Below are 72,089 nucleotides of genomic sequence, written 5' to 3'. Positions count from 1 at the left end.
ACAACACAAGTTTCATAATTTTTAGCAATGAAGGATTCTATCTCAGAGGCTCCCATAAATAAGACAAATTGTTCTACCTCTTCAAACCCAAAATGAATATAGTTATTCCAATTATAGTTCTTAATTAAAACTTCCTCACTAAAGCCACATTGAAATTTAAGATGTTTAGTATCCTGTTTAGAGCAACAGTTTATATCATGGCGTTTAAGCAAGATTTTAGCAATTGTATTCAGTTTTTCTATCACAGCACTCATAACTTTTCCCGTTCTTGATTCTCTATAATTATTATATAATTCAATAAGCTCCAAATAGGTTGTAGGTTCTTCCATAGCAACAGTTTTTAATTTTTAGGTTTTTCAAATTTTTATGGATTTTCGGGTATATAGGGAAAATAAAACAAAACAAAAACAAACTAGACAAAAGTAAATTAAGCAAAATAATACTAGACAGAAATATACTAAGCACAAATAAACTAGACATAAGTAAACTAAGTAAAACAAAATAAAATAAAACAGAGAGAGAGGTGGAGTGTACTCCCCAGGTGAACTTATGAGTAGAGCTATGCCTCCCCGGCAACGGCGCCAGAAAATAGTCTTGATGACCCACAAGTATAGGGGATCGCAACAGTCTTCGAGGGAAGTAAAACCCAAATTTATTGATTCGACACAAGGGGAGGTAAAGAATACTTATAAGCCTTAACAAATGAGTTGTCAATTCAGCTGCACCTGGAAAAGCACTAGTAACAGGGGTGATGTGAAAGCAGCAGTAATATGAGAGCAAAGAGTAATGAATAACACAAAGAGCGAGCAGTAATATGAGAGCAATTGGACCAGAAAATAGTTGATACTACTTCCAATGTCATGTAGAACGAGTATATGATGATGAGAGATGGACCAGGGTTCCCAGCTATCTACACTAGTGGTAACTCTCCAATAACAAGTGTTAGGTGAAGAAATTACAGTTGGGCAATTGATAGGATTGAAATAGCATTAAGACAGAACATCAAGATTATTAATCATGTAGGCATGTTTCCCATATATAGTCATACGTGCTCGCAATGAGAAACTTGTACAACATCTTTTGTCCTACCAGCCGGTGGCAGCCGGGCCTCTAGGGAATCTACTGGAAATTAAGGCACTCCTTTTAATAGAGCACCGGAGCAAAGCATTAACACTCCGTGAAAACATGTGATCCTCATATCTAAACCTTCCCCTCCAGTTGTCCCAATTGCTGTCACTTTGGGGCCTTCGGTTCCGGACATAGACATGTGCATACAACTTGTAGATACAATCTAAGAAATAAGTATATAGCTTAAATCTAAGATCATGCCACTTGGGCCCTAGTGACAAGCATTAAACACAACAAGATTGCAGCAACAATAACTTCACAAACTTATATTGATAGACTAATCATAATGTAACAATCCATCGGATCCCAACAAACACAACACTGATTACATAAGATGAATCTCAATCATGTAAGGCAGCTCATGAGATCATTATATTGAAGTACATGGGGGAGAGAATACCAACTAGCTACAGCTAGAACCCGTAGTCCATGGGGGAACTACTCACGGAGCATGATGGAGGCAGTGGCGTCGATGGAGATGGCTTCCGGGGGAACTTCCCCGTCCCGGCAGGGTGCCGGAACAGAGACTTCTGTCCCCCGAATTGGAGTTTCATGATGGTGGCGGCGCCCCTGGAGTCTTTCTGGAGTTTCGTCAATCGGTCTCGAGGTTTTAGGTCACCAGGGCTTAAATAGGCGAAGAGTCGGAGTCGGAGGGTGCCTGGGGCCTCCCCCTCATAGGCTGGCGCGCCCAGGCCTGGGGCCGTGCCGCCATGTTGTGTGGTGGCCCCCTGGCACCCCTCTGGTCCCCCTCTGACTTTCTGGAAGGTTCCGGGAAAAATAGGGTTCTGGGCGGTGATTTCGTCGAATTCCGAGAATATTGCCCGAACAGCCTTTCTGGAACCAAAAACAACAGAAAACAGGAACTGGCCCTTCGGCATCTCGTTAATATGTTAGTTCAAAAAATTCATAAAAACATTATAAAGTGCAAGCAAAACATATAAGTATTGTCATAAAACAAGCATGAAACATCATAAATTATAGGTACGTTGGAGACGTATCAGTCATATAAGTGGGCTATAGGGTTTAGAGAATAGATAGTTTACCTTCGGATCCATGTGGATTCGACACTCAAATACTTATTGAATAGTACTACGGTGATCTCTTGCACTTGGAGGTTATCATATGCTAGTTAGAAAAAATATTGTTTTTCTGTTGCGAACCCTGATACGTCCAAAATGTATCTAATTTCCCGAACACTTTTGCTATTGTTTTGCCTCTAATTTGTGTATTTTGGATACAACTAACACGGACTAACGCTGTTTTCAGCAGAATTTCCCTGGTGTTTTATTTTTGTGCAGAAACTCAACTTTTAGGAAAATCCCCGGAAATAATTGCGAAGGGCCTATTTTCCCAGAAGATTCACGGAGCCAGAAGGGCAGGCCAGGGGGAGGCCCACGGCCCCCACACCATAGGCCGGCGCGGCCAAGGAGGGGGGCGCGCCGCCTTATGGTGAGGCCGCCTCGGCCAGCCCCCGACGCTCCCCTCTGGACTACTTAAGGCTTTCGACCTAAAAACGCACGGGGGTTCGACCATATTTCCAGAAGACATCCAGAACTCCGCCACCATCGCGAAACTCCGTCTCGGGACCAGAAACTCCGTTCTGGCACCCTGCCGGGACGGAGAATTGGAGGAGATCATCGCCATCATCACCACCGACGCCTCTCCATCGACCATCCATGCTTCCCCCATCCATGTGTGAGTAATTCCCCCGTTGTAGGCTGAAGGGGATGGTAGGGATTGGATGAGATTGATCATGTAATAGTCATAAGATTGTTAGGGCATAGTGCCTAGTATCCGTTGGTGGTAATTTTATGATATTGTTGCAACTTGTTATGCTTAATGCTTGTCACTAGGGCCCGAGTGCCATGATCTCAGATCTGAACATGTTATTGATTCATGATGATATTCATTGTTTTATGATCTTACATTCAAGTTGTATACACATGTTGCTGTCCGGAACCCGAGGCCCCAAAGTGACAGAAATTGGGACAACCGGAGGGGAAGGCTGTGATATGAGGATCACATGTGTTCACGGAGTGTTAATGCTTTTCTCCGGTACTCTATTAAAAGGAGTACCTTAATTACCAGTAGTTTCCCTAGAGGCCCGGCTGCCACCAGCTGGTAGGACAAAAGATGTTGTGCAAGTTTCTCATTGCGAGCACGTACGACTATATACGGAACACATGCCTATGGTTGTTTAGTACTTGGATACCGTTTTATTATTATCTGCAAATACTCTGCCTTGATTGTTACATGAGTTCTCTTATCCATGCAGCGCCCGTTCATCCATCCATGTGCCTACAGTATTTTAATCCTGCTGTTTACTACAATCACTACTGCTGTCTTTATTACTCCGCTGCTTATATTTCACTACTGCTACTGCTATAAAACTGTTGCTACTGATAAACTCTTGCGAGCAAGTCTGTTTCCAGGTGCAGCTGAATTGACAACTCCGCTGTTAAGGCTTAGAAATATTCTTTGGCTCCCCTTGTGTCGAATCAATAAATTAGGTTTTACTTCCCTCGAAGACTGTTGCGATCCACTATACTTGTGGGTCATCAAGACTATTTTCTGGCGCCGTTGCCGGGGAGCAAAGCTTTATTTGCAAGTTCACCTGGATTGATATTGTTCGCTGCAAATCCTCCATCATGGGTAAACCTCGCGATACTAAAGTCGCCATATTACCATCCACTACAAGAAAAGGTACAACTCTGAGTACCTCTGCTGCTCTTGATTCACCTGAAGGAGATATGCCCAAGAGGCAATAATAAAAGTGGTTATTATATATCTTTATGTTTATGATAAATGTTTATATATCATGCTATAATTGTATTAACCGAAACATTAGTACATGTGTGATATGTAGACAACAAGAAGTCCCTAGTATGCCTCTTACACTAGCTTGTTGATTAATGGATGATTAGTTTCATAATCATGAACATTGGATGTTATTAATAACAAGGTTATATCATTATATGAATGATGTAATGGACACACCCAATTAAGCGTAGCATAAGATCTCGTCATTAAGTTATTTGCTATAAGCTTTTCGATACATAGTTACCTAGTCCTTATAACCATGAGATCATGTAAATCACTTATACCGGAAAGGTACTTTGATTACACCAAACGCCACTGCGTAAATGGGTGGTTATAAAGGTGGGATTAAGTATCTGGAAAGTATGAGTTGAGGCATATGGATCAACAGTGGGATTTGTCCATCCCGTTGACGGATAGATATACTCTGGGCCCTCTCGGTGGAATGTCGTCTAATGTCTTGCAAGCATATGAATGAGTTCATAAGAGACCACATACCACGGTACGAGTAAAGAGTACTTGTCAGGAAACGAGGTTGAACAAGGTATAGAGTGATACCGAAGATCAAACCTCGGACAAGTAAAATATCGCGTGACAAAGGGAATTGGTATCATATGTGAATGTTTCATTCGATCACTAAAGTCATCGTTGAATATGTGGGAGCCATTATGGATCTCCAGATCCCGCTATTGGTTATTGGTCGGAGTGAGTACTCAACCATGTCCGCATAGTTCATGAACCGTAGGGTGACACACTTAAAGTTGGATGTTGAAATGGTAGTACTTGAATATGGAATGGAGTTCGAATATTTGTTCGGAGTCCCGGATGAGATCCCGGACATCACGAGGAGTTCCGGAATGGTCCGGAGAATAAGATTCATATATAGGAAGTCATATTCCAAGTTTGGAAATGATCCGGTGCATTTATGGCAGGTTCTAGAAGGTTCTAGAAAAGTCCGGAAGAAATCACCATGGAAAGTAGAGTCCCGGAGGGAGTCCACCTTGCATGGCCAGCCAACCCTAAAGGGGAGGAGTCCAAGGTGGACTCCCCTAGGGTGGCCGGCCAACCCCCCTCATGGAAGGGGGGAATCCCACCCCAAGTGGGATTCCCACCTTGGGTAGGTTTTCCTACATATGGGACATTTCATTGTTGGGGTCTTATTCGAAGACTTGGATACCAACACTTGGGGATTTCCAGCTATATAATGAGGAGGAGAGGGAGGGGGCTGCCTACACTTGGCCGCACCACCTAGGGCTGCCCTTGGCCGGCACCCTAGCCTCCCCCTCTCTCCCCAAACCCTAGCGGTCTCTCTCCTCCACCACATCCCGCACGCTTAAGCGAAGCTCCGCCGGATTTCTCCACCACCACCGACACCACGCCGTCGTGCTGTCGGATTCAAGAGGAGCTACTACTTCCGCTGCCCGCTGGAACGGGGAGGTGGACGTCGTCTTCATCAACAACCGAACGTGTGACCGAGTACGGAGGTGCTGCCCGTTCGTGGCGCCGGAACCGATCGTGATCAAGATCTTCTACGCGCTTTTGCAAGCGGCAAGTGAACGTCTACCGCAGCAACAAGAGCCTCCTCTTGTAGGCTTTGGAATCTCTTCAAGGGTGAGACTCAATAATCCCCTCGTTGCTACCGTCTTCTAGATTGCATCTTGGCTTGGATTTCGTGTTCGCGGTAGGAAAATTTTTGTTTTCTATGCAACGTTATCCTACAGTGGTATCAGAGCCGTGTCTATGCATAGATGGTTGCACGAGTAGAACACAATGGTTTGTGGGCGTTGATGCTTATGTTATCTTTAGTTTGAGTACTTTGCATCTTTGTGGCATAGTGGGATGAAGCGGCTCGGGCTAACTTTACATGACCGCGTTCATGAGATTTGCTCCACGCTCGACATGCAACTTGTATTGCATAAGTGGCTTTGCGGGTGTCTGTCTCTCCTACTATAGTGAAGATTCAATTTACTCTTCTATTGACAACACTAGTATCACCGTTGTGGTTCATGTTCGTAGGTAGATTAGATCTCTCTCGAAAACCCTAAACCACGTAAAATATGCAAACCAAATTAGAGACGTCTAACTTGTTTTTGCAGGGTTTGGTGATGTGATATGGTCATAATGTGATGATGAATATGTATGAGATGATCATTATTGTATTGTGGCAACCGGCAGGAGCCTTATGGTTGTCTTTAAATTTCATGTTGAGTAGTATTTCAAATTAGTTGTAATAGTTGCTACATGAGGTGAACAACCATGAAGACGGCGCCATGAACCTTGACGCTACGCCGACGATGATGGAGATCATGCCCGTTGATGATGGAGATCATGTCCGTGCTTTGGTGATGAAGATCGAAGGCGCAAAGACTAAAGGGCCATATCATATCACATATGAATTGCATGTGATGTTAATACTTTATGCATCTTATTTTGCTTAGATCGCGACGGTAGCATTATAAGATGACCCCTCACATTAATATCAAGATAATAAAGTGTTCTCCCCTCGTATGCACCGTTGCCAAGGTTCGTCGTTTCGAAGCATCTCGTGATGATCGGATGTGATAGACTCAACGTTCATATACAACGGGTGTAAGCCATGTTGCACACGCAGAATACTTGGGTTTGCTTGACGAGCCTAGCATGTACAGACATGGCCTCGGGACAACGGAAACCGAAAGGTTGAACACGAGTCATATGGATGATATGATCAACATGTTGATGTTCACCATTGAAGCTACATCATCTCACGTGATGATCGGTTTTGGTGTAGTGGATGTGGATCGTGTACCACTTAACAACTATGAGGGATGTTGTATTAAGTGGGAGTTCATTAGTAATTAGATTAAAACATGAACTAATTATCATAAACATAGTCTAAGTAGTATTTTGAATTAATTTTGTAGTATTGGCATCCGTTTTCTACCATGCGCTAGTCTTGTAATTGAGATAGAAATACTGTTAAAATCTGATAAGAAACTTTACGGATTGGTACCGTATTGTTAAAGAATGAAGAAATGATTAAGTCCTATTGCAAACTTTTAGTAAACCTCACATTGTTGATTCAAAGAGCTATGGTTTCAATTAGTACCCAAAGTTATCTTGTCTCCGTGAAACTTGAAGTTCAAATCTGTTTGAAAAGTAAGGAGCTGAAAATTTAGTTTTCAGAAATAATCAAGGTATGAGATATATGTGATATCTAAGACCTTATTGCAAGATGATAGAATATAAATTTGGTGAGACTACATAAACTCATAAGTTTTATGGGAATGTATGAAGGTTGAAGACGCCAGGCGTCACAATCCTCCAACTATTGGGGCACTAATAATATTCGCATATCCATGAAGTGACCATCCTTAATATGCACCGTTGCTAAGACTCGTCGTTTCGAAGCATCACGTGATGATCGGGTGTGATAGATTCTACGTGTGCATACAACGGGTTCGAGCTAGATTTGCACATGCAAATACCAAGGTTAAAACTTTACGAGCCTAGCATGTACAGACATGGTCTCGGAAAAGTCGTCAAGAAATGATGGATAAAATTATGAGTGAAATTGTTCATCATATTACAAAGTTACTAATAGTGAAATCTGAAACACTTTTCATATGATGATCAACTTCAAAAGTAAGAACCTCAAGGTTATTGGTATTTGACCAACAAACCTAGAAGTTATTGAAGGTGAAGTATTTTCTGAATAATGAGGAAAGCTAAAAGAGAAATTACAAAAGATATTTTGGCAGAGAGAAAAGAAAAGACTAGAAAGTCTAGCTCAGGTGTATATAAATGATATACATGTTATGGTTGTATTCCTAGTTAGGTCACACAATGAAATTCTTGGGTATTAGTACTATATTGGTTGGTATGAAGTGTCATACAAAACAACGCAATACAAGAATACAATGGCCTAAGTGACTGACAAGGAATATGATAGGAATGCACGACTAGAACAAAATAAAGTGTTATTATGTTCGTCGTTAGCATTCTATCTAGCCCTTAGAATTTATAATAAAGAACTTAATAATTGTTATTTTGCTCTGGTCAAATGAAAACAATGAGTTGTTCAAATTATGACATTACTCCATATACGATGGATAAGTTATTATAAATCTTAATGGTGAAACACACACACATAATACTGACGCTAAAATGCCATAAGGCAAATGATTTGAATTCCACTTATTTGTGGAACCGCCATTTAGGTCATATTGGAAAGGAACGCATGAAGAAACTCCATGCAAATGGATTATTGGAGTCATTTGATTTTTGAATCATTTGGCGCTTGCAAATCTTTTCAAAAGAGAATGACTAAAATACCGTTCATAGGCCAAGAGTTGAATGGGCAACTAACTTAGTGAAAAACATACATGATGATGTATGTGGTTCACTGGGCATAGTTGTGTGCGGGAGATTCTTCTACTTCATGAAAACTTTCAAACAATGAATTGAGTATATGTCGATATATTCGATAAGGAAGAAGTTTGAAACATTTGAATGGATTCAAATAATTTTCAGCATGAAGTGGAAATCATCGTAATAGAAAAGTCAAATATCTATGATTGGATCATGGTGGAAATATTTGAATTACGAGTTTTAGCGAACATCTAAGAGAGTTATGAAATTGTTCTACAACTCACGTTTCTTGGAGTATCATAGTGATGATGAAGTATCCAAGAGATGTATCCAAACTTTGTTGGATTAATGATGAGATAAAATAAAATAAAGCCATTATATTTTTGTGGATTATGCTTTAGTGACTACCGCTTTTACACTAAATAGAGCATCATCATGATCCGTTGAAATGACACCATACGAGTTATGGCATAGGTAAGAAACCTGATAGTCTTTTCTTAAATTTTGGTATGCATAGCATAAGTAAATAAGTTTACAACCAAAATCGGATGAATGTCTTTGTTGGTTATCCCAGAGATTTGATTGGGAATTCTTCCCACGAGACAAAGACAAAAGTGTTTGTCAATGTTTCTTATTTCCGAGAAATTGTTTCTAGTGAAGTATTTGAGTGGGAGGACAATATAATTTGATAAGGTTTATGAACCTGAGCATAATGATCAGAGTAGCGCAACATCGGAATTGGTTTCGGAAGCGGCCACAACGATCATGGCTCCCATGACTACAAAGTGTATTAGTCATGGAGATCGAAGTACATATTGAACCTTGTAGGTATGGTTTACTTTGTGATCAAATAAATGATTTGTGGACAAAGGATTGATTTTGAACAATGATAAACCAACTACAAACAAAGAAGTTATGATGGGCCCTGACTCCGTTAAAATGGCCATACGCCATGAAATCCATAATAGATGAATACTTTTTGAAAGTAAATGGATCTATAGACTTGGATGAAATATCCTTAAAAGAAGCTCGACTTGTCGAAAAATTGTTTACGACAAAGTTCAAAGAGTTGACTACGATAAGATTAGATCTTCCGTAGTAATGCTTATAGTCTATGTGGATTATTCTAGTAATCACTACATATTTCTTTTATGAGATATGCTAGTAGGATGGCAAAATACATTACTTAACAGAAGTGTGTATTAAAGGTGTATACAAGATACAACCAAGAGTTTTGCTGGTCCGTAGAATACTAGATAGGTATACAAACTTCAATTGGATGAAGTGAGTATCGCGGAGTTGGAATCTTCACCAGATGAAATAGTCAAAGAGTTTTTGATTTCATCAGAGACGATGAAGAGACTTGCATTTGCAAGAAATTAAGTGGGAGCGCTGAGACATTTTTATAATACTTATGTAGATCACATATAGTTGGTTATAAATGATGTAATTATATACTTGATTAAAAGGTTTCATTGAGAAATTAACTTCAATGAAAGGATATAGACAGAAACAAATTTTGTGTTAAGATCTATAAAGATAGATTAAAACACATAATATGTTTAAGTCAAAGTACATAGAATAGATATTGAAATAGTTCAATATAGAAAATATTCTTGTCATGTTAAGTTTTAACAAGACTTGAGTGTATCTGACACTCAATGAGTAAAAACACATGAGTGATTATAGATCACGAATACTATGTACACAATCAGATGTCATTATGAGCATATACCAGAATGATTCATATGATGATCATTGGACGACAGTAAGAGTATCCTTGAGTACTTTAGAAGAAACCAAGGATATATATATAGTTTTGTATGGAGAAATGACAAACAAATCGATGTAAGGTGATTACACCGATATTTGTTTTGTCACATATAAAAATAGAATTTCAATCTCAAATTAGACTAAATGTTGTTTAAAAAGGTAGCACAATGAGCTAGAAGTAGTCTATGCTAGATTTAGAAGAGTTCTAAATATTGTGACGGATTCTACAAAAGAAGGCAGAGTATGTCATTGTTTTGACAATGACAAAGGATGTTAAGTCAAAAGGTTCTTTTAGAACTTGGTGTAGTTCCGACAGAGTCAGAACTTTGAAGCTATATTGTGTGTGACAATATTAGTAACATATTTCAGACCGCGGAATTAATGTTCCACCAGAAGACCAAACATATTTAATGCCGACTCATTTGGAAATGAGTGATGCGTTGAGACGCAAATGAATTACAAAATACATACGTTTCTGAGCATATCAGATCCGTTGACTAAAACCTCTCCCGTGAGCAAAACATGATAAAACACCAGAAGGCCAAGGTGTTATATCTTTACAAATGTAAACTAGATTATTGACTCTAGTGCAAGTGGGAGACTGAAGGAGATATGCCCAAGAGGCAATAATAAAAGTGGTTATTATATATCTTTATGTTTATGATAAATGTTTATATATCATGCTATAATTGTATTAACCGAAACATTAGTACATGTGTGATATGTAGACAACAAGAAGTCCCTAGTATGCCTCTTACACTAGCTTGTTGATTAATGGATGATTAGTTTCATAATCATGAACATTGGATGTTATTAATAACAAGGTTATATCATTATATGAATGATGTAATGGACACACCCAATTAAGCGTAGCATAAGATCTCGTCATTAAGTTATTTGCTATAAGCTTTTCGATACATAGTTACCTAGTCCTTATAACCATGAGATCATGTAAATCACTTATACCGGAAAGGTACTTTGATTACACCAAACGCCACTGCGTAAATGGGTGGTTATAAAGGTGGGATTAAGTATCCGGAAAGTATGAGTTGAGGCATATGGATCAACAGTGGGATTTGTCCATCCCGATGACGGATAGATATACTCTGGGCCCTCTCGGTGGAATGTTGTCTAATGTCTTGCAAGCATATGAATGAGTTCATAAGAGACCACATACCACGGTACGAGTAAAGAGTACTTGTCAGGAAACAAGGTTGAACAAGGTATAGAGTGATACCGAAGATCAAACCTCGGACAAGTAAAATATCGCGTGACAAAGGGAATTGGTATCGTATGTGAATGGTTCATTCGATCACTAAAGTCATCGTTGAATATGTGGGAGCCATTATGGATCTCCAGATCCCGCTATTGGTTATTGGTCGGAGTGAGTACTCAACCATGTCCGCATAGTTCACGAACCGTAGGGTGACACACTTAAAGTTGGATGTTGAAATGGTAGTACTTGAATATGGAATGGAGTTCGAATATTTGTTCAGAGTCCCGGATGAGATCCCGGACATCACGAGGAGTTCCGGAATGGTCCGGAGAATAAGATTCATATATACGAAGTCATATTCCAAGTTTGGAAATGATCCGGTGCATTTATGGCAGGTTCTAAAAGGTTCTAGAAAAGTCCGGAAGAAATCACCATGGAAAGTAGAGTCCCGGAGGGACTCCACCTTGCATGGCCAGCCAACCCTAAAGGGGAGGAGTCCAAGGTGGACTCCCTAGGGTGGCCGGCCAACCCCCCTCATGGAAGGGGGGAATCCCACCCCAAGTGGGATTCCCACCTTGGGTAGGTTTTCCTACATATGGGAGATTTCATTGTTGGGGTCTTATTCGAAGACTTGGATACCAACACTTGGGGATTTCCACCTATATAATGAGGAGGAGAGGGAGGGGGCTGCCTACACTTGGCCGCACCACCTAGGGCTGCCCTTGGCCGGCGCCCTAGCCTCCCCCTCTCTCCCCAAACCCTAGCGGTCTCTCTCCTCCACCACATCCCGCACGCTTAAGCGAAGCTCCGCCGGATTTCTCCACCACCACCGACACCACGCCATCGTGCTGTCGGATTCAAGAGGAGCTACTACTTCCACTGCCCACTGGAACGGGGAGGTGGACGTCGTCTTCATCAACAACCGAACGTGTGACCGAGTACGGAGGTGCTGCCCGTTCGTGGCGCCGGAACCGATCGTGATCAAGATCTTCTACGCGCTTTTGCAAGCGGCAAGTGAACGTCTACCGCAGCAACAAGAGCCTCCTCTTGTAGGCTTTGGAATCTCTTCAAGGGTGAGACTCGATAATCCCCTCGTTGCTACCGTCTTCTAGATTGCATCTTGGCTTGGATTTCGTGTTCGCGGTAGGAAAATTTTTGTTTTCTATGCAACGTTATCCTACATCACCATCTGTGATAAGTCAACTTGTTTCACCACCACAAGCTTCACGTGTTGGTACTTCTGCTGAAACTGAAAATTCCTCTGATAATTTTGATGATGCTTCTACGGTGCTTGATGATAATGGTTCATTAGGTCCTTTTCTAGATGCTACAATTGCTAGGTCTAGACAAATTGAAAATGCTGAAATTCCTAATGAAAATACTGTTACACCTATTAATTCACCTGAGTCTGTTGAACACTCTAGTGATGATCTTGATGAAGATTATGTGGAACTTGATGATGATTTTATTGATAAATGTAATGCTACTATTGATGCAAGTAACATTAAAAAGCTTCTTGCACAACGTGCTGTTAGATATAAACTGTCTCCTGATCCTAAATTTGCCACATCTCCTATAAACATTAAGGATAAGGATTATGATTTTTCTCTTGATTTATCTCATATATCTATTGTTGAGAAAACACCTTTTTGTGGTACTGAAAAAGAAAGTGCTGTAGAGCACATGAATGAGCTTTCTACTTTGAGTAGCTTGTTTTCTGATGATATTAAGAAGCGTACTTATTTTGTTGCTAAAATTTTCCTTTCTCATTAAAGGATGATGCTAAAATTTGGTATAATAGTTTGCCTCCTGATTCTATTGATAGTCCAAAAGGTTTGCTTGATGTTTTCTTTCGGAAATACTTTCCTACTAGTGCTCAACATATTGCCTTGCAGAAAATTTACAGTTTTGACCAGGAAGATGGAGAGAAATTGCCTGAAGCATGGGCAAGGTTTTGCTCTCTTATCAGAGCTCGGCCTTGACATGATTTGGAAAAGCATGACTTACTTGATATATTTTATAGTGGACTAACCATTGAGTCTAGGGCATACCTGGATAGTTGTGCTGGTTGTGTTTTCAGGAAAAGAACTCCAGACGAAGCGGAAGAATTATTGGCTAGAATAGGCCGAAATCATGATGATTGGACTACACCTGAACCAACCCCAACACCAATATTGAAGAAGAGGGGTATGATTAAATTAAATGATGAAGATATGAGGGAAGCCAAGAAATCTCTTAAAGAGAAAGGTATTAAATCTGAAGATGTGAAGAATTTACCTCCCATAGAAGATTTATGTAAGATAACTCCCCCTTCATCCACGATTGAGGTACATTCTCTTCAACGCTTTGATAAAGGAGACATTCCTTACTCAAAACCTCCTGATCAATGTTTAGATGAATTTGATAATTATGTTGTTAAGCAAGATAACTTTAATATGAGTAGAGAATCATCTAATGGAAAACTCTCAAGCTATTAGTAAATTGCATGATATTGTGGAGAGAGCCTCCAATGATGTTAAGATGCTTGTTAAACATTTTCATATGATTCAAACTCAAATTGATCAACTTACTAAAGTGCAAAATGACTTGTTAAAAATACTCATAAAGAAAAACATGCTTATGAAGTAACAACTAGAGGTGGTGTACTCAGGATCCTCTATATCCTGAGGGGCATCCCAAAAGAGTTGAGAAAGATTCTCAACGAACTAAAGAAATTAGTGCTCCTTCTAAGAAAAAGAAGAAGAAACATAAAACTGTTGTAGAATCTTCTGAACCTGTTAATGATCCTAATAGTATTTCTATTTCTGATGCTGAAACTGAAAGTGGTAATGAACATGATAAAGATAATGATAAGAATGATGTTTCTGATAAAGATGAGGTTGAAAATGAACCTGAAAAGCATGCTAAAAATAAAAAGTACACTAAAGAAGATTTTATTGCTAAGAAACATGGTAATGAAAGAGAACCTTGGGTTCAAAAGCAAATGCCTTTTCCTGCTAAGAAACTAAAATCAAAGGAGGAAGAACACTATAATAAATTTTGTGATTGGATGAAACCTTTGTTTTTGCAAATCCCTTTGACTGATGCTATTAAATTGCCTCCTTATTCAAAGTATATGAAAGATATTGTCTCTAACAAAAGGAAAATTCCTAATGAGGAGATTTCCACTATGCTTGCTAATTACTCTTTCAATGGCAAGGTTCCAAAGAAGCTGGGAGACCCAGGTATACCGACTATTCCTTGTTCCATCAAGAATAATTATGTTAGAACTGCTCTATGTGATTTGGGAGCAGGAGTTAGTGTTATGCTTATGCCTTTTTCTCTTTACAAGAGACTTGATCTAGATAAATTGATACCAACTGATATATTTTTGCAAATGGCTGATAAATCTACTGCTGTTCCTGTTGGTATATGTGAGGATGTTCCTGTTCAAGTTGCTCATAATTGCTTAATATTAACTGATTTTGTTGTGTTGGAAATGCCTGAGGATGATAATATGTCTATTATTCTTGGAAGACCTTTTCTTAGCACTGCAGGGGCTGTTATTGATTGCAATAAAGGAAAAGTCACTTTCAATGTTGATGACAAGGAACATACTGTTTATTTTCCCAAGAGGATTGATAAAGTATATGGAGTTAATACAATTCCTAATTTGAGATCTATCAAAGTGGGAGATATTGAGTGTCCAATATATGAGCCTAAAGAAGGATATCAAACTATTGTGATTGGATCCATATCAATACAATATAAGGTAACATGATTGATTTGAGGTTTATTTCTTCTTATGACATGTAAAAATTATTTGGTGGCAAGACTTGATTAACCTTGTTAACAAGTATATTTTATATGCATAGAAGAGCTAAACAACATTTCTTTCTTTCTCCACTTGTTTTACTTGCTGTAGTACTACTTGTTTTGCAAGATGCTTTAGTTGTTTAGAAGTTTGAAAATCTTTTATGCCCTGTAATAGTAATTTTAACACCCAGAAATGTGCGTTTTTCGAAGTTTTCAAAAATTTACAAAAATTATACCGTTGATCCTATTTTTCGAAATGCAACCTGGGAGTGCCTGGGGCTGACCAGTGGGGCACCCCTGAGCTGGCCCCCATGTGCCGGCGCAGCCAAGGAGAGGGGCGCGCCACCCTGTGGTGAGAGCCCCACCTGGCCCCACTCAGTCATCCCTTCCACTCATTCCACTCTCTCTCCCAAAAAAACTCGTACCAGTTCGTTCTCACTCGCGTTTTCGCCCGAGAGCTCGGGATTTTTCGATCTCCTTGCTCAGCCCAGATTTCAGTCTGAAATTTGGCACATTTGCTCTCCGGTATGTGACTCCTCCGATTATCCAAATAGAATTTTGTATGGTTGAGTATATCTTGAATATTTTGCTGCTGTAGGTAACATGTTAAGTGAGCTTGCATGCTTATTCTAAGTTGTAAAAATTAGTTTTGATGCATGTTTAATACTCTGTCAAGTTCCTATAGTAGTTCCCTTCATTTATATGTCTCAAAATCAACTTCTATAATGATTGTTGAAAAATTTCAGAAAATGGAGTGGAATAGACACCAACTCAATCAACATGAATTGGAGGTGCATGAAGTTATGAGAGTCCACCGTGAAGAGGGGGTATTCCCCTCCTACTACCCCTGCACCGATTTCATGAGAAGTGCAGGAATTTTTCAGGATGTTCAAAATCTAATTTCCAATGCAGGGTTAGAAGATTTTGTTGTTGGTGAACCTTACCAATATGCAAAACTAACCATGTCAGTGGTGCATGATTTTGAATTCCATTGGTCCCAACTTAACCCCATGGTTCAATATAAAATCTACAATAAAACTGTCAACTTGCCCTTTGATGATTTTTGTGCAGCTATTAAAGTGCCACAGTGGGGATCGCGTGAGAAGATTAGGGGGCTGCCATCGAAACTCTTGAAACTTTACGAGATGATTTGTCAAGGGAGAAGTTTCTCGGATGAGATTGGTAAAATTCGTAGTATTCAACTCCCATCTATTCGCTATTTTTCTTACTTTATCACCAAGTACGTTCTGGCTAGAAAGAATGCAAGTAAGTTATCTATCCATGACTTGGTTTTCTTAGCTGCTGCATTGCAACATGATAGAACTTATAATTTGGGTGCTTTGATAGCATTTAGACTTGCTACTAACCGTGATAAAGGAGGAATTTGTAAAGGTCTCATTGCTTCTCGTTTGCTAGCTATGCATGGTGTAGAACCTCACCCTCTTGATGTTTAGCTCTCTGTAGAGAAACTTGATATTGTTCCAATGATAAAACATGACTTTGTTTCTAATCAGTCTAACATTAATAACCTGTCCTATAAGATAACCTTTTTCAAGAAAAAGTGGAGAGTAATTAAATCCGAAAGGCTACTTGGATTGCCTGCACCTGCTTTGTTTAACCTTGATTCCAGGAACGGTTGGTCGGTCACAGAAGATGAACTTGATGCATACATAGAGAGTTGCGGCCATCACGCAGGAGACGGCATGGAGGAGGCCGAGGATCCCCTCGACTTGTCGTTCGACGCAGCAAGTTCTTCACAACAGTATTCCGGGCATGTGGAGCCTTCATCCTTTTCTTCGGCACAGGGATCTTATTACGACCACGCCATGTATGATCCACCGGCGTGGAACCCTGACCCTCGCTGGGGTTAATCTCCACTTAGGCCAAAAGCCTAAGCTTGGGGGGAGGTATGCCGGCATCACTCATTCATTGCATATTACAATTGCCGGTCATGTGTATATACTTGTTTCGCTTCTTATTGTTGCCTTTAATATGAGGAAGATGATATTTCTGGAAGTGCTGTCTAAAAACAGATTCTGGACTGATACTAAAAAAATTCCTGTGCGTAGCCAGAACGTTATTTTGAGCTGCAAATTTTTGTGATTGTTCCCCAGGTTATTATCTAACTTTCATTAGTTGAGCACTTTTCGAGTTGAATAGCAGAAGATTTTAGAAAAAAATTATTATTGTACTGCTATCAAGTTTTGGCAGATTTCTGCCACTTTGCTTTTCTGTGACTCTTTTAGTTTTCCTTCTCTTGTTTTTGCTTTGTTTCTTTTCTAAAACACAAAAAGACCAAAAATATTTCTGTTGTTTCTCTTCATTATTTGTTTGTTTGGTTTCTTGTTCCTATTTTGCTTTATTTACTATCGTTGGTTTGCTATGAGAAAACCCAAAAAGATTTTGCTTGTTTCCTCTTGTTCTTGTTTCCAATTCGAAAACACCAAAAATATTTGTTGTTCTTCTTTGGTTTTGTAAAGTTCACTATGGAGTTCAGCGGTCTCGGGTGGTTGGAGCTTGGTTTTCATTTCATATTATTCAAGCTACACAAGTGAAAGGCAATAATGCCGATCTACGACAATTTGACTGTGGTGAGAGGCTGGTATGAACTCTATTTTTTTCATTTTTGTACATATACTCATCCATGTGAGCATGCTTAGTTGGTTCATGTGAGGTATATGTCATTTAATGAAAGTCTAGTAGTTCATGATCTCTCATGTTTAGCTCCAATTTATTAATATGAGTAGCATGTCATAAATATTTGCTTGCATTGTTTTATTCATAGATAGGTATGACATTGTGATATCCTCCTCTGAATAATTCATTTGAATCGACTTGGCACATGCTCACGCATGCATATGACTAAACAAAAAGTCAATTAAGCCTCGATAATTTACTTTGCTTCAGAGTTCTTGTATCACTTTTATGCCTCCGTTAATTTTATTTTGTCGTAAGCATGATTATGACAGTTATTGCTCTCTTAATTGTCGCTTCCCAGTCTATTGCTAGCCTTCACTTGTACTGAGCGGGAATGCTGCTCGGGCTTCCAAACCCCTGAAAACCAAGTTATTCCAAAGTGTCCACCATAAATACCTATGCATGGCATTTCAAACGATTCCAAGTAAGTTCTCATGTGCTACCTTTAAACCTTCAAAGTACTTCTCAATTTGTGTTAATGTTTTATAGCTCATGAGGAAGTATGTGGTGTTTTATCTTTCAGTCTTGTCATTTACTCGTGACGGACTTTCACCAATGGACTAGTGGCACATCCGCTTATCCAATAATTTTGCAAAAAGAGCTGGCAACGGGGTACCCATCCCCAATTAATTAACTTTCATTAATAACTCTCTTCACATGTTTTGCCCTGATTTATCAGTAAGCAACTTAATTTGCAAATAGACACTCCTCCATGGTATGTGAATGTTGGAAGGCACCCGAGGATTCGGTTAGCCATGGCTTGTGTAAGCAAAGGTTGGGGGGAGTGTCATCCATAATGAAACTAAAGTACATGTGTAAACAAAAGAGAAGAGGGATGATCTACCTTGCTGGTAGAGATAACGTCCTTCATGGGAGCCGCTCTTGAAAGTCTGGTTGATAAGGTAGTTGGAGTGCCCACTACCATTCGTTGACAACAACAAACACCTCTCAAAACAATTTTACTTCTGTCTTTAGAAAAATGAAAAGCTCTAGCACATGTTAATCCCTGCTTCCCTCTGCGAAGGGTCAATCTTTTACTTTTATGTTGAGTCACCATCCTTCCTTTGAGCACCTTCTTGAGAGCATAACCGTCATTCTTAGTATAATATGCTTGTCCCAAAATATGATCAGCTGTGGTATAACTTTGATGCTTTTATCTTTGATAATCTTTACTTCTAGTCTTTCCATGAAATTCAGAGGTGCCTGGGCATTTATGTTTTGTTGTACAAATACGGGCAAGCGAGATACCACTTTATCATATCACTTTATGAATATTGCAATCCTGCTGATAGATATGATTCATGATGCTTATTATTAGTTTGTTGGTATCTTTTTCATGATTGACATAACTATTAGATGACTTTATTTGCATGTATCTTATTATGAATTGCCTAAGTACTCGTCCATATCATGAGAATATTTACATCATATGAGCAAATGTGTTCGTGAAAGTTCTTTTATCGCACTCAGTTGTTAACTGAATTGCTTGAGGACAAGCAATAAGCTAAGCTTGGGGGAGTTGATACGTCCAAAACGTATCTACTTTCCCGAACACTTTTGCTATTGTTTTGCCTCTAATTTGTGTATTTTGGATACAACTAACACGGACTAACGCTGTTTTCAGCAGAATTGCCCCGGTGTCTTATTTTTGTGCAGAAACTCAACTTTCAGGAAAATCCCCGAAAATAATTGCGAAGGGCCTATTTTCCCAGAAGATTCACGGAGCCAGAAGGGCAGGCCAGGGGAAGGCCCACGGCCCCCACACCATAGGTCGGCGCGGCCAAGGAGGGGGGCGCGCTGCCTTATGGTGAGGCCGCCTTGGCCAGCCCCCGACGCTCCCCTCTGGACTACTTAAGGCTTTCGACCTAAAAAAGCACGGGGGTTCGACCATATTTCCAGAAGACATCCAGAACTCCACCGCCATCGCGAAACTCCATCTCGGGACCAGAAACTCCGTTCTGGCACCCTGCCGGGACGGGGAATTGGAGGAGATCATCGCCATCATCACCACCGACGCCTCTCCATCGACCATCCATGCTTCCCCCATCCATGTGTGAGTAATTCCCCCGTTGTAGGCTGAAGGGGATGGCCGGTAGGGATTGGATGAGATTGATCATGTAATAGTCATAAGATTGTTAGGGCATAGTGCCTAGTATCCGTTGTTGGTACTTTTATGATATTGTTGCAACTTGTTATGCTTAATGCTTGTCACGAGGGCACGAGTGCCATGATCTCAGATCTGAACATGTTATTGATTCATGATGATATTCATTGTTTTATGATCTTACCTGCAAGTTGTATACACATGTTGCTGTCCGGAACCCGAGGCCCCAAAGTGACAGAAATTGGGACAACCGGAGGGGAAGGCTGTGATATGAGGATCACATGTGTTCACGGAGTGTTAATGATTTGCTCCGGTACTCTATTAAAAGGAGTACCTTAATTACCAGTAGTTTCCCTAGAGGCCCGACTGCCACCGGCTAGTAGGACAAAAGATGTTGTGCAAGTTTCTCATTGTGAGCACGTACGACTATATACGGAACACATGCCTATGGTTGTTAAGTACTTGGATACCGTTTTATTATTATCTGCAAATGCTCTGCCTTGATTGTTACATGAGTTCTCTTATCCATGCAGCGCCCGTTCATCCATCCTTGTGCCTACAGTATTTTAATCCTGCTGTTTACTACAATCACTACTGCTGTCTTTATTACTCTGCTGCTTATATTTCACTACTGCTACTGCTATAAAACTGTTGCTACTGATAAACTCTTGCGAGCAAGTCTGTTTCCAGGTGCAGCTGAATTGACAACTCCACTGTTAAGGCTTACAAATATTCTTTGGCTCCCCTTGTGTCGAATCAATAAATTGGGTTTTACTTCCCTCGAAGACTGTTGCGATTCCCTATACTTGTGGGTCATCAAACCCCTACAACAATGAGATGGACATGGACATATTTTTATGCCGCCACTAAAATCACATTGCGAAATGGATAAAATATCCCCTTTTGGGAGGCCCCGTGGTTGTACGGTGCTAAGCCTAGAGACATTGCTCCATTCACCTACAAAAAATCCACGAGAAGAAAATGGAACATTGAATAATATCCCCTCAATGGGCGATGGATATCAAAGATCAACATGGCCATGGACTTCGCTATGGAGCACATCCTGCAATAAATTTCACTTTAGGTGAAACTTAAGGATGTTAGCCTCCAAGATGGCGTACTAGACGATATCACTTGGAACCTTACCGAAAATGACCAACATTCATTTAAATTTCCTTACAATGCCCAATTCCTCGGGGGAAACTCCTCGCCCATTAGCTCCTTAGTTTGGAAGATCCCTCTCCCAAGTGAAGTTCTCGCTTTGATTTACATTTAAAATAGGCTTTGGATCGCTAATCATTTGGAGAAGAGGTGGTCACAAAATTGTGGTGCTTGCCCTACCTTGCAAACGTGTGACAAAATCGGTGGATCACTTTTTGTCAATTTCCGTTTCACCATAAGGCTTTGGGGCCTTGATACGTCTCAAACGTATCTATAATTTCTTATGTTACATGCTAGTTTTATGACATTACCTACATGTTTTGTTCACACTTTATATCGTTTTGATGCATTTTTCGGAACTAACCTATTAACGAGATGCCGAAGTGCCAGTTCATGTTTTCTGCTGTTTTTGGTTTCAGAAATCCTAGTAAGGAAATATTCTCGGAATCGGACGAAATCAATGTCCAGCATCCTATTTTTCCACGAAGCTTCCAGAACACCCGAGAGCCAGCAGAGGGGGGCCACAGGGCCACCAGATGATAGGGCGGCGCGGCCAGGGCCTGGGCCGCGCCCCCCTATTGTGTCACCGCCTCGTCAGCCCTCCGACTCCGCCTCTTCGCCTATTTAAGCCTCCTCGACCTAAAACCTCGATACGAAAAAAGCCACGGTACGAGAAACCTTCCAGAGCCGCTGCCATCGCGAAGCCAAGATCTGGGGGACAGGAGTCTCTGTTCCGGCACGCCGCCGGGACGGGGAAGTGCCCCCGGAAGGCTTCTCCATCGACACCACCACCATCTTCATCACCACTGCTGTCTCCCATGAGGAGGGAGTAGTTCTCCATCGAGGCTAAGGGCTGTACCGGTAGCTATGTGGTTAATCTCTCTCCTATGTACTTCAATACAATGATCTCATGAGCTGCCTTACATGATTGAGATTCATATGAGTTTTGTATCACTATTAGTCTATGTGCTACTCTTGTGATGTTATTAAAGTAGTCTATTCCTCCTTCACAGTGTAATGGTGATAGTGTGTGCATCGTGTAGTTCTTGGCGTAGGTTATGATCATAATCTCTTGTAGGTTATGGAGTTAATTATTACTATGATAGTATTGATGTGATCTATTCCCCCTTCATAGTGTAAAGGTGACAGTGTGTATGATATGTTAGTACTCAGTTTAAATTGCAAAGATCTATTATGCTCTAAAGGTTACTTAAATATGAATGTCGAATGTTGTGGAGCTTGTTAACTCCGGCATTGAGGTGCTCTTGTAGCCCTACACAACGAATGGTGTTCATTATCAAACAAGAGTATATGTAGCACAAAGGAAGAGAACTTATTTATTATGTGATCAATGTTGAGAGTGTCCACTAGTGAAAGTATGATCCCTAGGCCTTGTTTCCAAATACTGCAATCATCGCTTGTTTACTGTTTTACTGCATCTTTACTTCCTGCAATATTACTACCATCAACTGCACGCCAGCAAGCACTTTTCTGGCGCCGTTACTACTGCTCATATTCACTCATACCACTTGTATTTCACTATCTCTTCGCCGAACTAGTGCACCTATACATTTGACAAGTGTATTAGGTGTGTTGGGGACACAAGAGACTTCTTGTATCGTGATTGCAGGGTTGCTTGAGAGGGATATCTTTGACCTCTTCCTCCCTGAGTTCGATAAACCTTGGGTGATCCACTTAAGGGAAACTTGCTGCTGTTCTAGAAACCTCTGCTCTTGGAGGCCCAACACTGTCTACAGGAATAGAAGCGTGCGTAGACATCAAGCACTTTTCTGGCATCGTTGCCGGGGAGGAAAGGTAAAAGGCACTCATACTCCGGTCCCAGGTAATTAAGTACTTTTCTGTTGCCGTTGTGTGTGTGCTCGAAGCTATTTCCTTTAGATCCTGCAATTGCATCTTTTTGTCTCTTGTTTTACACTAGTAAGGCTTAATGGAAAACAACAACACAATGAGAGATCTTTATGAACTTTATCTTGAATTAGGATATGATGTGTTTGAAGAGAGAATTAAAAAACCCATGGAACTTTATATGCATGCTAATGGGAATGTTATTAGTATGAATTCTTTGAACACCATTGTCGCTAATGCTATGGAAAATTCTAAGCTTGGGGAGGTCGGTTTTGATGAAAATGATCTCTTTAGCCCTCCGGGTATTGAGGAGAAAGTTTATGTTGATTATGATATGCCTCCCATATATGATGATTATAATGATAGTGGTCTTTTGGTGCCGCCTACTATGGAGAGTAAATTTTATTATGATGATACTATACCTCCTATATTTGATGATGAGAATAATAATGATAGCTACTTTGTTGAATTTGCTCCCACTACAACTAATAAAATTGATTATGCTTACGTGGAGAGTAATGATACTTTTATGCATGTGAATAAGAATGCTTTATGTGATACTTATATTGTTGAGTTTGTTCATGATGCCTCTGAAAATTATTATGAGAGAGGAAAATATGGTTGTAGAAATTTTCATGTTACTAAAACATCTCTCTATATGCTGAAATTTTTGAAGTTACACTGGTTTTATCTTCCTATGCTTGTTACTTTGCTCTTCATGAACTTGTTTATTTACAAGATTCCTATGCATAGGAAGCATGTTAGACTTAAATGTGTTTTGAATTTGCTTCTTGATGCTCTCTTTTGCTTCAACTCTTATTTCTTGCGCGAGCATCGTTAAAATTGCTGAGCCCATCTTAATGGCTATAAAGAAAGAACTTCTTGGGAGATAACCCATGTCTTTATTTTGCTACTGTTTTGTTGTGTCTTGGAAGTTGTTACTACTGTAGCAACCTCTCCTTATCTTATTTTATTGCATTGTTGTGCCAAGTAGAGTCTTTGATAGCAAGGTTGATACTAGATTTGGATTACTGCGCAGAAACAGATTTCTGTCTGTCACGAATTTGGGCAGGGTTCTCTGTAGGTAACTCAGAAAAATCTGCCAATTTACGTGCGTGATCCTCAGATATGTACGCAACTTTCATTCAATTTGAGCATTTTCATCTGAGCAAGTTAAGTGCCCCTGGAAAATTCGTCTTTACGGACTGTTCTGTTTTGACAGATTCTGCCTTTTATTTTGCATCGCCTCTTTTGCTGTGTTGGATGGATTTCTTTGTTCCATTAACTTCCAGTAGCTTTGGGCAATGTCCAGAAGTGTTAAGAATGATTGTGTCACCTCTGAACATGTGAATTTTTGATTATGCACTAACCCTCTAATGAGTTTGTTTTAAGTTTGGTGTGGAGGAAGTTTTCAAGGGTCAAGAGAGGAGGATGATATACTATGATCAAGAAGAGTGAAGAGTCTAAGCTTGGGGATGCACCGGTGGTACATCCCTGCATATTTCAAGAAGACTCAAGCATCTAAGCTTGGGGATGCCCAAGGCATCCCCTTCTTCATCAACAACTTATCAGGTTTCTTCTCTTGAAACTATATTTTTATTCGGTCACATCTCATGTACTTTACTTGGAGCGTCTGTTTGTTTTTGTTTTCTTTGAATAAATTCATGCTTGAGTGGGAGAGAGACACGCTCCGCTGTTGCGTATGAACACATGTGTTCTTAGCTTTATCTTTAATGTTCATTGCGAAGGTTGAACTACCTCGTTCATTGATATATGGTTGGAAACAGAAAATGCTCATGTGGTAATTGGTATAATGTCTTGAATAATTTGATACTTGGCAATTGTTGTGCTCATATAGATCATGTTTAAGCTCTTGCATCATGTACTTTGCACCTATTAATGAAGAACTACATAGAGCTTGTTAAAATTTGGTTTGCATGATTGGTCTCTCTAAGTCTAGATATTTTCTGGTTAAGGTGTTTGAACAACAAGGAAGACGATGTAAAGTCTTATAATGCTTACAATATGTTCATATGTGAGTCTTGCTGCACCGTTTTATACTTGAGTTTGCTTCAAACAACCTTGCTAGCCTACCTTTGTATTGAGAGGAATACTTCTCGTGCATCCAAATCCTTGAGCTAAACACTATGCCATTTGTGTCCACCACACCTACCTACTACATGGTATTTCTCTGCCATTCCAAGCAAATACTTCATGTGCTACCTTTAAACAATTCAAAAGCTATTATCTCTTATTTGTGTTAATGTTTTATAGTTCATGAGGAAGTATGTGGTGTTTTATCTTTCGATCTTGTCATTTACTTCGGACAGACTTTCACCAATGGACTAGTGGCTTCATCCGCTTATCCAATAATTTTGCAAAAAGAGCTGGCAATGGGGTTCCCAGCCCCAATTAATTAACTTGCATTAATAATTCTCTTCACATGTTTTGCTCTGATTCATCAGTAAGCAACTTCATTTTGCAAATAGACACTTCTCCATGGTATGTGAAATGTTGGAAGGCACCCGAGGATTCGGTTAGCCATGGCTTGAGAAAGCAAAGGTTGGGAGGAGTGTCATCTAAAAAATAAAAAAATAAAAACTAAACTAAAGTACATGTGTAAACAAAAGAGAAGAGGGATGATCTACCTTGCTGGTAGAGATAACGTCCTTCATGGGAGCCGCTCTTGAAAGTCTGGTTGACGAGGTAGTTAGAGTACCCATTACCATTCGTTGACAACAACAAACACCTCTCAAAACTTTACTTTTATGCTCTCTATATGATTTTAAAACTTAAAAAGCTCTAGCACATGATTTAATCCCTGCTTCCCTCTGCGAAGGGCCTATCTTTTACTTTATTGTTGAGTCAGTTTGCCTATTCTTTCTATCCCAGGAGAAAACACTTGTGTAAACTGTGTGCATTGATTCTTACATGTTTACTTATTGCACTTGTTATATTACTTTATGTTGACAACTATCCATGAGATATACATGTTACAAGTTGAAAGCAATTGTTGAAACTTAATCATCCTTTGTGTTGCTTCAATGCTTTCTACTAAGAATTTATTGCTTATGAGTTAACTCTTATGCAAGACTTATTGATGCTTGTCTTGAAAGTACTATTCATGAAAAGTCTTTGTTATATGGTTCAGTTGTTTAGTCATTATCTTTATTATCACTTCATTCACTTCATATACTTTACAATAATGTTGATCAAGATTATGTTGGTAGCATGTCACTTAAGAAATTATCATTGTTATCGTTTACCTACTCGAGGGCGAGTAGGAACTAAGCTTGGGGATGCTTGATACGTCTCAAACGTATCTATAATTTCTTATGTTCCATGCTAGTTTTATGACATTACCTACATGTTTTGTTCACACTTTATATCATTTTGATGCATTTTCCGGAACTAACCTATTAACGAGATGCCGAAGTGCCAGTTCCTGTTTTCTGCTGTTTTTGGTTTCAGAAATCCTAGTAAGGAAATATTCTCGGAATCGGACGAAATCAATGTCCAGCATCCTATTTTTCCACAAAGCTTCCAGAACACCCGAGAGCCAGCAGAGGGGGGCCACAGGGCCACAAGATGATAGGGCGGCGCGGCCAGGGCCTGGGCCGCACCCCCCTATTGTGTCACCGCCTCGTCAGCCCTCCAACTCCGCCTCTTCGCCTATTTAAGCCTCCTCGACCTAAAACCTCGATACAAAAAAGCCACGGTACGAGAAACCTTCCAGAGCCGCCGCCATCACGAAGCCAAGATCTGGGGGACAGGAGTCTCTGTTCCGGCACGCCGCCGGGACGGGGAAGTGCCCCCGAAAGGCTTCTCCATCGACACCACCACCATCTTCATCACCGTTGTTGTCTCCCATGAGGAGGGAGTAGTTCTCCATCGAGGCTAAGGGCTGTACCGGTAGCTATGTGGTTAATCTCTCTCCTATGTACTTCAATACAATGATCTCATGAGCTGCCTTACATGATTGAGATTCATATGAGCTTTGTATCACTATTAGTCTATGTGCTACTCTTGTGATGTTATTAAAGTAGTCTATTCCTCCTTCACGGTGTAATGGTGACAGTGTGTGCATCGTGTAGTTCTTGGCGTAGGTTATGATCATAATCTCTTGTAGGTTATGGAGTTAATTATTACTATGATAGTATTGATGTGATCTATTCCCCATTCATAGTGTAAAGGTGACAATGTGTATGCTATGTTAGTACTCGGTTTAAATTGCAAAGATCTATTATGCTCTAAAGGTTACTTAAATATGAATGTCGAATATTGTGGAGCTTGTTAACTCCGGCATTGAGGTGCTCTTGTAGCCCTACACAATGAATGGTGTTCATTATCAAACAAGAGTATATGTAGCACAAAGGAAGAGAACTTATTTATTATGTGATCAATGTTGAGAGTGTCCACTAGTGAAAGTATGATCCCTAGGCCTTGTTTCCAAATACTGCAATCATCGCTTGTTTACTGTTTTACTGCATCTTTACTTCCTGCAATATTACTACCATCAACTGCACGCCAGCAAGCACTTTTCTGGCGCCGTTACTACTGCTCATATTCATTCATACCACTTGTATTTCACTATCTCTTCGCCGAACTAGTGCACCTATACATCTGACAAGTGTATTAGGTGTGTTGGGGACACAAGAGACTTCTTGTATCGTGATTGCAGGGTTGCTTGAGAGGGATATCTTTGACCTCTTCCTCCCTGAGTTCGATAAACCTTGGGTGATCCACTTAAGGGAAACTTGCTGCTGTTCTACAAACCTCTGCTCTTGGAGGCCCAACACTGTCTACATGAATAGAAGCGTGCGTAGACATCAGGCCTCACCAACTATTGTCTTGGCCTTCACTTTGTCGACCTACATGCTTGGTCAATTTTGTGAATCCATAATTGCTGGGATATCATGATGAAGCGCAAAGATTTGGACTCCATCACCTCCTAGTGTCATGGAACATTTGGAATGAAAGAAACTCCTGAGTCTTCAAGAACAAGCAAGCTCCACCACCGGTCATTCTACAAAATATAAAACACGAGTCGAAGCTTTAACTTTTAGCGGGCACTAATCGCATGAGTAACTTGATACCGCGGAAGTGGGGTATTTTTGTAATATGGCCAATTTAATTTCTTGTAAAACCCGTACCTTAAATAATATAATAGGGCAAAGCTTTTCCCTCGTTTCAATTTCTTGTAATATGGTTTAGATATTTGAACATCCATTTTTAATTTGCCGGACATGAACACCGGATAATTTGGATTATTCACTAGCAGTTTGGTAGTTCCCACCCCTATGTACAGTGGGTGATGAGACAATCTTTTCTCATTATTCCATATCATTCAGAGGAGACAAAAAAAGCATTATCATTGCTAAAACATTACTGAGAGAAGACAAACTTCTTATTCACATTTCTCTCTTCTAACTCAACAATTATCTTACATAACATTGCTAAAACATTACCATTATACATACCCAGGCGTTCATCTTGTTGGGACGCTCAGCCAATTCATACTTACCAATCGAAAGATGGGAAACCTACAGAATGGAGCCTCTCAATTGAGAGTCTGGAACTCTATCTATGCACTTACCATTAAAAATCTGACTAAGCATTTTTTTTGAGGTAAAATCTGACTAAGTATTGTACTAGTACAACTATGCAGTTTAGAGATTCTCTCTTTGTCCATGGATGGATACATGAGTTTGGGCAAGGTGCAATCAAACTATTTTGATTTGTACCTTTAATATTTGAAAATATAAATAAAAATTAGTAAGATGGAACTATTGTTGTTTGGCTTGTTGTAATGATCAACATAGATATTTTGAAGAACCCCGGAAACGATATGATGTTCCAAGCGAAAAGGGAATGACCCAATGTATAGGAAAAACTAGTTAAAAACCGTACATAAACAGCTATATTTTAAGTGAACGACGGAATCGAAAACCATATGCACATTACTCCCAACCCAAAATCGATGGTGGTGATTATCATCCCCAGCAAAACAGCAAACTAGGACCAGCAACTAGACTATCACCAAAACAGAACATAACACTAGTAGAAAATTGGGCTTCCGTGCAGGCCTTTTGTCCCGGCCCAGTCACGTCGCCCCGAAATCACCGAGAATTTACGGGGCATTTTTTGAGGTTCTTTAAGGCCTTTTGTCCCGGTTGGAACCGGGACAAAAGGGTCTAAGGCCTTTCGAGTCCTGCTGGCAGCCCTTTTGTCCCGGCTGGAGACACGAGCCGGGACATAAGGTCAGACGGTTCGTTCCCGCGTGGAAATCGATCGTCTCGGTATTACTGCACACGGAAACAGAGAGGAAGCAGAACGATCGCCGTACCGGAATTTGCATCACCGCCGGCGCCATGACCGGCCTTTTCACCTCCCTCTGCCCTATATACATGCCTTGTTTTTCCTCAGATTTCCATAGCCACCAAAACTGCACCATTAGCCCCGGCCGGCCCTCATGGAACCCGAAATGGTCAAGCTCGCGCGCGCCCTCGACTTACCTCCATCTAAAGTCTACTACGATGTCATGGAGAAGATGAATTTCAAGGTCACGTACACCCTCCGTGCGAAGAGGGTGGAGAGGTGGATCCGCGCCGTCAAGAGGGATTTCCTCGACGCTGCGGAAATCAAGGTTAGTTTTCCATGGCTTTTATCAAAGATATGTAGCTTAAAATTTAGAGATATCATAAAGCATCCAAAATCCCAATGGCATTTTTTGTGTTTAAAGGTCATGGGCTTGGACTGCGAGTTCACTGTCGTCCTGCAACTCTCCGTCGCGCAACATAATCTGGTCTTCCATATTGTGAATGCCGATGAAGTGCCAGGACTGCTCATCGATTTCCTTGCGGACAAAAATATCAGATTTTGTGGTGCAGCAATCCACAATGATGTGGATATGTTGCAGACCTACGTAATTATTATTCCGTCTGCGATCAACCTGCAGCAGATACTCCCGAACCCCGTCCCAAGAAAGCAGACTCCGAATTTGTATGATTTGGAAAATCATTATATTGGGACGGGTCTCGAGCAGAAGAAGAAGTTTAATTATAAGAAGAATAATCCGCCGAAGACCTCCAAGGAATTAGAAGAAGAGGCAGTGATTTTTGGATGGGGCGATTTTCCCTTGAGCCATAAGCAACTGCAGTATGCCGTTCTCGACGCTCGCCTCGGCTTCGAGCTGGGTAGGAGGCATCTCCGGGCACTTGGCTACAATTTCCATATGGATCGCCTCGGACTTAATATTTATGAGTAGCTGCATGATGGTGTGGTGTGTCTTGTCGTGTGTGCCTTCTATGTATGAATCGTCGTGATCAATATATTAAATCTTTCGATTATACATTATTTAAATTCCTCACATACATAACCAAGCAAATTCAAACTGAGTTCATATATTGCACTTTACTATACTGATACAATGTTAAATATGGAGAAAGAACTATTATTTGATAAGATCTTTCTGAAGTGTTACTTCTTCTTAACACTTGATAATAACGCCATATTATATGAATAATGCATATATTATTTGATAATAATATTAATAAATGAATAAAAATAAAATTATTCCATATTCAAATTCCTCACACTTTCCTAATAGTTATGCATATATTATTTGTCCACTTGCGGTTTACTAGTCAGCCTCACGTGCTTTGCACTTAAAAATCAATCGGAATGATGACATGAACCTCCTAATTTTCAATCAAAATAGCATTACAGAGCATCAAGTTTGAGCACGCCAAAAGAAAAATGAGCACTAAGTTTGAGATAATTATATGTGACTGAAACATTGACCTCACTGACATTGACCATGTATGTGCATTTAGATATAAATTTGTGTACTCCTTTTTTTCTCTGTACAACCTTTTCTGGCCACCTGCAATAGCTGATCTCCTCCCATCCATGCCACCCATAACCATAAGCCATAGGACATGTACGACCGGCACTGGTCCATTCGGCTTCAGTCTTCGGGTAATCGAACTGACAGTGGTAGCAAAAGATGGGCTGAAACTCTAGAAACAATAATGCTGGGTCTACGGACAAATTGTTACGGGAATCGACTTACGGACATACGTGGGCTGCTGCTGTTCTCCCAGGCTGATTTCTCTTGGACCCACAGTGTGACTCTACCCAATTGCACGATGCCACGCCTGATTCCGTAGGTTCATTCCGTAACTTGATTCAGGCCATTTTAATCTCAATGCCCCACGCTGGTTATCTTCTCCTTCTCACAATCGTACCTACAGGCCCAGCCCCACGCCCGCTCTCCCACATCGACATCGAGACTTCCCACTTCGCACCGTCTTCCATAGCCCTAGGCCCTAGCCGCCACTGCTCTCCACCCCAGCAACAACGGTGGTCTGGCAGCCGGCGACCAGCGTGGCGGCGGCGTGGCATCATCCCATCCCTCTCCTAAGCGCCCCTGCTCTCCTTCCTAGTGGTGGTGTTCCGGCTGGCGGGAAACAGCGCAGTGGCGTCGTCCCATGTTCTCCATGACGGCAGCCAGCTTGCGGCCGTGTTCCGGCATCTAAAGGTATAATTGAGGCACCCCCATGGGGCACCTAGGTAAATTAGAATTGACTAGCCATTGATTTTACCTCCAACGAATCTGAGCCGTCCAATTTTTACCGCGGTGGTATAAAAGGTGCATCCAACAGACAGAAACCCTAGCCGCCGTACCCCAATCGCCTCGCAGCTTTGTCTGCCCAATCCCCTTCCTTCCACTCCTCCCCCAATCGCCTTCTTCCTCCTCTGCGAGCCGCCGGCCTCGCCGATGCCTCCTCCCTGCTCACCCCTGCACGGACAAGCCCGAGAAACCGCAGCGCATCGCGAAGGAGCGAGGACCCCGCCCCCGTCGATCTCCTGGCCGTCTCCAGCGATTTCCCATGGCCTGCGGTCTCCCTGTTCTGCTCCTCTGACCAAGACGAGGAGAGGACATCGAGCCTAGGATAATCGATGGCACGACACCGAGACGGCGTGCTCTCTACATCATAGCACGCGTTGGTGGTCTCCATCAATCTCTTCACGGCGCTGCTCTGTGCTTGCATCGTCCTTTGACACCTCCTCGAGGAAATCTGTTTGCTCAACATGGTAAGCTCTTCCATCTATTCCATCTCTCTCTCTCTCTGGGCGCATTTTTTCTGCCCGGCCGTACGGCGTACGCTGCTGCTAATACTCTGCCCTTTCTTATTTCTCTTCCTCCTTGCAAACAGGGGATGTGCATCGATGTGGTGATCCTGCTGACGACCAAGGGAAGAGCTCGCACGTGCTTGTCTACAGCAAGGAACTCTTCTTCATATACCTCCTGCCCCCCATCATCTTGCACAGGGTAAGAACAGAGGTTCATATGACAAGGTTTTCCGGTGGGGATTTTGCCTATGTTTCAATCTTGTTTTCTTCTGGGCCTACTGTCCATCGTATCAAATGATATGTGCCTGTGGGATTCATTCTTTATTCTAGAAATTTATTTATGGTGAAGCATGGATTCTTCGCTCATCCATCTAGCACATCTGGATGGAATCACAAGCAGCAGCAGATGCTTCTGCTGATTGGCTAATTTGATGCTTGATCCTTCAAAGTCATATTGTTACTTTCACATGATATGTTTTTTCTGCACAATAGTTCTTTATTGGGGCTTAGGCTCCTCCTTGGTTCATGGAATTTAATATTTGATGTGTACAGAGTGCTACTCCCATTCCATTAAGGAATTGACTATTTCTAAATGAATCCACCCTACGACAGTCGGAGTTTTTGTTGAACATTCAGATCTATTCTGAATGTCATTTGGTCGCACAACACACTTTTGAAGGTTCTCACAACCATTTCTCATCAGTTTCCAGGTGAAGAAGAAGCAGTTCTTCCGGAATTTCATGACTATCATATTATTTGGTGATGTTGGGACAATGATATCACGATATCTCTTGGTATGCTCCTTTTTTTCGCCAAAATAGTTGTTTGTTGTTGCTTTGGTGATAATTTGTCGAGAGTAGATTAAATAGATTGTTCTCTAATGGGTTATCTTGGGCTTCTCTGATGATGCCCGATTACTTTTTTGAGCTGCCATTGCAATATTCGGCGGCGCAATTTTAGAGTGTTTCATCTGCACTGGAACTTATGCTTTTATAATTCAGAGATTAATTGAGATTGAGTATGAACGAAGAGTTCATGTTATTATGTCATAAATGCCCAATTTACTTGACGTACGATATAACTGCTTGATAAGTTTTCTCTTCTAATATGCCAAGCAAACCAAATATAAGAAAATTGGCTAATTTAGTAGCGGTTTCATCTTGCCTTACCTGAAACTCGAATTTCTGAAGTAAATTATAAGTGGGAACCTTTGTGATTCAAAGGCATGATGCGATAAATAATTTCTGAAGTACTTGTTTTTGTTACAGATACGGTGGTCCTACATGGACAAACCTGGTGGAGTGCCAGTGAGAAGCAACGTCTTAGAAAGAAAAGTTTGAGCAGCATGTGGTTAATCAGAGCAGAGCAATATGTTATGGTTGATCAAAACAGTTTCCTTACTAGCTGAAGTTCCAACCAGGTAGTATAAGACATTGTTATTCCAGAGGTAAATAGCTGTATTCGTCACCGTAATGTTCATCGATGCATACATCCAGAGTTTGGTCAATCGAACATGTAGTTTGGCACTTTATGGTCGCATTATTTTTGTTAGTACATAATTTCTATTCTTCTTGCTCCGCGCTTACGACTCTACCTTTTATCGCAGATACCCTGCAGTTCTAATTAACATAACCAGAGTTCCAAAAATTTCTTTGGTCACTGGCCATTTGGAGCTCCAACCTATTTGTTTTGTGCAAGTCCTATTTATCTATGCATACAAGATGTTCGGCACAAATCCAAGCAGGATGTTCTCATATATAGATGACACTTCTGACTTCTCATTTGCAAAAATATCTTGCTCTTTATCTGAATGGATGACCTTTGGCCGCTTTGTCTTCGATCGGTTTTTATTATCATTACTCAACATTTCACCTGCCTTCTCCTATTAGTGGTGGTGAACCATAGAAAGCATTTAGAACTACACAGAAGTAAAAAAAGGGGAGGGGTTAAAATAGTAAGGATCTGGGCCTGATTATATTGAGATGTCAAGAAATAATCTTTCAGCCTGCACAACAAAGGCTAAAATGTCAATTTACCTGGCTGATTTCTCCCTTCTATTGCAGTACAAAGTAGTACAATTGTGTTACAAACTGTAGATATGAACTGGAACTTATGCTTTTCAATTTGAGATATTTATTGAGACTGAGAATGAACGAATAGTTCACGTTATATCGTTCATGCTTTTCTGAATATAGCTGAACCTATGTGTTCTAACTTGTCTGAACACATGCTTTTCTTCCCATACTCATGACCCATCTTGGAAAATTTGCATTATATCACACCAAGTGTCAGAATTATAAACGAGTACCGTATCTTGGCACAGTTATCTTCTTCATAGCAGTAAAGACCAAAGAAAAAATTTCCATGTCTTCTACATTTTAATTTCAGGCACCACTATAGTTTTGTAGATGATACATTAAGACTACATATATTATATGTTCAGTTTTTTCGAATCTTATTGGGATTTGATGATAGATACTGCCATCACTTTGACTTCTCAAGTGTACAAAATATTTTAAATTATTACTTACACCTGTATAACAGCCTAACAGCCATGATCAGTCTGCTTTAATGTGTACTCTACTATGAAGAAAGAGGAAGTGAATGTGCATTATAGAGTGTTGAAATTATGTATATACGTCAATTTGTACGGTGTGGTCTATTGTCCAATCCTAATTTCCTACAGAAGCTGGCATGTTTGCCTTTTTTTAAACTCCATGGTCGAATACCATATGCTTGGTCTGAACAAGTGACACTCTATTCTTTCTCACATGTAAATATATGAGAGGAGTGATTCTAATCTGACATGATGTTTTGATATGTAGAAACATTAGTGCTGGCTGATTGGGTTTATTAAACCTGTTGTTATTCATGTCCTATTTGCAGCAATGATTGCTGGTATACATAGTAGCATCCTTTGTTTTGATAGGGCTATGGCCTTTAGTAGCAACTTTCCAGATCGTAAACCGCTTGGTGAGACATAAGTAAACAGGAGTCTCAACGTGCAGTCTGCACTTAATTTCTTTAATAAAATATATGCGATGTTACCAATTAGCTTATCCTGAGTAGAACAATGAAACCAGTTTAATTTCTATGATTGCAATGCATTTATCAACAATACAATTTTGTGTTTGAGGTTGCAGCTTCTGAGTTCAACAATTATGTTCGATCTGTTCTCTCCTGTTATTTCTATTTTAACCAGAGCAATTTTTAAGAGGATGGTAGCCAAGAAATATTTCTACATACATGGAAGTATATTTCAACACCGCATCTCAATTTCCACATAAGGTGGTTTCGTTTGTATTCGCTTCATCAGATATATTGTTCCTTGTGTACATGTGTTTCCCTCCGGATCCAAGCTTAAAATTCTGTTCCAGACCCACTTTGTTAAGTAAGAGGGCTGCTATCCTTCTCTCCTTCAGCAGTTATTGGTTTTGCTGTGAAAGGAGTAATGCCATTTGGTTTTCCTCTAGGAATAATCAAATCATTTCCTAAGATATCACCTGAATAGTTGATTCCGATTAACTGTCATCTTAATGCCAACCAACTTTAAACTGCTTCATGGTTTTTCTACTACGAACAGTTATGATGCATTTGGTGTCTGGCGAAAACTTCTTGCATTTGGTGTTTTGGTGAGAAGTGTTCAGTTTAACATAATCAGTACTATTTTCTATATTGTATTTGTCTACCTCTGCTGCAGACATAGATTGTTTTGATGGGTTGCATTGCCTGATCCTTTTTTTCATTCTTTAGCATACAAATAAGGATCGTTATTACCTAATGTTTGTATGGCACCTCAAATCGTCTGATCTGCCTTGGTGTTCTCCTGTCTGGTACTGCTATGTTCTATCCATGGACCTATAGGTTAACTCACTCGTTCATTTTCATTTTCTGGTTAGCCTTCATGGTCTATGACAATCCATGGCGTAGGCCCCTACGGAGGAGATTCGTTTTGAAGCTACTGTCTTTGTTCCTTTTACCTTTCTTCGTTTGCTCTTCACGCAGACGGTACTTAGATCCAGCTTCACGTGACATAAAGGGCTGTGTGCATCTTTTGGATGCAGAGGCCGGGTTTATTCCCCCATTTGGAAAAAAGCTTCACGTGACATATTTTGGGATTCTAAAAATGATTTTTGTTCTGATGCAGAGATGCTAGGTCTGTTAGTGCCTCCTGTGTTGTTTATAAGATTTCACCGGTGGGATATTTGTGCCCTTTACCTGGTCTCCGAGCACTGCCTCATGTGACGCTGTGTTCGTCCCTGGTTCATCAAGGTTAGGAGGATGCTGGCTAGCGGTATAATTTCCAACCTCGTACGCATCTTTTCCTCTGGTTACTTGATTTGTAAATGAGGTACGCCATCTTGCTTCTCTTTTTTGGTTCATGCAAAGTTTGGTACTTTTGTTCCTGGAAGAATCTGTAGATAAGAAATATGGAAAGTATATTGAGAATAGATTAATTTAAGAATCAAAATCATAGAAGTACTCAGAGTCATATTAAGAATAAAAATCATAGAAGTATTCAGAGTCATATTAAGAATCAAAATCATCATATTTGAGTATTTTTGCTTTCAAGTGATCACTAATTTTGAGAATAGATTAATTTGTTGCGCCTCTTTTTTCAGTAGGAACCGGTGCTCACTTGCTATTTGTTCTCTGTACCACCCTTTTCTTGGTGTCATGGGTCTCCTCATTATAGAAGTATTCAGAGTCCTAATGCTATTGTATGGCAATGCTGAAATTATATTGAATCATGGTTACATACCAAAGATTAATAATTGTTTTAAACTGAAGCACGACTCACAGAGCTTACTTTTAAGACTTACTTTTTTGGTGGCTCAAAGTAGACGACAATTCATGACAATTATGGGCCTGCCAATAGAAGCATCATTATGAATAAATTACAACTACATCATCTCCTTCTAATTACAGTCTCTCAATCAGGTAAGATTACACTCCCTTTTTGCCACACAGGCTCAACTAAATGTTGCACTCAGGAACCATTTTTCTGGTTACCTACTTTTAATCAACCAAGGCTTGTAGTAACCAGTAGTAAATGTATCTCTGTACCACAACCCAATTTACACTTGACAACTAATTTTCAAAACATTCCTATAACATATATATTTACGTTTGACAGTTAAACTTGGTTCCATGAAACCTTCAGGCTACTCAGGTTCTGAGCAGTTTTGTAGTAGCAGTGAAGTTTTTAGTGTGGCATCCGAACTAACAAGCCATGTACTGTACTCATACTTGTAGGTCCAGGTTACCAATTCATACCATTTCACATTATTCTTGAACTGTGAGTTTGGAACAGCACCATAATACTTCACTTTGAGCAGTATAACATGTATGACTGGTTTAGCCACATGAGTTAACTAGCAGGTTATTTCTTTGCAAACAGTAGCATTAGCTGAACCAATAGATTAACTCAGGTTTTGTTATCCAATTTTTTATAAAAAAAACTAATCCAAAACGTGAAACCCAAGTTAACCAGAATTCTGCTGAACCTTGTGAACTAAAAATTGTTATTGAACTAAAATAAGATTTGAGTGAGCATCTAATAGCTACAGCAGACTTGAACTAAATCTAAATGCATAAAAATTATTTACTTTCTCAGACTACAAACAAGAAAGCACAAATATTCTTTATGTACGAGGCAAGGCTACCTTTTACCCTTAGCTAATATCATCTCCCGTCCCTCCTTACCAGGTTTAAGCCATGGACGTTGTTGAGATTCTATCCAGGGTCATGATGAAGGCAGATCCCAAAACCATTGTGCAACAGTATACCCACCAAGAGCAAAATGACAATGACATTCTACCCATAATATACATCATTTTGTTGGAGAGAAGTCCCACAGCAGGTCCTTCAAGCAAGCAGTGTATAGGTTGTTGACTATACAGTTATTTTGTTGCAAGACATGTTGTATTAATGAAGATTTCATAGTTTCACCTATCGGATAATTTTTTCATTTGATTTCTACGGATTCTTAACAGAGTGTTTTACAAACTGTTTACCGTGGTCGGAGTCAAGTTAAGCCACAAAATATTCCTCTGTTCCCTGAATGTATATAAACGTGTGCTACTTCGTTTGTGATTTTGTTTTTTTATCCTAATTTCATTCTATCCAGTTTGTTTTGTAAAACCTAAAAAACGTACTGATATTTTCCCACTTGATTTTTATCGTTGTTATATAAAATTTAAACTGGTGCTAATTCCACGGGATCGTGCGCCAAGGCGCACATCAAAATCTAGTGTAACAATTGGCGCCATTTCACCCTCTGCGGGCTGCGGCTCTGCCTCCTTCCACTATCCTCTAGCGTTGATTTCCTTGCCGTAAATTGGTGTTGTTTGGTCCCAACCGGGAATCGAAACGAAATATCGGTGGACGAATGGAGAGTAGGGTAGATGTTTCTGGAATCACGTAGAGAAAGAAAGACGTTACTGTAGCTACGAATCCCAGGGTTCAGGGCCGTTGGATGGTGTCCGATCAACGGCAGAAATTGCATTATGCTGATTGAATTCAAACTTTCAAAATTGGCACACTATATAGGAGTATAGATAAAGATTGAAAGATATTAATTATTTGTCCTTATTATATGAATACTGCATATATTATTTGATAACAATATTAATAAATAAATAAAAATAAAATTATTCCATATTCAAATTCCTCACACTTTTCTAATAGTTATGCATATATTATTTGTCCACTTGCGGTTTAAAGATTGAAAGATATTAATTATTTGGCCATATTATATGAATAATGCATATATTATTTGATAATAATATTAATAAATGAATAAAATTAAAATTATTCCATATTCAAATTCCTCACACTTTTCTAATAGTTATGTATATATTATTTGTCCACTTGCGGTTTAAAGATGGAAAGATATTAATTATTTGGCCATATTATATGAATAATGCATATATTATTTGATAATAATATTAATAAATGAATAAAAATAAAATTATTCAATATTCAAATTCCTCACACTTTTCTAATAGTTATGCATATATTATTTGTCCACTTGCGGTTTAAAGATTGAAAGAAATTTAAATTCCTCACATTGGAATGCTATATTATTATCTTATGGTAGTATTTACAACAAGGAACAACCACATTCGCGGGAGCATGGCAGAAAAGAACATAGAAGTTAAGCATGCTGATGGTGGAGTAGTGTGAGGATGGGTGACCGACCGGTAAGTGACCAAGTCTAGAATTTAAGTATAGATTATGTGTAATTAGTGTTAACAATGGTCCAAGTGAGAGAGTAATGAAAATGAAAAATGAAAAATGAAAAATAAAAATGAAAAATGAAAAATGAAAATGAAAATGAAAAAAGAAAAAAAACCTTTTGTCTCGGGATAAAAGGTTCTCCAGCTCAAACACCTGCATCGCAGCCAGGTGGTGGACTTTATGTCCCGGTTGGGAACCGGGCCGGGACAAAAGGGTTGGCCTTTTATCCCGTCTCCGTTGTCCCGGGTGGCCGGCCGGAACAAAAGCCTCTAACAGCCCGCAACAACAGACCTATTCTACACTAGTGTAACAAAATCAACGTAACAATACCTGATGGCGGTATTAACAACACATGCACAACACTAATGGCCGCGACTACAAGTGCAACCCAGCAACGAGTTTCCCCTTACTGCTATGTCGTTTCTTCACTATGGCCACATTCTCAGCAAGCGCATCGATGGCTTTGATCAATGTCGCCCCAAACGGCCTCTCAAACAACTTGGCAAGTGCGTCTGACGGGTCTCGTCACTGGATAAGGTGACCGCAAGGTCCTCTTGCGCCGCAATGCCTTCGCTTCTCTGCAATGTCTTCTTCAGCTATATCGCTGTCTATTTCTGAAGGGACAGACTACGAACTGCTTTTTTAGTAGCAGCTACGTTGCATTTGCTTCCAGCTAACTTCCGAAGCAGTCGCTTGGATATGAAAAGAAGTGAAGACAAGACAGCTAATCTTTATAGGAATATTCCCTCAACTTTACAAGTAAATCTCCAAATGCAGTGTCTCTTTTTTTCAGTATAACTCTAATGTATCTAGAGTCATCCTGACGGAGTAACGGGGATCGCAGATGCAATCCTGAAGGGACGGCAGAAAAGGCATCTCATACAATGAAGAACATGTATGTATCATCTTAACTCACTATAACAAACTTATTATTCCCATCTCTCTATCTATCTATCTATCTATCTATCTCTCTCTCTCTCTCTCTCTCTCTCTCTCTCTCTCTCTCTCTGCTAATTCAACAATTATCTTACGTATCATTTTGTTAAAATATTACCATTATACATGCCCTGAACACTGACGCCTAAAAAAACTGACTAAGCACTGTACTAGTACTACTGCAATTTAGAGATTCTGTGTTTGTCCATGGGTACGATGAGTTCCGGAAATGTGCATTACTTATAATTGTTAGGCTTAATATTGCATGAGATCGCAAAAGCAGCCACTGGAACACCTAGTTAACATAAGACAGAGAGGTTTAGAGATGCATTAGGGGCATTGACGATCCCATCGACGCCTGCGTGAGGCAGGCTTGGTGTGGCGGTGTTGATGACGAACTTGTGGTCGATGACGATCTGGGGATCCTCCTGATCCCCTCGGGCCGCCACCTGCACTGCCCTGGAACAGAGCGACGAGGTTCCAGCCTTCCCGTTGCTTGTGCGCGGACTGCGATCGGTGCAGAGCCTTAGGAATATCGGGGAGCAGCGAGACTAGGCGACTAACAGATGAGATCGCTAGCCACCGGGGCTCCCCCTTTTATGTGCGCATGCAACAGGGGGCCACGAACCATCAGTTGGTTAGCGACGCCCCCGATCAGGGCGTTTAGAGATAAGTCACGTACAGAAAAGGTCGTCCTGGACGTTGATCCTGTGGGCCCCCTTTTCTTCTTAACGTTAAGTGTTTCTGAAAATATCTCTTTTATCTGTTAACTGAACCTGACAGTATATTAACCTGACAGATCAATCCAACAATAATGTCTATCTATAATATCTGAAAATAAAATATTAAATAATAGTAAGATGGAAATACTGGCTTTTGACTTGATGAATAATATAGATATACTTTTTGAAGAACCACAGAAAGGGCAAGCTGCCAGCAAGCAAAAAAAGGGAAATGATCCAATTTATAAGAAAAACTAGGATGAAACCAGTACATAAACAGTGATACTTTAAGTGAACGATGGAATCGGGAACCATATGCAGATTACTCGCAACCCCAAAAACCAATGCAGCAACAACACAACATCGATGGTGGTGATTTGAACCCAACAAAAACAACAAACTACAACCAGCAACCACGCTATCACCAAAACACAACATAACAAAATTAACACAACAATACCTAATGGCGGCATTAACAACACATAGACAACACTAATGGCGGCAACTACAAGTGCAACTCAGCCACAAGTTTCCCTTTACTGCTATGTCGTTTCTTCACCATGGCCACATTCTTCGCAAGCGCATCAATGGCTTTGATCAATGTCGCCGCAAATGGCCTCTCAAACAACTTGGCAAGTGCATCTGACGGGTCTCGTCACTGGATAAGGAACCCCGCGAGGGCCTCTTGCGCCACAATGCCTTCACTTCTCTGCAATGTCTTCTTCTTCACTTCTGTTATATCGCTATCTATTTCTGAAGGGACATACTACAAACTGCTTCTTACTAGCAGCTACGTTGCATTGTGCTTCCAGCTAACTTCAAAAGCAGTTGCTTGGATACAAAAAGAAGCCAAGACAAGACAGCTTGTCTTTATAGGAATATCCCTCAACTTCGTCCATCTTCTTGACTCTTCTGAAACTTCTATACAAAATAAATCTTCAAACGCGCAGTTTCTCTTTTCTTTCAGCATAATTCCAATGTATCCCGAGTCATCCTGACGGGGATGGCAGATGCAATCGTGAAGGGACGGCAGAGAAGTCGCAGGTTTCTCTGCTAGGATACAACAAACCTATGTCATCGTTGTCTTTTGCACTGGCCTCGACTAATCCTAGGTGGGCCATTAACATGGTACTACAGATACAGAACAATAATCTGCAGATTAACATAACAAGCATTTCATGTCTGAAATTCACAGTTTGGGACCTCGTTATCATGCAGTGCATTACCGCAAAGTCAATTTTGGGCTCGAACTTTCAGGTTAGTTTCAGACTTTTAGACAGCTGACGGCCGCAATTCACCAGCAACCAGTTTTATCTCCACGGGCTCTCACCTGAGACGACTGTCACTTGAAGAGGAACTGAAAAAGAAAAAGAAATCTATGTCCCCCCCTGTGCCAATCAAACAGAGGTTCATCGATCGATCACCGATTCAGCACGCGCGGGCTGCTACGAAGAGCATATCAACGGCGTGTAGGGCCTCCAGCAGATCCGGTCGAGAACGACGACGAGGGCCATGATCACCGCGCAGTCGACGTCCGGCTGCACCACGAGGCTGAACACGTCGTCGCCGAGCGTGAGAGGCGCCTTGCCAGGCCCGGCCTTCTTCCTGGCGATCTTCGCCACCTCCTGGCCGTCGGGGACCCTGCGGATCTTGCAGCTCCTCCTCCGGAAGCAGCCCTCGATCCAGAAGCTGGGGGCCTGGTGGCCGGGAGGAGGAACAGGGTCTGATGCTGGCGACGTGGTGGTGGTGGGGGTGGCGGTGGTGGAGCAGGCTGAAGTCATGTACACTTCTGCTTCGCGGTTGCCCTGCAGGACCGAGCATTTCCTCATGGAGAAGAGCTGCTGCGATCTTGCCCGCTTTGTCTGGCCTTCTTCTGGCACTTTGTAGCAGTTCCATTGGTCGTGCATGCTGATGATCTGTTGCCGACACAAGAAAACAAAACGATGTCAGCTGTCGCTCCAGCTAGTTGTGGTGGATTCATTTTCATTTGTATAAGGAACTCCTGTCTGAAATAAGACAGGGAATGGCCAAATGGGTAGAAACAGACATTCTCATTTCATCGATTTAGCCCCCTTCAATGTTGATAAAATCAGTGCTGTAACACTAGGAACTACCGATGAAAGTGGCAAGAAGGTGCAGGCAGGAGACAAAATTCGATCGTTTCTCCTCATTTTCAGATGTGTTCTCCACAGAGGCAGGTACATCAAACATGTAGTCTAACTGAAGTCGAGACTGAGACGGCATGGATCCTAAACGACTATCCGATGTGCACAGCCTCGTGGAGGCAACCGCACGAACACCTTGTGCGCATTCATCAGAGAGGTGAGGTTCAGTCGATCTAGCCAAACCCCTAGATTTTCAACAGACTAAAACCCCGACCACACGATAGTACTACGTACATGGAATGGATCGGGTACTGACCTGCGGCCTGAGGGATAGGAGCGGCGCGCCGTGGCCGTCCATGAGGGTGAGCTCGCCAGCGAAGATCTTCCTGCGGCGGGAGTAGTTGTCGACACGGAAGGCGAGCGCTCCCCCGGCGTCGTAGACGGAGAAGCCGTCCGTGCCCTGGAACCCCATGCTGGACCGCATCCACACCGTGTAGCACTTCGCCGCCGCGGACGCCGCCGCCGAGTCCGCCGAGGGCGCGGCGCCGCCGTCTCGCAGCAGGAGGCGCCGCCTCGAGGCCTCCGCGTTGGGGTGTATCCGGCTCATGACGATCGGTGGTGGCCGTCCGTCGATGCGATCGAGATGCGGGCCGGCCGCGGGGGTTTATATACGCTATTCGCAAGATCAGCAGGGCGGCGGAACGGAATGGAATGGAGCGATCGGAACGGAATGTGGCTCGGTGTGTCCGACGTTGCCTTGCGGTTGCGTGACGTGGCGCCCCGCCTTTCTGAGTGAGTGTGTTGGGCGCATGCGTCGGAAGATTCTGGAAGCCCCAGTATTTGGTGTAACCCTAGGCTAGGCTAGGCAACTTGGGCAAGAGGGAGAGAACCTTCTAAGAATGTGCCGAGAGTGGCTCTCGATCCACCGTGGATCGCACCTTATCGCCTGTCGGCTGGCTGATCATCTGATGTGGACTACGAAAATGGGGGTACTACGGTACATGCAAGAATTGGATGTTGAGTCCACTTTAAAATATAAATTATTTTATATTAGTGAACAAAGGAAGTACATCCATTAGGCATGTACAATTGTATAAAGGGCACATCTTTCTTAGCCATTCACAACAACTAGAGAAGACAACGGATATAAGAGTTAGTTACATTTTAGTATTCCCTCCGTATAAAAATAGGTGTCTCAGTTTATTCTAGATACGTACGGATGTATCTATAGCTAAAGTGTGTCTGCATACATCTGTATCTAAACAAAATTAGGACACCTATTTTTTAGATGGATGTAGTAAGATATTATATTGCTAAGGGAGATCATAGAATGGAGGAAATAGCCTTCACTTATTATCATTTTTTAAGATCATTTCTTATCTAAGGCATGAAAACCTTCTTTTTTTTTCATTCTCTCTCCGTGAGCTAAACTCAAATCCAACGTGGCAACTCTATGAGAAGACTATCAATGTATGTGCCCTTATGTGATGATATTGAGTCGTTGAGCGAAATACCATGATTGCCAAGTTCCCAATCCGAGCTATACCGGCCTAAGTCGTGGGGTGTTGCATGCTGAGTTGGAAAATCATTGAAGGAAAAACATTTAGAGAAGTAGATGAAAAATTTATTACCATTGCCCCCCCCCCCCCCCCAACCATTCACACTTTCCCTCCCCCCCCCCCCCCCTCTACCCATGGTATGCTCTTCAATTACTCGGTAGATATGTTTACCCTGCAAAAGGGTTTCGGATTGGCACACCATCCCCAACTTTTATGTTGCCCCTGCTCACAACCCAACCAATTGCCCTTGCAAGACTTCGGCCCAAGCTCCGCCGCTGGTTGGGTGGTTAGTCCAACCTAAACCCTATCTGTGTCTCCATTTACCCCAACTCCTCTATCTTGTCCTGTCCTGATCTTTCTATTGATCCGTCTCCTTCCAAAATGGGATGTGAATTTTTTAAACATTACCGAGTTTGACATCATTTCCTTTAAGAATATCGTTCATTTTTTTGACAAATAGTATCGTTCATTATTTAACAACTAGTTTCCAATAACCATGGTTACGGGGAAATCCTAGGCCCCCGTGAAAAAAGAACATATCCAATTAGCAAATCATTGATCTGAAATAGATGTACATGGGCAGCCCAACAGCAATATTGGTTAGCTTGATCAACTCGACCTATTTTCACAGTTTCGTGTAGCCTTGGGCTATTCGACATCAACATTGTGAAGGGGAATTCAGATGTATAAGCACAATGTGGTATACCATTAGACAGCTCATGCTTTAACTCTAGATGGTCAAAGGTCTTAAAGCATCCACCTCTACATGGAAAGAGCTACCACTATAGGAGTGGCTTACCCTAGTAAATATTGGCAAAACCTCTAACAATTATTGTTAAGAATTAGATGATTAGAGTTGAACCCATAGTGTGAACAAAGATGGTCCTCTATAGAGATATGTGGCTAGCTTCGTCCATGCACCTCTGGGTTAGACACGTTTGTATTTTTGCTTAAGATCAGTGCATGCGAGCAGGACCATTTATTTTATTTATGCGATATATATAAATTAACTACCTTTGCCAAGGTTTGTTTGGACGACCGTAAAATAGGAGAGGTGGTACAAAACAAGTTCCAGACAATGACTATGTTGGCTTCATGGCTGTATTTTCCCAAACATGGCCAGAAAAACTGCTACATCATCTTCCATATACCCCCTCCCAAGCTGTACCCGTCGTCCTCTCTCGCTTGCCTGAACCCCTAGAGCATTATATTGGGTAGTCGGGTCCGATATCGGTGCGGGTTCTGAAAGTATGACAACATTGTGCATCACTCCATGCCACTATTTCAAGGCTGCGAGTCTGAAAGTATGACAAAATTATGCTGCAAAAAGAGGTGGAGTAATATATTTTCTCTGTGTCGGGTTGAATTGCATGCCCTTATGCATCTCATCATTTTCCCAAGCATGATTTTTTTCTAGGGACATATATATACTACTAGCTGGTTAATTATCAGTAATCACTGGGAGGAATAATTACCCGTGCAAGCAAGCGTGAAAAGCCCAAGTTGCCGCCAACATAGAATAAAAATCTTGCTTCCTACCTTGGTGGGTGTGGCTGAAGTGGAGTTCCAGTTAGGTCACCACTGTCATCCATGCACGCGTAGCCTCGACGGATCGGTCGAGCTGTTGCATCACAAACAATGGGCGATGAAATTAAGCATGACTAGATCAGCCTCCTATATTTCTCCTACCTTGTACGGAAAAGTACGTCCTGACAATGAACAACTTGTTTTGGATTAATAAGAAAGGTTATTCGGGGATCCTCCGCAACCTGCAGATTCTGACTTGACCACTTGCTAGCTGGGGCTAAACACCCACTTCAATCCACTACATATATGCGACGCACGTAAGCAAAAAAAGGATTTTTCTCTCTTATTCTTCTCCTCGACAACAACCAGTCTACGCTATTTATGCAGCCTACATGGCTACATATGCATGCCATGTACTATATACATTTTATATCAAGAAGCTCTTGTGCAACTTGCATTAAGCTATAATACGGATTAGCAAGAAAATATCGTCCCCGTTTCCCAGTAGTTAACAGGGGAGAAGGAGTTGGAAGCTCCTCGTCTCAGATGTTAAGGACCGCCATATATATGATGTGAATTACTGCATTTTTTACATCGATCAATAATATGTGTAAGAAAGTACATTGTCTGAAATTTGGACCAGCGTATATGATGGTCAAATGGAATGTAGAATCCATGCATGCATGGGTAAGGCAAAGAGAAATACAATTAAGATGGTATCGATTGTGTGAAGACTTAGGTCTAGGTGAGAACAGCATCATCAGCTCGTGATCGCTTTTCCTAAATTAACACCAATTGGTTTCTAATGCCCCCACTGTTTAACTCACATGCAGGAATCAGACGATGGCTAATGGCAAGCAGACAAGGCCCGCTGCGTCACTAATCACCCTGTACAGGAGAAACGACGCCGGGTTTAGCTGACGCTACTGACAAGATTAGGTCGAGGAGGAAGAGGTTAACCAGCTATCTAGCAAGCCTTCTCTGACGAATCAGCTGCACGTCCTCTCGTGAAGTCGTGATGCTGCTGCTTTTGCAATGTGATCCTAATCATCACGTCCTTAAACATGATTAGTTTACTAGCGCGCGGGACAACAATTCATGGTGGGTTTGGTGCTCACCGCCTATGTCTCGGACCGATTAGGGGAGCTAATTAGATAGGTGCTGAAACGAGTGTTAAACTAATCATCTGCAAGTTGCAAATTCCAATTACATCATGTGCTGCCTAGTTAATTGACCACTCCTTTGTGGTGGAGAGAGACAGCATGATTAGTGCGACTGCAATGCACTATATGTCGATTTAGAAATGCAGGCATGCAGTGTACTTGCAGGTTCGTTCGTGACAGCATGATGAGTGGTTTCCCAAATTTTGAACAGAACACAACAGGCCGCGATTGGTCGTTATGTTGGACTTAGTTTCAGTGGGCTAAATTTGATTTGTTTTGCGTATGTGGGCTAAACTTGCTGAGGGACGCGTTCGGTTGAGGCCCGTTATTCTTTGTCAAATGTTCCCACTCGCTGGACTTTTTTTTTTTTGAGCCACCCACTCGCTGGACTTGATTGCAACTGGACTGGCCAATAGCAAGACTCGACTACTTTTTTTTTTTTTTTTTTTTTTTTTGAGAAAAGCATCCGCCCTTTATTTCAAACTATAATCTGTTGTGGGATACAAACGCCATCGGGCGGATTTACTAACCAAACGAACCGACCAGGAGGGTTGGAAAGAACTAGCCTTGCTAGATTGTGAGGCTCCATGTTTGAGGCTCTATTCTCATGCACGAAAGCCACCTCGCCAAAACCCTCCGCCGTCTTCTTTATTTCACGGGTGATAGAACTAAAAACTCCCAGATTGTACTCATGCAACGCTTTGATCACCGTCTGACAATCGCTGGCTACCTTTAGACGCTGCAAATTCAGATCAAGCGCCAAATTAAGCCCTTCCCGTACCGCCATCGCCTCAAGCACTTCCGGATCTGCTGTTCCCATAAACTGGACAGCAGAAGCTCCCATATAAGCTCCATTAGCTGATCTTGCCACTGCCGCAACAGCTCCAGAACAGCCATCCCTTGTGACTCCCGCATCAACATTAATTTTCGCTACTCCCGGCTGTGACGAAATCCACCTGGGATGTTTCTTCGGCGGAGAAGCCACCTTCTTAATCACATGTTTCTCTCCCTGGCTCAAATCTGCAATGAAATTATCAATGAAACAATGTGTACTGAGGGGACTCTGGAACACCCCTTCATGAATTGCTTTACGCCTTGCGTGCCAAATCGCCCATAGCGTAACACATAGCCTTGTTAGTTGCTCGTGCGGCAAGGACTGAAACATCGAGAAAAGCCAACTCCTCGCCTCCCCCTCCTGCATCTGGCACACATGCTCTCCCAGCTCCTCATCAGCAAGAGCCCAGACACATCTCGCCATTGTGCAGTCAATCAAAGAATGCCTCCATGAATCCTCGGCACCACATATCCCGCATAAACTGGACTGCGCAATGTGCCTATGGTGCAACAGATCCCCAGTTGGCAACGAGTGCCTGGCTAACCGCCACAAAAAGGTCTTCACCTTTGCAGGTACCTTAACCTGCCAGAGTCGTGCCCAGCTCTTCTGCAATCCTGCATGATCGGAGGTCGATGCTGTCTCATACAGCCACGCTTCGCGACGCTCCTTTATGCTCGACAACATTCTGTATGCCGATCTTACACTGAAAATACCCTTCTTGTCGTAATGCCAAGCCCAGAAATCGGATTGCACTCTGGTGCTTACTGGAATATTCATAATCACCTGCACATCCACTGGTTGGAAGAAAGTATTCAGCTTCTGTCTATCCCACTGTCTGGTCACCTGATCAATGTAGTCAGCAACCTTCTGAGGGGGAACTGGCGTTCGGGAGGCAAAGGGACGCATAGCCCCGTCTCTTGGCAGCCAATTATCCTCCCATGCATTCGTCTCCATCCCCGTACCGATCCGACGGATAAGTCCTGCCGCTAACACCTCTCTTCCTTCCAATATGGCACGCCAAACCTTGGACGGATGAGAACCCACCTCAGCTTGCATGAAATCACCATTAGGGAAGTAAATCGCCTTTAACATTCTTGCACTCAACGTATCGGGATGTTGCAACAACCGCCACCCCTGCCGAGCCAACAATGCCAAGTTAAAGAGCTCCAGATCACGGAAACCTAGACCGCCAAGAAACTTCGGCTTGGTCATGTCTTCCCATGCCACCCAACTAGCCCTTCGCTTGCCGTCCTTTGAGCCCCACCAGAAATTTCTTATCAAGCCGTTGATATGCTCACATAAGCCTCGAGGCAACTTAAAGCAAGCCATGGAGAAGATGGGAATAGCCTGTACCACAGCCTTTATGAGAACATCTTTCCCTCCCGCCGACAGGCATTGCTCCATCCAGCCCTGGATCCTCTTCCATATCCGGTCCTTCAAATATTTAAAGGCACCATTCATAGATCTTCCAACATCAGAAGGCATCCCCAGGTATTTTTCATTGAGAGACTCATTTTGAACATTAAGAATGAGTTTAAGATCCTGCTTAATTGTTACCGGACAGCGTTTACTAAAGAAAATAGATGATTTATCCAAATTAATCCGCTGACCTGAGGCACGACAATAAGCATCCAAAGTGTCTCGAGCATCTCGAGCGCTCTCCCCATTTGCCTTGATAAACAGCAGGCTATCATCCGCGAAGAGGAGGTGGTTAACTGCCGGAGCAGTGGAGGCCACCTTTAATCCTTGTAAGGTTGATGATTCACTTCTGGTTTTTAAGAGGCACGACATGCCCTCTGCTGCTAACAAGAACAAATACGGCGATATTGGATCACCCTGACGAATACCCCGGGAAGGCGTGAACTCCTCCAGCCTCTCCCCATTAAAAAGAACCGAAAACGTCACAGATGTGACCATCCTCATCACCATGCGTACCCATGATTCATGAAAACCGATCTTTAGCATAATTGCCTCCAGATAGCCCCATTCCACACGATCATAGGCCTTCCGCATGTCCAACTTGAGTGCACAGAACCTGTGCTTCGCTGCTTTATTCCGCTTCATGAAGTGCAAACACTCATATGCTGTAATAATATTATCCGTAATTAAACGGCCAGGCACAAAGGCAGACTGCTCATCTGAAATAATGTCAGGTAAAACCCGCTTCAACCTGTTTGCAAGAACCTTGGATGCGATTTTGTAAAGAACATTGCACAGGCTTATAGGCCGGAACTGACCCAGGTCCTCCGGTGCTGCAACCTTTGGGATTAAAACAATGAAGGTCTTGTTGCAAGCTACTGGATCATCCTCTCCACGCAAAATCCGCAACACGATACTAGTAATCTCCTCCCCACACAGATCCCAGTGGCGCTGGAAGAAATGAGCAGGGAACCCGTCTGGCCCCGGTGCCTTGGTGGGAAACATCTGAAAGAGAGCTTCCTTAACCTCGCTGCCCGCAATTGTGGCTATTAGCATCTCATTCATCCTCTCGTCGACACGAACAGGCACACTATCAAGCACCACCTGCATGTCTTCCGTACCCTCCGAAGTATATAAGTGACGATAAAAATCAGTCGTTGCTTCCGCCAACTCATTCGGATCCTCCATCATCGTACCATCTGCTCTACGCAGTTTTGCTATTTTGTTTTTCCTTCTCCGCTGGCTCGCCCTAAGGTGGAAGAATCTTGTATTTTTGTCGCCCTCGGCCAGCCATTGCACACGAGATCGTTGGCGCCACATTACTTCCTCTCTATGATCAATCTCCACCAGGCGATCAACTATCTTTAATTCCGCATGGGTTGGATCCATGCGTACAGGGTCTTCTCGCATCTCCTTCAGCTTTGCACGTAAGCTTCTGCTTTCCTTCAGAACACACCCAAAGGTATTGGAACCCCAGCTCCTCAGCGAGCTAGTCACAGATTTGATCTTGTCTTGTAATTCTTCAAGCGATGAAGCTCTCCCATGTTCCTGCCATGCATGCGATAGCGTTGGTTTAAAATCAGCATGGCTTTCCCACATCAATTCATAGCGGAAAATTTTTTCCTCCTCCCTACGGCTGGGAAAACGGGGACTCTCCTTCCACTTCAGAAGGATCGGGCAGTGGTCGGTTGAAGCTGCTGTTAGATGTTGCACTACCGCATGGGGGTAACGGCTGCACCAATCTGACGTTGCAAGTGCCCTGTCCAACCTCACACGACAATAAGACCCACCAGTAACTTTTTTCTCATATGTCCAACTATTCCCCTGGTAGCCCAGGTCCTGCAATCCGCACACGTCAACTACCTCACGGAAACCTGCCATCTGAGCCTGGCTTCTCTCTTGCATCCCAACATGCTCATGGCGATGCAGCACTTCATTAAAATCCCCTAGACAAACCCAGGGTAGCGGAGAGGAGGATCGAATAAATTTCAGCACATCCCATGTTTTGTGTCGTTCACTCACTTGAGCTTCTCCATAAACCCCTGTCACTCTCCACGGGTCATTTCCACCCTCAGTCACAATGGCATCTATGTGATACTGTGAATAAGGTAAAATATCAATAGATATATCATTATTCCAAAACAAAGCGAGGCCTCCACTACGCCCCGAACTGCTAACTGCAAAGCATCTATCAAAACCTAGCGTACTAGCTAGTCTTTCCACACGTTTCTTATGAAGTTGAGTCTCTAAAACAAAAAACACTGTGGGGGAGTATTTCTTCGCTAAATCGCGAAGTTCTCGCACTGTCGCGTCGCCTCCCAAACCGCGACAGTTGACGCTCATAGCACTCATTGGGCTGGGCGGTCCTCCTCAGTGGAGGCCGCCGAAACTACAGTAGATGTTGCCTTCTTCACCTTGCCCCCATTCTCAACATCATCACTCCCCTGCTCAGTGCCGCCCCTCTCCAGCATCCCTTCAGCCGCTTTCTTCATTTTCTTCTTTTCGGACGGAGACACATATCGAGCAGGCGGTGGAGGAATTACTTCATTATCTGCCAGAGCAGAATTCATGTCTAGCTTCTTCCTTGCCCCCCCATCAGAAGCTTCCCCTGCTTCCAGACCTTGCTGCTTCAGCGGACTCGAAGCTGTATCAGCTAGCTCATCAGCCGGTTCTTCCTCCAGACCTGCTTCCGAGGAATTTCGTTTACGATTTGACGTGGCTGGTTTCCGAACCCATCTGGGTCTGTCCCGCGCAGCCTCTGTACGGCCACCCATGCCACCACCACGGCCTCCAAAAGAGCCCCGGCCTCCACCAGAACCTCTTCCCCTTCCTCCATCATCACGAGCCGTGAACCTAGCTCGGACTCCTGGAGTTCCCGGCTTCCAGTACATCTCATCTGAGATCATCCATGGCCCAAACTGTCGTTCATCCTCGCCATGCTCCCCAGTTCCACACTCAAGATATGTGTGCCCCATCAACCCGCAGTGCTCACAATATTTGGGCAGCTTCTCATACTGGACTTGTAGGAACATACGTTCACTACCCTCAAGCGTTAGCGGAACAAAGCGAGTCAAAGGTTTTTGAGAGTCCTGCTTCACCCTCACACGATGGAATACTCCCGTCCTAGTCTGTACGGCCACACCATCAGACGCCAGAAACTTCCCCACCCTCTGCGCCAGTTGCTCGATTACTTCCTTCTTGCGGAAAAGGGGAGGTACACGATGAATCTGAGCCCAAACTTCCACACCACTAGGTATAACCTTCGGCATCATTGTTGCTCCATCAAAAGGTTCAGTCATCAAGGCACATCCACGAAAAAGCCACGGACCATCCTCCATGATCCTCTTCCAGTCCCCCAAACAATGAGCTTGCAGCACGAACAGGTTCGTCTCCAACTCATGAAAAGTCACATCTTGCGCAGGGCTCCACGCCGCCATCAGATTGTTCTTCAGAGGTTGCATACTATAAGGCTTCCTCGTCAGAATCTTCCCCACAGCAAGCCACTTCACCGCCGGCCACCGCCGGACCTCCTCTTGGCCAAGAAATACCTCGTTCAGTTCCTCGCCATGCAGATTAAGTTTCTTCAGCAATTCATCTACCTCGAACTCCTTCGGCTTTCCTCCCGTCGCATTGGAACTCTCCCCCATGGCGGTCGCGGTCTCCTTCAATCGCCCAACTCAACCCTAGACACCCCAACCAAAACAGACCAAGGCCGGGCAGCCAACCAGAGTTGGCCCCTTAATCAGCCCGAGTTGCCCGGAGGGGTGGAGGGGAGTAGGCAAGGGTCGGAGAAGAGATTACCGTCAACGGAGAAAGATCGCCGCCGCCGTCGCCTAAACCCTAGATCGCCTAGGTCCCTTAAAAATAGGTATGTGCTTTTTTAAGACTCGACTACTGGCCATCCCTTTTGGGGCGGTCCTATATGCTGATCTGGTTTTCCTTAAAGAAAAAATATGCCAACCTGGTCGATGTGTACGACCAACCGCACATCCTAGGTCGGCAAGTTGGGCTGAGCTAGTTTCATTTTTTCGGGTTTTTGTATTTTTCTTTTTTCATTTCTGCTGCTTCTATATTATTTTATTTTCGTTTTTTTATCTGAACATTACCTAAAAAACAAAACAATTCAAGAATCTGAACATTTTATTAAAAAAATTCCAAAATTCAAACATTTTTTGAGATTGAATATTATTCAAATTTTGATATTTTTTGTAGATTGAACATTTTTTGAAGATTGAACAATTTTTCATAATGAACATTTTTCAAAATATGAACATTTTTTTAGATTGAACATTTGAACATTTTTTGAGATGGAGAACATTTTTACCGTTAAACAATTTTCAAATTTGAACATTTTTAAAATTTGAACAATTTTAAAATTTGAACTTTTTTTGAAATTGAAAAAAGAAAACAAAACACAAAAGGAAAATAAACAAAAAGGAAATACAAAAACAAACAAAAAGAAAGGAAAAAATAAATAAATAATGAAAAAATATAAAAACGGAAATGGGTCGGGCCCTATACTCAACTAGGGTGTGCGGTGGTTGGTAAGCACTAACCTGGTCAGCACTTGCACCACGCTGCACACCTCCTAGCGCGGTGTGGGCTCGCCGAGGTTGGCACCAATTTATTTCTTTTTATTTGTTTTTCTTACTGTTTCATATTTTTTTATTTTTAGTTTATTTTTCATTTTAATTCTAAAGTTTGAAAAATGTATAAATTTTAACAAGTTTACATTAGAGCATGTTTAAATTTAAAAATGCAACAAATAAAAAATATCCAAATTTAAAAATGTTAAGATTCGAACATCATGTAAATTTGAAAAATATTCAAATTTTAAAATTATTTAAAATTTTGAAATGTAAGTAAAAAAATCTCATATGCTAAAACCTATTCATTTTTTTTAAAGGTGGGATTTAAGATTTTTATTTTAAAAAATTGCTAAAATTTAGAAATATATTATTTTTCAATTTTTAAATATTTAAATATGTTCAGTGTTTTTTGTAAATAATCTGTTTTTTTATAAGAAAGAAACATAAGAAATAAAAAAGGAAAAAACCAAATATCAAATACTAAATGTTTTCTAAAATTCAATTATTTTTAAAAAAGATAAGCCGGATATTTTTCAATATAGATATTTAAACTTAGACCATTTTTGTAACTTGAATATTTTCGAGATTGAAATTTTTTAAAATTTATAAATTTATTAAATTTGAACTATTTGAAATTTGCACATTTTAAAAAATTGAATATTTTAAATTTTATTTTTGAATAAAATTGGTGTATTTATCAAATTCGTTCATTTTTAGAAATTTAAACATTTTTTAAATCGTAAAAGAAACAAAAAAAAGAACGAGAATAGAAACAATAATAGAAAGAGATAAATAAAAAATGTAAAATAAATCGGACAACATCGAACTGGGCTAGTTGAAAGAACATCTCTCACATTATGTTTTGTGTGTTTGATGTCAATATATATGATACACTAATGTTTGTTTAAGTGGTACAGGGATTACATAGTTTCATATTTGTGTGTGTTGGATTTGGTCGGTCTGTCAAAAGTTAACAGGAAAAATGTGGCCAGGCCGGATAATCCGGGCCGGATATTGTTGAAATATCCGGCCCCCTGATTTTGGCTAAGTCGTCGAGGAAATGCAACAGAAGATGGGGCCGGACATTTGCCCGGATAATGTCCCGGTATTGTACCAGGGCCGGATTATCCGGGCCGGATATTTTGGAAATATCCGGCCCCCTCGTTTTTGGCTAAGGACTGGAAGAAATGTGAACCAGTACAAGGGCCGGACATTTGGCCGGATAATGTCACAGTTTTGTCCCGAAGGCCGGATTATCCGGGGGGGGGGCGGATTATCCGGCCCTTACTTAGGCCGGATTATCCGGCCCCCCGGAAGCAGCAACGGCTCAATTTTGAGGGGAGGTATAAATACCCCCCCCCCCCTCTTCTACCTTGGTTGCTTGCTCAATCATTACACAAGAAATCTGCCAAGCCACCTCCATTAGAGCCACCTCAAGAAAGTCAAGATTTGCAAGATCTCCTTCCTCCCCCAACCAAAGCTCTTGATCTTTGGAGATTCGAAGGAGAAGACACCGATCTACATCCTCACCGAAGCGTTCTTCATTTCCCCCTCTCTTGTTTGAGGGATCTCATGCTAGTGTTCCTATTTGGTTCCCTAGTTGATTTGTGTTGATGTATTGTTGTTGATTGTTGTGTTGTAACAGATTTGGGAGCCTCCAATTTGGTTGTTGATGTGTGCCCCAAGAACCTTGTAAAGGCCCGGTTTCCGCCTCGAGGAAATCCCTTAGTGGAAGTGGGCTAGGCCTTCGTGGCGTTGCTCACCGGAGATCTGAGTGAAGCCTTCGTGGCTGTTGGTTTGGCTTTCGTAGCAACCACACTCCTCCAAACGTAGACGTACCTTCTTGCAAAGGAAGGGAACTACGGGAATCATCTCCGTGTCATCGCGTGCTCCACTCTCGGTTACCTCTATCCTATTCTATCTCTATATTGCTTAGATATATCTTGCTTAGTTGTTAGCCTTGTCATATAGGTAAATTCACTTAGTTGCATATCTAGAGAATTTACCTTTTGTGTCAAGCCTAAATTGAAAAAGAACTAAAAATTGGTTAGCACCTATTCACCCCCCCTCTAGGTGCGGCATACGATCCTTTCAATTGGTATCAGAGCCTCGGCTCTTATTTCGGGCTTAACCGCCTAAGAGTATGCCGGACGAGGAGTCCTCGGAAGGGGCCGCCAAGACGGTCTCAGTGGAAGACTTCAATTCGTTGAAGTCCTCCATGGAAGCCCAAATGGAAAGCATGAAAAAGATGATTGCCGAGCTTTTGGCTCCGGCCCTTCCCAAGGCTCCCAGTGTAGAGGTAAAAGACACGGGTGCGTTAGATGAGGGAGAGGCTTCGGACTTACCCTCATCTACCAAACCCGTGGAAGGTGATAACTTAAACACTATCAAATCTCCCATTGCATCTCCTAAGGGAACTAGTGGGAGTGAGAGCTACAATCGAGTACCTCCACTTTTCCAATCACCCGATATACCGGTTCCCCATCCCCATTTGAACATTCGGGGCGACCCACTGATGTCTACGTTCCCCCTCCTTTCCTGTAGACAGTGTTGGGCCTCCAAGAGCAGAGGTTTGTAGAACAGCAGCAAGTTTTCCCTTAAGTGGATCACCCAAGGTTTATCGAACTCAGGGAGGAAGAGGTCAAAGATATCCCTCTCATGCAACCCTGCAACCACAAAGCAAGAAGTCTCTTGTGTCCCCAACACACCTAATAGGTGCACTAGTTCGGCGAAGAGATAGTGAAATACAGGTGGTATGAATATATATGAGCAGTAGCAACGGTGCGTAAAATAGCTTGTCGGGCGTGTAGTTGATGGTGGTAGTATTGCAGCAGTAGTAACACAAGAAACAAGAAACAAGCAAAGAGTAACGCAGCAGTATTTAGGAACAAGGCCTAGGGATTACACTTTCACTAGTGGACACTCTCAACATTGATCACATAACAGAATAGATAAATGCATACTCTACACTTTTGTTGGATGATGAACACATTGCGTAGGATTACACGAACCCTCAATGCCGGAGTTAACAAGCTCCACAATAATGCTCATGTTTAAGTAACCTTTAGTGTAAGATAGATCAACGCTACTAAACCAAGTACTAGCATAGCACGCACACTGTCACCTTCATGCATATGTAGGAGGAATAGATCACATCAATATTATCATAGCAATAGTTAACTCCATAATCTACAAGAGATCATGATCATAGCATAAACCAAGTACTAACACGGTGCACACACTGTCACCTTTACACACGTGCAGGAGGAATAGAACTACTTTAATAACACATCACTAGAGTAGCACATAGATAGTAGTGATACAAAACTCAGATGAATCTCAATCATGTAAAGCAGCTCATGAGATCATTGTATTGAGGTACATAGGAGAGAGATTAACCACATAGCTACCGGTACAGCCCCGAGCCTCGATGGAGAACTACTCCCTCCTCATGGGAGCAGCAGCGGTGATGAAGATGGCGGTGGAGATGGCAGCGGTGTCGATGGAGAAGCCTTCCGGGGGCACTTCCCCGCTCCGGCAGGGTGCCGGAACAGAGACTCCTGTCCCCCAGATCTTGGCTTCGCGATGGCGGCGGCTCTGGAAGGTTTTCGTGGGTTTCGTCAATCGTTCTAGGGTTTTCTGATCCAGGGGCTTTTTATAGGCGGAGAGGCGGCGCAGGAAGGTCGAAGGGGGGCCCACACCCTAGGGGGGCGCGCCCCCTAGGCCGCGCCGGGGTGTGGTGTGGTGGCCCTGCCACCCTTCTCTGGCGGTTCTCGTGTGTTCTGGATGCTTCCGGGTAAAATAGGAACTTGGGCGTTGATTTCGTCCGATTCCGAGAATATTTCGTTACTAGGATTTCTGAAACCAAAAACAGCAGAAAACAAAGAATCGGCACTTCGGCATCTTGTTAATAGGTTAGTTCCAGAAAATGCACGAATATGACATAAAGTGTGCATAAAACATGTAGATAACATCAATAATGTGGCATGGAACATAAGAAATTATCGATACGTTGGAGACGTATCAGCATCCCTGCTTAGTTCTCGCTTCGTCCCGAGCAGGTAAAACGATAACACAGATAATTTCTGGAGTGACATGCCATCATAATCTTGATCATACTATTTGTAAAGCATATGTAGTGAATGTAGCGATCAAAACAATGTATATGACATGAGTAAACAAGTGAATCATATAGCAAAGACTTTTCATGAATAGCACTTCAAGACAAGCATCAATAAGTCTTGCATAAGAGTTAACTCATAAAGCAATAAATTCATAGTAGAGACATTGAAGCAACACTATGGAAGATTAAGTTTCAGCGGTTGCTTTCAACTTGTAACATGTATATCTCATGGATAGTTGTCAATGCAAAGCAATATAACAAATGCAATAAGCAAGTATATAAGAATCAATGCACAGTTCACACAAGTGTTTGCTTCTTGAGGTGGAGAGAAATAGGTGAACTGACTCAACATAAAAGTAAAAGAATGGTCCTTCAAAGAGGAAAAGCATCGATTGCTATATTTGTGCTAGAGCTTTGGTTTTGAAAACATATAGAGAGCATAAAAAATAAAGTTTTGAGAGGTGTATGTTGTTGTCAACGAATGGTAGCGGGTACTCTAACCCCCTTGCCAGACAAACCTTCAAAGAGCGGCTCCCATTTTTATTTTATTTTTGGGTGGCACTCCTTCCAACCTTTCTTTCACAAACCATGGCTAACCGAATCCTCGGGTGCCTGCCAACAATCTCATACCATGAAGGAGTGCCTTTTTATTTTAGTTTTATTATGATGACACTCCTCCCAACCTTTGCTTACACAAGCCATGGCTAACCGAATCCTTCGGGTGCCGTCCAACAATCACATACCATGGAGGAGTGTCTATTTTTGTTAATTAATTTGGGACTGGGAATCCCATTGCCAGCTCCTTTTGCAAAATTATTGGATAAGCGGATGTGCCACTAGTCCATATGAGAGTCCGTCAAAAGTAAATGACAAGGTTGAAAGCTAAACACCACATACTTCCTCATGAGCTATAAAACATTGACACAAATCAGAGATGATAAATTTTGAATTGTTTAAAGGTAGCACTCACGCAATTTACTTTGGAATGGCAGGAAATACCACATAGTAGGTAGGTATGGTGGACACAAATGGCATAGTGGTTGGCTCAAGGATTTTGGATGCATGAGAAGTATTCCCTCTCGATACAAGGCTTAGGCTAGCAAGGCTTATTTGAAACAAACACAAGGATGAACCGGTGCAGCAAAACTCACATAAAAGACATATTGAAAACATTATAAGACTCTACACCGTCTTCCTTGTTGTTCAAACTCAATACTAGAAATTATCTAGACCTTAGAGAAACCAAATATGCAAACCAAATTTTAGCATGCTCTATGTATTTCTTCATTAATGGGTGCAAAGCATATGATGCAAGAGCCTAATCATGAGCACAACAATTGCCAAGTATCACATTACCCAAGACATTTATAGCAATTACTACATGTATCATTTTCCAATTCCAACCATATAACAATTTAACGAAGGAGAAACTTCGCCATGAATATTATAAGCTAAGAACACATGTGTTCATACGAACCAGCGGAGCGTGTCTCTCTCCCACAAAAGCATTTATTCAAACACAAAAAAAAACAAAAGCATACAGACGCTCCAAAAAAAAGCACATAAGATGTGATGGAATAAAAATATAGTTTCAGGGGAGGAACCTGATAATGTTGTCGATGAAGAAGGGGATGCCTTGGGCATCCCCAAGCTTAGACGCTTGAGTCTTCTTGATATATGCAGGGGTGAACCACCGGGTGCATCCCCAAGCTTAGAGCTTTCACTCTCCTTGATCATGTTGCATCATACTCCTCTCTTGATCCTTGAAAACTTCCTCCACACCAAACTCGAAACAACTCATTAGAGGGTTAGTGCACAATCAAAAACTCACATGTTCAGAGGTGACACAATCATTCTTAACACTTCTGGACATTGCATAATGCTACTGGACATTAGTGGATCAAAGAAATTCATCCAACATAGCGAAAGAGGCAATGCGAAATAAAAGGCAGAATCTGTCAAAACAGAACAGTTCGTATTGACGAATTTTAAAATGGCACCAGACTTGCTCAAATGAAAATGCTCAAATTGAATGAAAGTTGCATACATATCTGAGGATCATGCACGTAAATTGGCTTAATTTTCTGAGCTACCTACAGGGAGGTGGACCCAGATTCGTGACAGCAAAGAAATCTGGAACTGTGCAGTAATCCAAATCTAGTACTTACTTTTCTATCAAAGACTTTACTTGGCACAATAAAACACTAAACTAAGATAAGGAGAGGTTGCTACAGTAGTAAACAACTTCCAAGACACAAATATAAAAACAAAGTACTGTAGCAAAATAACACATGGGTTATCTCCCAAGAAGTTCTTTTCTTTATAGCCATTAAGATGGGCTCAGCAGTTTTAATGATGCACTCATAAGAAATAGTATTTGAAGCAAAAGAGAGCATCCAGAGGCAAATACAAAACACATTTAAGTCTAACATGCTTCCTATGCATAGGAATCTTGTAAATAAACAAGTTCATGAAGAGCAAAGTAACAAGCATAGGAAGATAAAACAAGTGTAGCTTGAAAAATTTCAGCACATAGAGAGGTATTTTAGTAACATGAAAATTTCTACAACCATATTTTCCTCTCTCATAATAATTTTCAGTAGCAACATGAGCAAACTCAACAATATAACTATCACATAAAGCATTCTTATCATGAGTCTCATGCATAAAATTATTACTCTCCACATAAGCATAATCAATTTTATTAGTTGTAGTGGGAGCAAATTCAACAAAGTAGCTATCATTATTATTCTCATCATCAAATATAGGAGGCATATTGTAATCATAACAAAATTTACTCTCCATAGTAGGTGGCACCAAAAGACCACTATCATCATAAATAGGAGGCAAAGTATCATCAAAGAAAATTTTCTCCTCAATGCTTGGGGGACTAAAAATATCATGAAAACCAGCTTCCCCAAGCTTAGAACTTTCTATATCATTATCAACAATGGTGTTCAAAGCGTTCATACTAATATTACTACCAGCATGCAAATAAGATTTCATAGGTTTTTTAATTTTCGCATCAAACAATCCATGTTTTAAATCAGGAAATAGAACAAGAAGCTCATTGTTGTCCATTATGCCAAACTAGTGTAAACAAGAAACAAAAAGATGCAATTGCAGGATCTAAAGGAAATAGCTTCGAGCACACACACGACAGCGCCAGAAAAATACTTTACCTGGAACCGTAGTATGAGAGCCTTTTACCTTTCCTCCCCGGCAACGGCGCCAGAAAAGTGCTTGATGTCTACGTTCCCCCTCCTTTCCTGTAGACAGTGTTGGGCCTCCAAGAGCAGAGGTTTGTAGAACAGCAGCAAGTTTTCCCTTAAGTGGATCACCCAAGGTTTATCGAACTCAGGGAGGAAGAGGTCAAAGATATCCCTCTCATGCAACCCTGCAACCACAAAGCAAGAAGTCTCTTGTGTCCCCAACACACCTAATAGGTGCACTAGTTCGGCGAAGAGATAGTGAAATACAGGTGGTATGAATATATATGAGCAGTAGCAACGGTGCGTAAAATAGCTTGCTGGCGTGTAGTTGATGGTGGTAGTATTGCAGCAGTAGTAACACAAGAAACAAGAAACAAGCAGTAGTAACGCAGCAGTATTTAGGAACAAGGCCTAGGGATTACACTTTCACTAGTGGACACTCTCAACATTGATCACATAATAGAATAGATAAATGCATACTCTACACTTTTGTTGGATGATGAACACATTGCGTAGGATTACACGAACCCTCAATGCCGGAGTTAACAAGCTCCACAATAATGCTCATGTTTAAGTAACCTTTAGTGTAAGATAGATCAACGCTACTAAACCAAGTACTAGCATAGCACGCACACTGTCACCTTCATGCATATGTAGGAGGAATAGATCACATCAATATTATCATAGCAATAGTTAACTCCATAATCTACAAGAGATCATGATCATAGCATAAACCAAGTACTAACACGGTGCACACACTGTCACCTTTACACACGTGCAGGAGGAATAGAACTACTTTAATAACACATCACTAGAGTAGCACATAGATAGTAGTGATACAAAACTCAGATGAATCTCAATCATGTAAAGCAGCTCATGAGATCATTGTATTGAGGTACATAGGAGAGAGATTAACCACATAGCTACCGATACAGCCCCGAGCCTCGATGGAGAACTACTCCCTCCTCATGGGAGCAGCAGCGGTGATGAAGATGGCGGTGGAGATGGCAGCGGTGTCGATGGAGAAGCCTTCCGGGGGCACTTCCCCGCTCCGGCAGGGTGCCGGAACAGAGACTCCTGTCCCCCAGATCTTGGCTTCGCGATGGCGGCGGCTCTGGAAGGTTTTCGTGGGTTTCGTCAATCGTTCTAGGGTTTTCTGATCCAGGGGCTTTTTATAGGCGGAGAGGCGGCGCAGGAAGGTCGAAGGGGGGCCCACACCCTAGGGGGGCGCGCCCCCCCCCCTAGGCCACGTCGGGGTGTGGTGTGGTGGCCCTGCCACCCTTCTCTGGCGGTTCTCGTGTGTTCTGGATGCTTCCGGGTAAAATAGGAACTTGGGCGTTGATTTCGTCCGATTCCGAGAATATTTCGTTACTAGGATTTCTGAAACCAAAAACAGCAGAAACAAAGAATCGGCACTTCGGCATCTTGTTAATAGGTTAGTTCCAGAAAATGCACGAATATGACATAAAGTGTGCATAAAACATGTAGATAACATCAATAATGTGGCATGGAACATAAGAAATTATCGATACGTTGGAGACGTATCACCCACCTAAGTTTTCTATTGATAATTTCGATACTTGGCAATTTGAGTTCCGCTCTCATGTTTGTAGTGCCTCCAATGAATTATGGAGAATCATCTTGGAGGGCTTCAAGCCATACAACCCCGACAAGTTGACTAGAAGAGAAGCGGTTGATAGTCAACTCAACAACACCGCCTTGCACATGATTCAAACTAGTGTGGGGACAAGGGAATTGCATCGTGTCCGGAACTACACCACCGCCAAGGAAGCTTGGGATGGCTTGACCGCTAGTTGCATTGGAAGTGAGAGCACAAGGAGGAACAAGTATAATGCTCTTAAGAATAAAGCCGAAGGGTTCATGAGGCTACCGGATGAAGATCATGAAGACATGTATGGAAGACTTCTCACCGTTGCCGATGCCTTCCGGCTTATTGGTGCCACCCACATCAATGACTCTTGGATCAAGGAGAAGTACATTGAATGCATGATGCCATTTGTACCCATTGATGTCAAGACTCTTGTGGGGAGGGAATGCTATTCCTCTCTCACCTCTCAACAAGTCGTGCACGAGATGCAAGCTCTCAAGGTGCTTGAGGAAACCTCTCATGATTCTCGCAATCGTGCTCTTGGGATGGCAAAAGGTTCCAACCTTGCCTTGGTGGTCAACTCCGTTGAAGAAGTGATTCCTCAAGAATCTTATAGGGCATCTTGGAGCATGACCTATCCGGAAGATTTGCAATGCCACTACCATGACCACATGGCCTTCCATGCAAAGTCGTTTTGGATTGATCCGTCCAAGGCCAAGGAAGACAACATCAAGAGAAACAACAAAAGTGGGTTCACTAGCTTTGGTCCAAAGACAAGATCATGCTACAATTGTGATGACATGCGCCACTTCATTGCCGAATGCCCCTATGAGAATAGAGAGCTTCATAATGGGAGGCTCATTTCCAAGGACAAGAGCAAAGACACAAAGGGCAAATATTCAAAAGCCCCCAACAAGAAATTCTACAACAACAAGACCAAGAAGGGCAAGAGGCCCTCAAGAATTGTGCTAGTAACAAAGGAAGAATATTCTTCTGATGAAGTGGGAAGCTCTAGTAGTGAGGAAGATGAAGAAAGCTCAAAGGAGTTGGCCGCCATCGTCACCACCAACATTCCCTCTTCATCTCTCTTTGACTCTCCCAATGAGAATCCTCATATCAAGAATGCACATTGCTTCATGGCAAGGTCCTCCTTGGACACATCTATTGTGCTATCAACTCAAGAAGAGTATACCTCCGGAGATGATGATGTTGATGATGAAGAAGATGCAACCTCTAATGGATTGGTCGCTCTTGCCTCCCTCTCCACCAACTCTTCATCACCAACTGAATCCCCCAATGAGGTCATTCATGTGGAGGAAGAAAGTTGCCTCATGGCTAAATCCTCCGAGGTATCATCCCCAAACCCCTCTATGCCTAACTTATCTAGTGATCTAGGGGTTGATGATGCTAGTCTAAAAGTGAAACAAGAAATGCTAGAGTTTGATGATTTCATTCTAAACCTACAAGGTAACACTAAAAAGCATGTTTCAAGCCTCATGGTTCGTATAGCTCAACAAAGTGATATGCTTGAGAAAAAGGGTCAAATAGAGAGAGAAGACTCTCTTGAAATCCATGCCCTTAAAAATGCTCTTGAGGAAAGTCAAGAAACTATAGCTTCTCTTGAGGAGAGGCTAGAAACTCTTGAAGAGCCTCAAGATAAAATTAACAAGCTCACTAAAGCTAGAGATCTTGCTAGAGCTAAGACTAAAGTGCTTATAAAGGAAAAGGCCAAATTTGGTGTTGATCATGAGAAACTTGTGAAGGATCTAGATGAACTAGACAAGGCTCACAAAGCCTTGAAGAGTGAATACTCTCTCCTCTCCGAGTCTTATGAGCAACTTCAAATTAGGCTTGCTTCATATGACATACCTAGTACCTCTACTCCTTCATGTGATCATGCAAATATAATTGAGGAAAATGCTAGGTTGAAAGATGAACTTGCTAGGACCTCCTCTCCCCAAAGTAAACTTTCCTTGGATGATCTTTTGAGTAAGCAAAGGTCAAACAATGGGAAGGAGGGACTTGGTTTTAATACCAAGGCTAAAAAGGCAAACAAGAAAAAGACCAAGCCCGCACGTGAGAAAGCTAATGGTGAACCCCGAAAGGGCAACACCATTAATGATGATGGTGCGGGAATAGATAACCCTCACTATGTTCTCTTTAAAGATTATTATGGTGATGTCTATGCTAAATATGTTGGTCCTTATGATGGTTATGTTGCTTGGTCTATTTGGGTTCCAAAGACCCTTGTTGCTAACAAAAGAGGACCCATTGAAAAATGGGTACCTAAATCCAAGAATTGATCTCATGTAGGACTATGCCGCCGGAGGTTCAAAATGGGTACTTGATAGTGGATGTACAAGTCATATGACCGGCGGCAAGAACCTCGTCAAGGAGTTGAGGCCCAACATAAATAATATCACTGTCTCCTTTGGCGATAATTCTACATCCGAGGTATTGGGTTTTGGCAAGGTTGTGGTTGCACACAACATTACTCTTGTGGATGTCATGCTTGTCAAAATCCTTGGTTACAATTTGCTTTCCGTTTCTGCCCTTGGCAAGATGGGTTTCGCCGTCTTTATTGATAATGATATTGTGGTCCTCTTGTGGAGCAAGACTCTAAAAGTCGCTTTCGTTGGGTATCGCGAACATAACTTGTATGTGGTGGACTTCTCGGGGACCACCACGTCAAGTGCGATGTGCCTATTCGGAAAGGCGGACGTGGGTTGGTTATGGCATCGCCGCCTAGCCCATGTCAACATGAGAACTTTGCAAAGTCTTCACAAGGGGAACCATGTTGTGGGACTAATGGAAAATGTGTCTTTTGCCAAAGATCGTGTTTGTAGGGCTTGTGTTGAAGGCAAAATGCATGACTCTCCGCATCCAAGCAAGACTATCATCTCCTCCAAGAGGATCTTGGAGCTCCTTCATGTGGATCTCTTTGGTCCCGTTACTCATGCAAGTCTTGGTGCAAAGAAACATTGCTTGGTGATAGTTGATAATTACTCAAGATACACTTGGGTCTACTTTCTCAAGACGAAAGATGAGACTCAACAAATATTCATTGACTTTGCTACCGAGGTGCAACGCCAACACAACCTCCTCATTATGGCAATAAGAAGTGACAACGGCTCCGAGTTCAAGAACTATACACTCAATGATTTTCTTAGTGATGAGGGGATTCGACATCAATATTCCGCTGCTTACACCCCTCAACAAAATGGTGTTGCGGAGAGGAAGAACCGGACTCTTATGGATATGGCAAGATCTATGATGGCGGAGTATAAATCCCGCTATAACTTTTGGGCGGAAGCCATCTCCACCGCTTGCCACTCCTCTAACCGGCTCTATCTCCGCAAGGGCTTGAACAAGACTCCATATGAAATACTCACCGGGAACAAGCCTAATATCTCATACTTCAAGGTGTTCGGGTGTAAGTGTTTCTACAAAATCAAAGGGGTTCGTTTGTCTAAATTTGCTCCTAAAGCTTTGGAGGGTATATTTGTGGGTTACGGTGCCGAATCTCACACTTATAGAATCTTTGATGTATCCTCCGGGATTATCATTGAATCTTGTAGTGTGAAGTTCGAAGAAAATGATGGCTCCCAAGTGGGGCAAGTTGATGTTTGTGCAGGTGATGAAATACCTCAAGATGCCATAGTAAGAATGGGTGTGGGATTTTTCCGCCCCATTGAGGGACACGGTGTGGCGTCTCGGGAAGAACTATGCTCTACCACGGTGGAGCCCTCATCTTCTCAACATCAACAAACCTTACCTAGTGAAGCAAATGATGCACCAACCCAAGAACAAGAACAAGACCCTCCCTCTTATGTGCAAGATCAAGGACAAGATCAAGGTCAAGATCAACCAATCTTTCATAATGGCTCCAATGAGGATCCAATCAACTCTTGCCCTTCTCCGAACATTGTTCAAGATCAAGCACATGAGATTGAGCAACCCCAAGCAATTGAGGAAGCTCAAGTTCAAGGTCAAGACGGGGACCCAAATGATCAAGTTGATCAAGTGACACCTCCAAGGCCTAGAAGAACCAAGGAGGAGATCGAGGCCCGTCGTTTAGCAAGAAGAGAGAGGACCCTTGAAATTCGTGGACACACTCATGACAAGGTCCTTGGTGATGTTCGAGCAAAAGTCTCCACAAGAAGGCAATTGGCTAACTTTAGCAATCATCATGCTTATATCTCCGTAGTGGAACCCAAGAAAGTGTTTGAAGCCCTTGAAGATTCGGATTGGGTGGAAGCTATGCATGAGGAACTCAACAACTTCAAGCGCAACAAAGTGTGGACCTTAGTAAAGAAGCCAAAGGAGTGCCGCAATGTTATAGGCACTAAATGGATATTCAAGAACAAGCAAGATGAGTTTGGAAATATTGTGAGGAACAAGGCAAGATTGGTGGCTCAAGGTTTCTCTCAAGTTGAAGGGATTGACTTTGGAGAGACCTATGCTCCCGTGGCTCGTCTTGAGTCCATCTGTATCCTTCTTGCTTATGCATCGCATCATAACTTTAAGTTACAACAAATGGATGTGAAGAGTGCATTTCTTAATGGTCCCTTGCATGAAGAGGTGTATGTTAAGCAACCCCCGGGGTTCGAGGATCTCAACTTTCCTAACCATGTCTACAAGCTTGATAAAGCACTTTATGGTCTCAAACAAGCTCCTAGAGCTTGGTACGAGCACCTTAAGGAATTGTTGGTAGACCGTGGGTTTGATGTTGGGCTAATCGACCCCACTCTTTTTACTAAGAGGGTCAATGGGGAGCTTTTCGTTTGCCAATTATATGTTGATGATATTATATTTGGCTCTACTAACAAAGCTTTCAATGATGAATTTTCAAAGCTTATGACCGATAGGTTTGAGATGTCTATGATGGGAGAGATGAAGTTTTTCCTTGGTTTTGAGATCAAGCAATTGAGAGAAGGAACCTTCATCAATCAAGCAAAATATCTCCAAGACATGCTCAAGAGGTTCAAGATGACCGAGTTGAAGGGTGTGGCCACTCCGATGGTTACCAAATGTCATCTTGCACTAGATCCCAATGGTAAAGAGGTGGATCAAAAGGTATATCGCTCCATGATTGGATCCTTGCTTTACCTTTGTGCATCTAGACCGGACATAGTGTTGAGTGTTGGTGTGTGTGCAAGGTATCAAGCTTCTCCTAAGGAGAGCCACATGATGGCTCTCAAAAGAATCTTTCGATATTTGGTTGATACCCCAAGATATGGTATTTGGTACCCCAAAGGCTCAAGTTTTATTCTCAATGGATACACCGATGCGGATTGGGCGGGTGACAAGGATGATAGGAAATCAACTTCCGGGGCTTGCCAATTCCTTGGTAGGTCCTTTGTGTGTTGGTCTTCTAAGAAGCAAAATTGCATATCTCTCTCCACCGCCGAAGCCGAATATGTTGCCGCCGCAAGTGGATGCACTCAATTGTTATGGATGAGGCAAACTTTAAAGGAATACGGTGTCATTTGTGACAAAGTGCCTCTATTATGTGACAATGAAAGTGCCATCAAGATTGCCTATAATCCGGTGCAACATTCAAGAACGAAGCATATTGAGATCCGGAATCATTTCATTAGGGATCATGTTGCCCGTGGTGATATTGAGCTTATCTATGTTCCTACCAAAGATCAACTTGCCGATATATTCACGAAGCCTCTTGATGAAGCAAGATTCACTTATTTGAGGAATGAGCTAAACATCATCGATTCAAGGAGTATAGCTTGACCATCTTGCAAACACACCTTCGTCTCAAAACTTTATTTGGTTTAGATGTGGGCATGGAAATAGGGGGAGTGCGGTTTAAATTATTGAGCTATCCCTCCCCCCATAATGCCAACATTAAAGATTTCATTCTCGTTATATCATATGTTGATATGTGAGCTTAAATGATGAGTATTGGTTTGGACCCAAGATATATCTTCGCGGTGCCATACCATAACACCCATATATGGTGGCCTAGGCCACCACACTCTTCTTCGTGAAGAGTTGGAGTTGTTTGGTTTTTCATTGGATTTTATTGACATCTCCATGTTCTTATGGGAAATCACTCTAGTTTGGCCTTATTTGCTCATATCTTGCAAACTTGAGTGACCATGTACCATTAACAGTTTGTATCTTCTAATACCTAAGCCTACTCTCTCCTATAAGCCATTTCCATCTTGCTCATTTGTCATGTTTGGTAAAAAACTTGGAGTTAGAGGTTTTTCGGTCGGATGATCTAGGTTGCTCCATATTATTGGTAAATTTGCACCTTATATGTGACGTGATACATTATTGCATCGCATATGGGTCATGCAAATAACCAATGAAAGATGGGCCGGATTCACGGCGATTCTGGAATTTTCCAGAACCCCGGATAATCCGGCCCCAGGCGACCCCGGAAAATCCGGCCCAGCCGGATTATCCGCCCTAAGCTAGGGCCGGATTATCCGGCCTGGGCAGATCTTGAAAGTGTTGAGGTCGAGGCCGCGGGGGGCCAAACGGTTCACACCTCCCCCCCCACGCGCCTCTCTCCTCTTTCTCCTCTCAAGACCGCCGGATCTCCTCCTCCTCGCCGGAGACGCTCCGTCCGCCCCCTCTCGGAGTTCTTGGGTGGATCGGGTGCATCTCCTCCCTAGCTACCTTCTCCTCCAAGCGGGTTCCACAATGGATGTGGGTATGATTCACAATCTCTAACCCTAGATGTTGTATTTTATATGTGCTATTTTCTTGGTGGAATTGGTGTCTAGTTGTTCCAAATCACGTGTAGTGTACTCCTCTTGCATGCTATGAGGCCGATCTAGTCTTAGACAAGTTTTTGATTGAAAAACTGCACATCTCGCAGGGCCGGATTATCCGCCCCCCGAGCAGGCCGGATTATCCGGCCAGGCCGGATTATCCGCCCCCAGGGGACACCGGATTATCCGGCCTGGAGCTTCATCGCCGCTGCAGTTTTTGCTTCAATCTATCATGTCTAGATTTGTACCGACTTATAGCATGTTTCTCGAGTATATTACTATATCTTACATGACTTATGAGCATTACCTTCTCTTTGCTACCCGCCTTTGCTTCTCACAGGTGGTGCTTCTCGGGGTGGTCGGAGACGCACAAGGCATGATCGATCTAGTGACGAGTTTGCACCCAATGCACCTGGCAAGTCCGTCGCTTCAAGGCGGAAGAACAAGGAAGTGAGGGAGAACTACAAGGCCATGGATCGAGTCTCTTATTCTGCTATCCGCTTGAAGAACTGGTATGAAGATGTTCCAAGGGATGAAGAGATAGAGGGCAGGAGATACTGGTGCATGGAGCAAGTGTTCATCTACAAGGACGTCTATGAGCCCATGAAGAATCTGAGACCCATGCAAGCTATCGATGTGGACATTCTGGCTGCAAACGATCACTTTGAAGATGCAATCTGGGTAGCTGGAAGAATGGGCTTGAAAGATATCATGAAGATTCAATGTGACTATAGCCCAGATTTGGTGAAGCAATTCTTTGCCACTTTGGCAATCAAGAAAGATGAGGAACGCACTATGGAATGGATGACTGGCTCCACTCACTGCAGTGCCACTCTGCGCCGTTTTGCTGGTATTCTTGGAGTTCCTGTTGATGAGGGTCGTCGTCTTCATGGACCACAACAGACAGATAAGAATGCTCTTGTGGATCTCTATACCTCAGCGGGAAGAATTGGTTTTACTAAGGGGCTGCTTCCCATATACAGTCAGTTACTCCGGTTCTTTCGGGCAACCATTTGCCCAAGTGGTGGTAACAATGATGCTCTCCGGGGAGCCCTTGTGGACCTTATGCACCTCAGCTTTAAGTGTGCTCGTGATGGTAATGAGGTGCGGGGCTACACTCTTGATATCATGGACTTTATCTTCCATGAGATCCGTGATGCCATGGTCTCCCGGACCACCATACCATATGCACCCTACATCCAGCTTCTCATCAACAACTCTGTGGCTGTGAATAGTGAAGATTTGAGTGGGTATCCTTTGGTGAAGCACCATGTCAAGAAGGCCTACAAGCTTAAGCCAGTCTCTTCAGCTGTACCTGCACCTGACACTTTCATGGGTGATGCTCGTTCTAGTGGTGTTGCTCCTGCTCGTCATCCTGATGTCCCGGCTATGAGGAAGCAAGTGACCCGGCTTAGTTGGTTTCAGCGTCACATCCTTTGCATGAACATTGAGATCCATAAGGAGAACTATGCAGCTAGCCGAGAGCGTTCTGAGATTAAGCATACTCAGGCGGTTATTCTACACAAGCTCCGTGGTGATCAAGGTCCCCCGCCTCAGCCTCCAGCTCACCAGGGTTACAGTGGATGGCACTCTGCACAGGTTCCATGGAGTGATCTTGATGATTGCCTTCAAAGGTCCAACACCTCTCGTCGTTCTCCGGATGCACCTGACACTGATGAAGAGGAAGAAGAAGAAGAAGAAGAAGAAGAGGCGCAAGAGTCTGATGATGATTATGCCTCCGAGTGATCCCCATGGGGCGAGTAGCATCGCGCTTGTCCCCTTTTTGGTGTCTCGATGCCAAAGGGGGAGAAGCGTTCTATTAGGAACTCTCTCGGGGATTTGCATGATTTGGGCACAAGCATATGCGTTTATCATTCCTTTATTGCTTGTGTTCCCTCTTATTTGAACTATTTGCTTTGGTTGTGTTCCGTTTCCGTTTAAAACTATGTGCTATGTGGTGTGAGACATTGTTATGGTTTTCGGATTTCTATTTGTTGAGATCAAGGATATTACATTATGTGTGATGCTATATCTCCGTATTATATATCTACACATGGGTATGATTTCTTACATCCTATCTCAACTTCATATGTGTCAGTGTCTAGTGTTAGAGCTCATGTTGGATATCTCTTGTGTTGAGGCACCATACTCCTATGTGTTGTGTATTTGTATTCAAATGCAAATTACTTAGATGCACACATGTAGGGGGAGTGCCTCTATGGTTTACCATCATGCTTGTCTCTTTAGTGATTCTCTTGCAAAT

General features: G+C 42.1%; 2 protein-coding genes and 1 long non-coding RNA gene across 3 annotated transcripts; 2 read left to right on the top strand and 1 right to left on the bottom strand.

Moving 5' to 3' along the window:
• Positions 1-29,391: 29,391 nt before the first annotated feature.
• LOC127303605 (uncharacterized) lies at positions 29,392-30,174 on the top strand. Its single transcript, XM_051334318.1, has 2 exons — positions 29,392-29,553; positions 29,650-30,174. The coding sequence occupies exons 1-2, from the start codon at positions 29,392-29,394 to the stop codon at positions 30,172-30,174; spliced, it is 687 nt and encodes a 228-aa protein (XP_051190278.1).
• Positions 30,175-31,599: 1,425 nt separating this feature from the next.
• LOC127300036 (uncharacterized) lies at positions 31,600-38,054 on the top strand. The gene is made up of 4 exons (XR_011745036.1): positions 31,600-32,006; positions 32,129-32,244; positions 32,749-32,839; positions 33,314-38,054. It is a non-coding gene; the product is annotated as an uncharacterized lncRNA (long non-coding RNA).
• A 4,184-nt stretch (positions 38,055-42,238) lies between these two features.
• Positions 42,239-43,773, bottom strand: LOC127300035 (protein LURP-one-related 8-like). The gene is made up of 2 exons (XM_051330108.2): positions 43,367-43,773; positions 42,239-42,861 (listed from the first exon to the last, which is right to left on the bottom strand). Exons 1-2 carry the CDS (start codon positions 43,655-43,657, stop codon positions 42,391-42,393), a joined length of 762 nt encoding a protein of 253 aa, XP_051186068.1. The 5' UTR covers positions 43,658-43,773; the 3' UTR covers positions 42,239-42,390.
• Positions 43,774-72,089: the final 28,316 nt, after the last annotated feature.

Source organism: Lolium perenne, chromosome 5 (assembly GCF_019359855.2).
Source record: "Lolium perenne isolate Kyuss_39 chromosome 5, Kyuss_2.0, whole genome shotgun sequence".
NCBI classification, from domain to species: domain Eukaryota; kingdom Viridiplantae; phylum Streptophyta; class Magnoliopsida; order Poales; family Poaceae; genus Lolium; species Lolium perenne.
This window is presented reverse-complemented; position numbering and strand designations above follow the sequence as displayed.

Excerpts from the sequence above, each read along its gene's own strand:
- LOC127303605 (XM_051334318.1), top strand. The coding sequence starts at position 29,392 with ATGGTCAAGCTCGCGCGCGCCCTCGACTTACCTCCATCTAAAGTCTAC. Across the intron at positions 29,554-29,649 it reads TCGACGCTGCGGAAATCAAG|GTCATGGGCTTGGACTGCGA; the intron begins GTTAGTTTTCCA and ends TTGTGTTTAAAG.
- LOC127300035 (XM_051330108.2), bottom strand. The coding sequence starts at position 43,657 with ATGAGCCGGATACACCCCAACGCGGAGGCCTCGAGGCGGCGCCTCCTG. Across the intron at positions 42,862-43,366 it reads TCCTATCCCTCAGGCCGCAG|ATCATCAGCATGCACGACCA; the intron begins GTCAGTACCCGA and ends TGTCGGCAACAG.